The sequence below is a fragment of the Miscanthus floridulus genome, chromosome 12 (genome assembly GCF_019320115.1).
Source record: "Miscanthus floridulus cultivar M001 chromosome 12, ASM1932011v1, whole genome shotgun sequence".
Taxonomy (NCBI): Eukaryota; Viridiplantae; Streptophyta; class Magnoliopsida; order Poales; family Poaceae; genus Miscanthus; species Miscanthus floridulus.
The window spans coordinates 11,198,351-11,270,439 of NC_089591.1; the positions used below are offsets into that span (position 1 = coordinate 11,198,351).

Below are 72,089 nucleotides of genomic sequence, written 5' to 3' on the forward strand. Positions count from 1 at the left end.
AATGGCTAAATGGATAGACAAATTAGAAAGAGATGATAACAGTCTATGCTGCTCTCTGTTAAGAAGGAAATATCTTGGTGACAAGAGTATTTTCTAGATCAAGAATAGGAAAGGCTCACAGTTTTGGAGGACTCTACTAGATTTGAGGGAATGGTACCAAAGAAGGAGGATGATTGAAATCAAAAGTAGAAGATAGACAATTCTGGCATGATACCTGGCTGGGGGGATGTCCCCGGAAGATATGTTTTCAGAGACTTTTTCAAATTGCTTTGAATCCTGAATTAGATGTGGCTGATGCTTTTAGAGATGATCAGTGGGTGATTCAGTTCAGAAGACAACTAGTTGGGAATTTGGGGGAGGACTGGCAGCAACTGCATTCTGTATTAGAAGACATTACACTGACAGATGGAAGAGAGAGTTTATTGGGGATTGGAATAATCCAGAAAGTATACATCTAAATCCTTATACAAGCTGATGACATCTGGAGGGGTTAAAGATATGGAAATTATGACTATTTGGAAATATAACATCCCTTTGAAGGTTAAAATATTTATTTGGATGGTCATTCATGATAGAATTCAATCGAGAGTTCAGTTGAAGAGAAAGAAATGGTCTGGACCATCAGACTGCTTAGTCTGTGACAAAACAGAAACTGCTGATCATATTTTCCAATGCTCGGTTGCAGTTTACTTGTGGTCTTTCCTACGTGAAAATCTCAGATGGCCCAAGTCACCTACCAGCTGATCAGATTTGCTTGTTGAGATTGTTAATGACTGTCGAGGTATAAACAAGAATGCCAACCTTTTATATGCGCAGGTGCTATGTGGACTATTTGGAAGACAAGGAACGACGTGGTATATTGTAGGATCTCTGGTTGGCCTAGAGGGGGTGAATAGGCCTGTCAAAACAAACACTTTTATCAAATTCATCCTGCGGCACTGCCGCTCTGGAGGGCGGCACTGTCGGACTGCGGCACTACCGTACCAGAACAGCGGCACTGTTGCGCCTGCAGACAACTTTGAGTCACAGTTCAAAATCAGTGAACGGAAACTTAGATCGGAGAAATTTATCAGCTTACTACAGGTATTATAGTCACAAATCAAGAGCTAGAATGAGTAGGAACACCACACAAGTAGATCGACTAGAAACCCTAGAAATTACCTCAACCAACAATATAAAATGCAAGTAATGTAAATCAAACACAAGTGATACAATGATTTATCCTGTAGTTTGGCTCACCACCAAGGCATGCCTACCTCCACGTTGTTGAGGTTAACCACTAAGGCTTAGGGCTTTCTAACCCTTCCTCGTTCTCAAGTCAAGAGACTTAACTCTTGAGATGAGGGGTGAGTATACTAGCTTCAAGAGACGGTTACAAACCTTCCGGGGCTGCCACACAAGTTGGCAAGCTCCACGGACGATGCTCTAGCCGGCTAGGAGCCAAGCTCCAAGAGTAACAAACACAACCGTCGGCCAAAACATGAATCAAATGCTCTTTCGAGTTGGGAACTCAATGGAGCTACTCTCTAATCGAGTTTTGGACCCTTTTCCCTCAAGAATTGATGGGGAAATCAATCGATTTGCTTTGGGGCTTGAGGTCAACAATGGAGGGAGAGAGATAGCTCCTTTTCTATTTGGGCGTGCTGGAATCAGCAGGAGGAGGAAGAGATACGTTGGAGAGAAAGAGGATGGGTATAAATTCCCCCATCAGCCCCAACGGCCACTTAAGTCATGGCAGTGCTGCGGCTTAAGTGCGGTAGTGCCGCATCACACAAGACAGCAAGGATAAGAGTGAAGTGTAGATTGTCTTGGTTATGAATCTGAGGATGCATGTGTATGTTTGGGTACTTGGTAGCACATATTAGCTTAAGCATTGTGTCTCCCTTTACAGTACGGCTTTTTCTATACTCAAATTCAAAATATAAAAGAATTTAAATCTCCTTTGAGTTTGAAGCCATCTACATTTGTAATTAGGGGCTCCTCCATTTCGTGTAGCATCCTTGAACATGAATTCCCTGCTTGTCATCTCGATAAATCTCATTAGTTCTCTAATTGCGTGGCCATTATCACCAAACCCCACAATTAGGGCTTGATTGTACTTTCAATCTTTTCTTTTTTGGTGATTGATGATAACTCAATTAAAGCTTATAAAAGTTATAAAATAAATACTAAGATTTTCAAGCCATGGGTGTAGAGCCTCCACCTAAGTATGTGAATAGAGAATTGAATTCTCAAATTGGCATAAAAAGCTAAGATTCATATTTTAGTGAAAGTGATGAGGCTCCCCTACATCCATGCTCCTATGTGGTGCTGCATACTGTCTCAGGTATGTAAAATGTAATGCAAATGATAGTTTATGTATAACATGGTTTGCTGTTGCAGCTGGATGCGGCACTGCCGCACCAGAGTGCGCACTACTGCACTTGCTATAACAACACAGATCAGAATAGACACCACACAGCATGTGATATATATAAAGATATATATTCTAGCACAATTATATTACAAGCGATAGCATAGATTAACATATGTCCATATCCCACACATATAAAAAGTACTTAAGTAGAATTATTACATAAATAGAGTTTCTAAAGGACTCTCAAACTCTCACCTAATGAAGACTACTCTAAACGGATACGAACATGACTTCTAGCTACAGCAACCTCCATGGTGTCGAAAAAGTTGTTGACCTCTCCAATTTTCTCTCCTTTGGCATAAAGCACCAAAAAGAGAAGAAAAGAAAAATCAACACTCACTCTTTATCCTCTTGGATGGTCGACATCATCCCCACCAGTAGCTCCACTAGCACCTGCAACATCCTCCTCTCCACCATCATCGTCGTTGTTGGAGGAGGAAGAAGACACCATCGCCCTCCCTTGGCGATGAGTGGTCAAAGTATGACGCTCACGCCTGGTGCTACTGCTCATGGACTATAAGGTGGATCTCGAACTCATGTGAGGATCAAGCTCTAGCTGCTCCTGCTCCTCCTCCTTATCCTCTGAATCTGTCTTAGAAAGACTAGGGAGGTCATCAAACCTCGACGATGACTGAACTGGAGAAAGATGTGGCAGTCCTACATGCTCTCTAGCCTTCTGATTGGCTTCACGATTCTCCAACTGGTCCTGATATGCGGTCCTCGCTGCATAAGTGCAAGTTTTGAAAATGACTTTAATCCATCTCCCAAACTTCTCCATCTTCTTTTTCCTGCGAGGCCTAGATCGGGACAACTCAGGCACGTCCTCAACTGATGGAGAGCATCTCACTGCCCTGCTAGCACCTACTCCTCAGGTCTTCTCAATTTTGTAGATGGTGTGAGGACCATCTTTCTCAAATCTATAGCCAGTGACCCTCTCAATCATAAACATGAGATAGGGAGCATAGGGTATACCCTTTCTAACCATCCTCCATGGCGTTCCTCAGCTCATGCCACATGAAGCGAGGGACATTAAACCTGTCACCTCCAGGAGCAAATCTAGCAAGCACATTCCCCACATATCCATTAAGATCAAACGCTACTCCATCCTTCGGATTGATAGTGTGCCCAATCAAATTGTTCAGAATGTAATAATAGCTCTTCAAGCCACTGACCTACCCATCTACACTTCTCCTGTCAATCCACTTATATGCAATGTCGCAGATTTCAGCTCTAGTCTCATTATGAATGTAAGTGAAGCCCTGCTTTTCCTCTCCAAAACCAAGGATCCGGCTGAAAGTCACAATCAACCCTATAATGTCGTCCCTCTGTCATCTAGTGAATCTCATCAGTATAGGTACTATAGAAGAAAGTAGCATGGAACTGGGCTAGCACTTCCTCATTTCAATTATATCTAAAGCTCATAATATTAGAGAGGCCAAACAACTCACAAGCCTTGATCACCTTATTGAATTCTGGCTCATTCTTTGCTTTCATCTCCTCTAAATCAACATACTACATCTTCACAACCTTGGATTTCTTGGAGTTGAAGTTCATAGATGCATAGAAGTTGGAATGAAACTCATTCCAAAACCTATAGTCAATTTCCAAATCCTTTGGCTGCTCATAGGGATTATTCTCACGTGCTTCCTCCACCATCTTCAGCTTTCCCGCATAGTTGAGCACGGGATGAGCACGTGTGTCAATAGGACACCTCATGACTACATCCTCAGAATACTCTTTGATGTAGCTCCTGTCAAACTCCTCAAGATGAGGTGGAGTATCTAGTTAAGCACCTGGAGGAATGGTGCGGCCCCCTCTCTAGGTTCTTTTTCTCCTGGATCATCTGATCTATCCTACCCCTGTCTCTAGCAATATCTCTGCTTGCTGCACTGCTACTGCCCCCCTGTGGTCCTACCACGACCACGATGAGGCATCTGCTTATCCCGAGGCTCTGTCATCTTCCTCTTCCCTCTCCGGTCATCATCACCTCCAGAGGACATCTATGCAAACAAATATAGGTCCAAATAAGAAATTGTACATAAGGGATATAAAAGAACACTTGAAAAACACTCTAGATAGATGAGATGATTCAAATCTCGAGTTAAGAAAACACTTTGAACTAATTAGGTCAGAGGGTGAGCGGCACTGCCACACTTAGTGCTTCCCTCTCCCACGATTCAATTCTTCTTGACTATTTAGACTATTTCTCAAACATTCTCCTAAACCACTAGACAATCTCAAAATGAGTAGACCTAAACAAATACATGGAGTTGTCTACAATATAGGTAAAGTGGCTACATGTTTAAGATAGAAACAAATCTGGTGCACAAATCCAACCAAAATAGAGAGCCATTGATGGAACAACATCTGCATTTACAAGTTCAATCTGTTGAGTGCGGCACTACCACACCCAACTTGTGGCACTGCTGTGGGTACACATGAGGCTCAACCAACGAATCGTTTTTTTGATTCAATTCATCCATCAAACTAGTTTTTACCATAATCATGCAATCACTAGAAACTATCTTCCAACAAATATAGAACTCCCTGGCATAGATCAGGATTAGGTGGATTTCACCTTGGTTTTTGCGGATTGAGGAGGAAAGAGATGAAACGACTCCGTCCATGAGCTACAGCGGCTGCTGGCGATGATGAGAAAGACCAGCAGCACGGCGTGGCACTATCAAAAGTGGTTGCGCGGTAGCAGAGAGGCGACAATGGCGACTGTGTTGTGCGGCATGAGGGAGAGAGGCAGCGTCAGGGTGAGGTGAGGGAAGAGAGGGTTACCTGGGGGCCAGGTCAAATAGATAGAAGAGATGGGTCCCCACAGTAACTTGCCATTTTGGGCTGAATTCCAGTTGGAATTCAAAGTACGGCACTGCCATAGTGCGGCTCTGCCGCAGGACATTCATACTCCCTAGTATAGCAAATTTAGCTGCTAACTAAATACCTCTCTATATATATAGAATATGGATGCATATCTCAAGCATACTATGATCAGCAACAAATAGTCAATACAAACAATGATCATAATGCACTTGTTTCTTATGATAAAACATTTTAAGAATAATATTTATACTTTTGCAATTCATTTCTCCTATTTCAAAGCCTTTTTCACCCGTCATGGACATCTCAAATCTCTTGGTCATGATCCTACTAAATTCCTCACAAAAAGAATGATTAGTACTACCAAATATTATGTTATCGACATAAATTTGGCACATAAATATATCTTTCCCAACTTTATGAGTGAAAAAGGGTAGGATCGGCTTTGCCTATTTCAAAGTCTTGTTTAAGCAAGAATTCCTTAAGACATTCATACCATGCTCTTGGTGCTTGCTTAAGCCCATAGAGCGTCTTTTGGAGTTTGTAGACATGGTTGAAAAACTTGTGATCTTCAAAGTCTGGTGGTTGCTCAACATAGACAAGTTCTTTAATAGGGCCATTGAGAAATGCACTCTTTATATCCATTTGATATAGCTTGAAGTTGTGATGAGTGGATAGGCTAGAAGCACTCGAATTGCTTTAAGTCTTGCCACCGGTGCATATGTTTCTTCAAAGTCCAAGTCCTCTACTTGAGTGAAACCTTGAGCAACCAACCTTACCTTGTTTCTAGTCACAACTCCATTCTCATCTTTCTTGTTGCGGAAAACCCACTTGGTGCCAATGACATTGGTATTGGGTCGTTCCACCAAAATCCACACTTGGTTTCTTTTGAAGTTGTTTAGCTCTTCTTGCATGGCCATCACTCAATCCGAGTCTCCAAATGCTTGTTCTACCTTAAGAGGCTCCAAAGAGGAAACAAACGAGTAAAATTGGCAAAAGTTTGCTAAATGTGAACGAGTTGTAACCCCCTTTCAAAGACTCCTAAGGATGTTGTCAATGGGGTGATCCTGTTGAATTGTTTGCCTTAGCCTTGGATGCTCAATGGCCTCTTGTTTATCTTCTGGATCTTCATCATCATCTTGCTCAAATATGGGTTGTAGGTTTTGTCCTCGAGCTGGAGTCGAATCAGTTGCTGCTGACTGTGTGGGTGTGGCACTGCTGCACTCTAGAGTTACAGTAGATGCTTGCTGCAGTGTAGCATCAGGTACGTCAGCGAAAATAGGTGCAGCGGCAACTTGAGGAACCTCCACATTAGTGACTTCTTCTTATAGTCTAATATCACTAATAGCCAATTGCTTGATTGCTTCACATGGTGGATCCTCCTTTCCTACAACACTTGAATCAACTTGCTCTACTTAAGAGCCATTAGATTCATCAAATGTCACGTCTACCATAATCTCAACTCTCCCGGAGGTTTTGTTGAAGACATGGTAGGCATGCTCATTTGATCCATAACAAAGAAGAAAACATTCATCAACTTTAGGTACAAACTTAGAGATTTTAGGTTTCTTGTTAAGTATGAAATACTTACACCCAAATACTCTAAAGTAAGATACCTTAGACTTTTTACCGGTTAGAATCTCATATGATGTTTTCTTCAACTTCTTGTGTAGGTAGAGGCGGTTGATGGCATGGCAAGCGGTGTTGACGATGTCACACCAAAAGATGTCCGGCGTCTTGTATTCATCTAGCATTGTCCTTGCCATGTCAATGAGTGTATGGTTCTTTTTCTTTACTACATCATTTTGTTGAGGGGTGTATGGAGTTGAAAACTCATGCTTGATGCCCTATTCATCAAGAAACTCCTCAACTAGAGTATTCTTGAATTCGGTCCCATTGTCGCTTCTCACTTTCTTGATGGGAAGACCAAACTCCTTTTGAGCTCTTCTAACAAATATCTTTACCTTCTCTTGAACTTGGCACTTGTCATACAAGAAAAATACTCGAGTGAAACAGGAATAGTCATCAACAATAACAATACCATATTTGTTACCCCCGATACTTAGGTAGGCGACTGGTCCAAAGAGATCCATATGTATTAACTCCAATGGTTGCTTGGTGGTCATGATGCTCTTTGGTGGGTGAGGTGCTCCAACTTGCTTTTCGGCTTGACAAGCGCTACAAATCCTATCTTTCTCAAAGTGAACATTTGTTAGTCCAAGAATGTATTCATCTTTTAAAAGTTTGGCCAAGTTCCTCATCCCAACATGGGCTGGTCGGCGATGCCAAAGCCAACCCATGCTAGATTTTGCCACTAAACAAGTCTCAAGCTTAGCTTTACTTTTGTTGAAATCAACTAAGTAAAGCTTGTTCTTTAATTGACCCGTAAAGACAATAGAGGAATCCTTCCTTCTAAAGACTTCCACACCCTTATTCAAAAAGAGACAATTGTAGCCCATCTCACACAATTGAGAAACGGACAACAAATTGTAACTCAACGAATCAACATGTAATACATTTGTAATTGAATGCTCAAGGGTTATAGCAACATTATCGAGACCAATTACATCCCCTTTTGAATTGTCTCCAAAGACAATATTTTCATTTGAGTGCATCATCGGGGAATATGATGAGAACATACTTCTTTCTCCGGTCATATGATTTGTACATCCACTATCAAGCACCCAACTTGATCCACCAGAGGAGTATGCCTACAAAACAAGTTTAGTTGCTAGATTTAGGTCCCCAATTTAACTTGGGACCTTGCATATTAGTCACAAGAATCTTTGGAACCCAAATAGAAGTATTCCTATATATGTTTGTTTCCTTTCTAACATATTTTGCAACCACCTTCCCACTGCTGTTGTTCCTCAAAATAAAGCATGATGTCAAGCTTTGTCGAGGTGCATAAGTCTTCGGTTGATAGGCATACTTATTTTTGGTGGCCCACACTGATTCCTTAGGCTTCTGGAAAACCTATTTCTCTTGGTACACAATCTTCTTGGGCTTAGTTTGATCAGGAGCAGAATTGATAGCCTTCCCATTTTTGTGGAGCGCGGCACTATCACCCTTCACCGCGGCACTACCACTGCGCGGCACTGCTGCTCGGGGACGCTGCACTGCCGCGGTCTATGCAGGCTGATCTGTACCAATTTTGTCCTTCCTTTCAAACTCCACACACTCATAGCCATTCACTATCCTTCTTCCATTTGTTTTGGCTCCTTTTGTGTGTCCAAGTACATGCTTGATTGAAGGATGCCTTCCTTGCTTGAATTGTGGCCCTTTTGATTCATCATTCTTCTTGTCATTGGATTGAGTCTTACCTATTCACCCTTTTCTAAAGACTTCATTGAGCATAGAAATTTCATTTCTCATAGCCTCCATGTTTGCAAGGTTAGTGGAATGGGCATTCAAATCAAGATTAAAATATTTTCCGCAACCTTGACTAGTGGAGGGAGTAGAGGTTTCCTTTGCCTTAGGGAGATGTGAGTTACTATCCCAAAGAATGTCATATTGCATCTCAAGTTCTTTGTGCTTTTCATTCAAGTCACAATACTTTTTCTTGAGAGTTTTATTTGCTTTCTTTGTAATAGCATGGTTCTCTTGCTCTTTGGCCAAAGCCTTGCGCAAGGATTCTACCTCACTTCTCTCTAATGCAAGAGCTTCTTTGCTAGCAATGTAGAGATCCTCTTGTTGGATAAGAGTCTATTCTCTAGATTCTAGCTCGACTTGGACACTCTCTAAATCCTCCATTAGCTTAGCGATGAATAATTTGGTCTTTCCATTCAAATTTTTAGTTATCATATTTATTTCTTTATCACTAGATTCATCATCACTAGAGCTATCACTAATATCACTACTAGAGATATCACTAGGAGGTGGAGGAAATTTGGCCTTCAATTTGGAATTTACCTTCTCACCCTTTGCCATGAGACAAATGTGAGGGGAGTAGTAGTCATCATCGGACATGTCGTTGAAGAGCCTTGGTGTAGGGGATGACTTGTGAATAGCAATAGTTGCAACCTTCTCATCCTCTTCACTTGTGCTCTCTTTAGTTGAGTCCCACTCATGCCCAATGTGAGCCTCTTCCATGTACTTCTTGCTCTTTTTACGGTCGGACTTCTCCTCTTTCTTGTCCTTCTTGTATTTGTTGTCCTTGATCTCATATGGACACTTGGCAATGAAGTCATCAGTGCTTCCACAATTATAGCATGTCCTCTTTTTCTTGTTTGGAAAGCTTTTCTTCACTACCTTGTTGCCTTGCTTCTTTAGCCCTGTGTGATATCTCTTCATAAACAGAGCAACATCATCAACTTTCTCATATTGATCATCATCATTTTCACTTTCATTTGAAGATAATGTGGTCTCTACTCTTTCTTGAACTTGCTTGCTTGCTTTGGGCTTGCTAGTTGAAGCTTGTTGGTTGATCTTAGACTTGCTTGTAGAGCCTTACTTGCTTGATTTGTTGGCCTTGAGAGCTACATCTTTGATATTGATGCCCTCTAACTTTGCTTGCAATTCTCTAAGTTTCTTTCTCTCATTTGCTTCTTCTCTTTGCATGTCAAAGGTCAAGATCCTCCTAAGTACATCATTTGATGTGAAGTACTCAAACTTCTTCTTGTCTCTAATTAGAGTTACTACGGTCTCATTTCTACGTGAATAAGTTTCTAACATAATCTTGACAACTTTGTGATCATCTAGCTCATCACGACCATAGCCTCTAATCTTGCCCACCATCGTCATCAACCTATCAAACATCTCTTGTGGCCCCTCTCCATCCAAGATTATAAACCAGTTGAGCTTTGACATCAACAAGTCAATTCTTGCCTTTCTCACTTTGTCAACCCATTCATGTGCTAGGTAATGCTTGGCAACATCAACTCCAATCACTCTATTGTACTCATCACCATCCAAGGCACTAAGCAACACACTCGTGGTTTGACCATTGAGGTGAATGATTCTCATCTCTCCTAGTGTTGGGTTCTTGGTATCAATCGGTGGCTCAAACCCATTGCAAACAATCTCCCAAATACCGAGGTGAAGACCTATAAGATAAGCTCTCATCAAGTGCTTCCACTTGGCAAAGTTAGTCCCATTGAAATAAGGTAACTTGTCCACAGGCACATTGATGAAAGACATCCGATCATGGTTAGTCATAGGAATAGAAGAATAGTTAAAGGATACGGCGGTATATTTGTTATTGTCGGCCTTGCCCTTTCCTTTCTTCTCCTTCTTATTCCCCTTCGACACTTGGTATGACTCATCATCATCTCCATCTTCGGAACTACTTGATATGCTTGATAATGCACTTGTTGCCTTCTCTTCTTCTTCCTTCTTCTTACTAGCTTCTCTTCTTTTTCTTTTTGCTTCTCTCTTAAGCCTTCTTTCTTCATTCCTTTTCTTCTTCTCTAACCGTTGCTCCTCCTTCTTCTCTCTTGCTTCTCTTTTTAGCTTTCTTGCCTCCTTTCTTCTTCTTCTCTCATTATCATCGAGAGCTCTTTCGGCATTGGTGGTCTTAAGATGTGGTAGTGTGGTGTTGCTCGCTATCGATGCGCTCAGCTCGTTGTTGTCCGTGTCGACATCCAGCCGCTTCATGCTACTAGTTCCTCCTCTAGCCTCCATACCTCACGTGGTGAAGCGTATATGAGGTAACCTGCTCTAATACCACTTGTAGGATCTCTGGTTGGCCTAGAGGGGGTGACTAGGCCTATCAAAACAAACACTCAAACTTTTATCAAATTCACCCTACGACACTGCCGCTCTGGAGGGCAGCACTGCCGGACTACGGTACTACCGGACCAGAACAGCGGCACTGCCGCACCTGTAGACAACTTCGACTCATAGTTCAAAATCAGTAAACGGAAACTTAGATCGGAGAAATTTCTCAGCTTACTGTAGGTATTATAGTCACGAATCAAGAGCTAGAAAACCTAGAAATTACCTTAACCAACAATATGAAATGCACGTAATGTAAACCAAGCACAAGTGACACAATGATTTATCCCATGGTTCAGCTCGCCACCAAGGCTTGCCTACCTCCACATTGTTGAGGTTAGCCACTAAGGCTTAGGGCTTTCCAACCCTTCCTCATTCTCAAGTCAAGAGACTTAACACTTGAGATGAGGGGTGAGTATACTAGCTTCAAGAGATGGTTACAAACCTCCCGGGGCTGCCACACAAGTTGGCAAGCTCCACGGGCGATACTCTAGCCGGCTAGGAGCCATGCTTCAAGAATAACAAACACAACCACCGGTCAAAACATGAACCAAGTGCTCTTTTGAGTTGGGGAATCAATGGACCTGCTCTCTAATCAAGTTTTGGACCCTTTTTCATCAAGGATTGATGGGGAAATCAATGGATTTGTTTGGGGGATTGAGGTCAACAATGGAGGGAGGGAGAGCTCCTTTTTAGTTTGGGCGTGCTGGAATCAGGAGGAGAAGGAAGAGAGACGTTGGGGAGGAAGAGGATGGGTATAAATACCCCCTAAGCCCCAATGGTCACTTAAGTCGTGGTAGTGTCGTGGCAGTGCCTCTCTTTCACCACGCAAGACAACAAGGGTAAGAGTGAAGTGTAGACTGTCTTGGCTGTGAATCTGAGGATGCATGTGTATGTTTGAACACTTGGTAGCACATATTAGCTTAAGTATTGTGCCCTCCTTTATAGTACGGCTTTTCCTATACTCAAATTCAAAATATAAAAGAATTTAAACCTCCTTTGAGTTTAAAGCCATCAACATTTGTAATTGGGGGCTCCTCCATTTCGTGTAGCATCCTCGAACATAAATTTCCTGCTTGTCATCTCGATAAATCTCATTAGTTCTCTAATTGCGTAGCCATTATCACCAAAACCCACAATTAGAGCTTGATTGCATTTTCAGTGATGACCTCACCAACCACACTCATCTTCAAGACGCTAACGTTGGTCAAGTCCTGGCGCTCCTTGCTCAAGCCGAAGCTAAAGAACAAGGCGGATGAAGTCATCAGTCTACTAACGGTGTGCACAGTTTAGGAAGCACTGCCAGCAGAGTTTATTAGATTGTGGTCTTTGCTAAGTTGGATGTAATCATCGTTGATCAAGCCTTTGCTTTTCTGTACTAGGATAAAATCTCAATTGCTGCTACTTTAGCCAAGTTTGGTTTCGAGCATTGTGTTCGCTTCTTGCTTTGTAATCTTTTGGTAGAGTTCGTCTAGGAAGATGGTTAGAGTTCTAAAAGAAACTCATGTCCAGACCATTGAGCAGTAGGATCTAAACAGGATCAGTAAGGTTCCAGAGCGTGAAATCAGTTTCGGACTAGGTCCGGACCAAGGCTAGGTCCAGACAGAGCCCAACGGCTAGTCCTAACACAGTATGCACACTGTTCCCTTTGTGGGAGTCAGACTCATGAGGTGATGGTTCGGATCCCCCAGGGTCTGGTCCGGAGGTCATGTAGAAAAGTACCCTTGCCTCCAACAGCTATGTAAGTGAGTGTGTGTCGGGACCCAAATTTAAGGTTCCTTTATGCATCATGTATCAGTCCCTGGATCAGTAGCTGATACGCACAATTCGAACAAGATTTATATAAAAAAACCATAATTTTATTGCTAATGGGAAAACACATTACATAGTTCGGGTTACATAGCTTAGGCCATTGGCCTTATATCATATATCAGAGTTCTAAGACAGCAGTCCTATGTCATCGTGGCTCCATTCCTATAGGCAACTTGGAGTGTAGACATAACCCTAGACTTATTCCTTAAGCATACTCCTATATCCCAATTGGCGTAGTCCTAGCATAGCTCCTTCGTGCAGTCGTATGGCTCCATCTTTGAGTATACTCCGGGTGTCCTATCCTTATGTAGTCCTCGATAGCTCCATACTCGTATGTTCTCCTATTGTCCTATCCTCGCGTAGCTTCAATAGTTCCACCCGGGTATGTGCTCCTATAGCTTTACTCTAAAAACATAGAATGAAGGGGGTTGAGTACATAAAGTACTCAGCAAGCCCTAACTTTAGGTGGAGAGGTGGAAAGGGAAGGCTATATATGTAGGGGGTTATGGTGGTTAAGGTGAAAGTGATAGGGTGAAGTAATTATAATTATAGGTTGGGCCCTGGTAGAGTATTACCATTCTCACCAGTTCAATTTACCAGATTAGTAAAATATGTCTTACCAGATTATCACCATTTTAAGAGAAGTCTAATCATAGTATCTCATCCCAGCATCTCCCCATTCCAAGGACGTGGTTATTCGAATAGATTCAATAAACTTTGTAGAGGTGTACAAATTTCCTCACATGATAGGCGTAGTCAACACCAGGGCCAGTGGCGCGATAGGCCTAATGAAACCCCGTACCCGAATGTACGTGGCCTTAGATGTCCATATAACTCTATCATGGCTTCTCAGAGGTTGGAAAACGCACTAAACTCGGGAGGATACCTAATCGTCCCATCTCATAATCTTGGATGATACCACATCATCCCATCTTATAATCTCAGACGGTAACCAATCATCCCAACATAATAGTGCTGATGATACCTAATCATCATACTAAACAACAATATGGGCTTGAACGCGGCCAATATAAACAATAATCATGGGCTTGAACATGGAAGATCACCTAGCAACCACACCAACTAGACCACGGAAGATCACCTAGCATCCGTGTCTACTCCTGATATTCCGCTGTCAACACCATCCTCCTAGTAGAAATTATACTTCTATCTAACGGGGGATGTGGTTGTACGTAGTATCGCACTAGGCGAGAGGGACTACGAACCGGTCCTTATGTGACCGAGGTGAGTATCTCCCATGGGATCCCTCTCCAGGCGATCCTACCAAGGTAATTTACCTCCATAATCACCCACACTCACCCTCTGTCGAGGTTTAGTCTAGTTTTACCAGTTTATAGTTATTATCCTCAAGTTCATAGAGCTCATGCTTTGCTTCCGCATTATACTCTAATTCATGAGCTTTTATATGTTCTACTTGTACTTACTTTATATCTTATGAGTACTTCTTGTTGGCTTGGTTTGTATAAACATTCCTAACTCTTTTGATCTTATTGCCAAATGCTTATATGAACCAAGTATGTTGAAAACCTCATCCATCTCTTATACACATACTCGAGGTTGTTGTCATCAATCATCAAAAAGAGGAAGATTGAGAGCATCTAGGCCCCTAGTGGGTTTCGGTGATTAATGACAACATAAGATTATTGTTACTAACGTGTGTTTTGCAAAAAATAATTTGAGTTAGGTCACGATAATGGTGATTGTTTGGGCAATCAATGGTTTTCATGCCTCTATCGATGGAATTCATTTTGGTTTTCAAAGGATGGACAACAAGGTTAAGGACAGACTAGTTCTAAGTGTTGATTGGAGTCGAGAGACACTTACAGTAGTTTAGGAGTTTGTTTTTTTCATTTGGCCATACTATTAAGGGGGTATGAAATTGTAGCTTCACCTAGGTGAGTCTAATGTGTTAGGTGTGGTGCACACTTGTCAAACTTTGCACTAGATAGCTCAGGGATAGCTCAAAGATCAGATGGAACAAACCCCATTCACAAAGCTTTTTGAATTGGAAGTGAAATTGGGGTGAAAAGGGCTCCGGACTATGGTCCAGACTCTACTCCGGACCATGGCGCATGGGTCCGGAGGGTACATGGCAATCACAGGATGCCTCTCAGGCACTGGGATACTCCAGACCCGTGCTTCGCAGGCGTCCGGACCATCAAGGCAAAGTCTGGTTGGCCAGAGTCTGTTCAGGGGTGCTCCGAACCCATGAACAATCCAACGTTTGGACCATCGAGCAGTAGGGTCTGGATGGGAATAGTAAGGTTCCAAAGCATGAAATCAGCTCTGGACTAGGTCCGGTTGGGGAGTCCGGACCAAGGCTGCGTCCGGACGGAGCCCAACGGCTAGTCCTGACATAGTATGCGTACTGTTCCCTTTGTGAGAGTCAGACTTATGAGGTGATGGTCTAGATCCCCCTTGGTTCAGTCAGGAGGTCACGCAGAAAAGTACCCTTGCCTCCAACGGCTATGTGAGTGAGTGGGGGGTATTTATACTTCTTCTACTCATCCATAGACTCTCTCTTGCTCATTTGTTCAGCTGAGAAATACCTTTGGAGTGCAAGGGAGTGCAAGAGCCTAGTGGGTGATTGAGATTTGATAATCCAAGATGAAGGACCTTATTAGTGTATAGGAGTAGCAAGTGTGCATCTACCTTACTCATTAGGCTTGTCATGGTCAAGTGAGAGTTTGTGCTTGTTACTCTTGGTGATCGTCATCACCTAGATGGCTCGGTGGTGATTAGGAGCTTAGTGATCATCCAGTAGAGCTTGTGGATGACCCAACTCGTCTTGTGAGCGGTTGTGGGTGATTCACCGCGACCGAGTGTCAAAGAATCAGCCCGTAGAGAGCACTTGGTCCTTGCGCGGATCAAGGGGGCTATACTCTTGTGCGGGTGCTCCAACGAGGACTAGTGGGGAGTGGCGACTCTCTGATGCCTTAGCAAAACATCGCTGTGTCCCTTTCCCTCTCATTTACATTGAGCATTTACTTGTGCAACTACTTTCATGTCTTTACATACTTAGAATTGTCATGCTAGAGTAGGATTGAAACCTCGGGTGCTAAACTTTTATCCGATAGAACAATAGAGAACACTTTTAGGCATTAGGGGTGGAATGGGCTAAGTGTAGGATTTAATTTTTGCAAGAAATTTTAGAGAAGCCCAATTCAAAACCCCCCCACCTCTTGGGCATCTTGATTCTTTCAACGCCAACCCCGCCGACACGGAGCCCTGCGTCGTGGCACTCCGGGGATCCATGTTCGCTACCTATGCGTGCGGCCGCACGACGCCTGGGCCGCCCTCACCAAGCTCATCCTCGTCGTGCCGAACTCGAAGCGTGTAGCTGCCTTGTCCTGCTCCACCTCGTCGTCGGCGTGCTCTGCCATTGCCGCCCTCACCAAAGTTCAGATAGGAAAAATGCTATTTTCTTTTTTTTTACATTTTGAGTTCATCACAAATGACAATATCAATTGAAAATTTATGTCACTCAGCTAATGCGGACTAAATTTTGCACACAAAAATTACATAGAAACGCTATGACGTAGATGGACTAAGATATTAACCCTGTTCGTTGATGCTAAAATTTGGCTTATGCTGATGTTTATGTTGAAATGTTATGAGAGAAAAATACAGTTCTATGACTGAAAAGTAGTTTTGAATAAACTCAAGCGAACAGAGCCACTGTTCTTTAGTTCTTTATCCGCCCAGTACTGTAGGTGCCACACGGCTGACGGCTTGTTCCAAATCCTCAATTGAAGATACCAAAAGCTATTTAGTAATTACAAGAGAATTGCCACACAGCTTCGTCACCATTGCATCTAGCCTTAATCAAATGCTAGAGAATTAATATGTGCATTTAAAAGCTAATTAGTAATTACAAGATAAATGGCCCTTAAGATTTTATATACCTGGGCACGCAATTTCTACATGCACTGTTACACGTACGCCTTTCGTTAGCCTTTGGCTCTGTTTGGTTGATGTGGTGCCGTGATGTTGGTCGTTCTCGGTAAGCCAGATGCTGCACAAATACAGATAAGAAGCACAAATACAGAAAAGAAAACAAAAATCAGTACTCATTTGGAGCCCAGCCTATCGTTTTTTTTACAAACGTAGTACAGTATCATAACAGAGTTCCAACAGTAGTATTTAAGTACAGGTATCATAACACCATGCAAGCTACCTTGACTAAATTTCTCCGGTGACCGCTCGCGGCTACGTGCTTACAAAAGATCTCCCCTCGGACTCCTAACTCCACTCCAGCAGAGATCTCCGAGAGCGAGAAATAAGCGTGCATCAAGCTCCACATCAGCGAGAACGCCTGGGAGGAAAACGAGCAGAACATCATGATCCAAAAGAATCGGAGCCGCAACAGCACAAGCAAACAGAAGGCATCGTGAGCAGCAGCGGCCTGGGAGCGCCCAAGCGGAGGCGGAGCAGCGCCGCCGGCACCTTGCCCATGACTAGGGATGAAAACGGATCGGATACGGACGGATATCACCGATATTACAATTGTTTTCATATTTCTGTCCGGATTCGGATTCGAATACGGATAGTGTCAACTATGTCGGATAGGATATGATTGGATATTTACATCATAAATATGCGATTTGAGTATTCGGATACGGATACGGTATCGGATGTTGGATATCCGGACTCAGATACGGACAGATCTCAACCCCTCTAAACGGATTCGGTTTCGAATACGGTCGGAAAATATCCGTACCGTTTTCATCCCTACCCACGACGAAGAGGTCCTTCCCCAGCGCCTCCACCTCCCTGATCTGCGCCACCATCTCGCTAGCGCGCGCTCGCTGTACTCCACGCCCGCGTAGCCGCCGCCGCCGCCATCGCCACCAACGCCGCTGGCGGCGTGGACACCGTTGGCCTGGTCCAGGAACTCCCGCAGGGGTCTTGCGCTCCTTGATCGCATCGAACTTGGTGACCGTGAAGCTGCAGCCTTCTAGGAACCGAAAATTAGGAAAACGGGAGATTTTTTGGAAACCGGAAATCAGGAGATGGCGACGCGCGAGATCGGGAGGGGAAGTTTTGCGTGGGGCGCGGTGCGGGGATCGCACGAGTGAGGCGTTGAAGCCTGCGTTGAAGCCTGGAATAATTCTATGTGGCCACACGATCGTGGTGAAGCCTCCTCAGAGCAGATCTTCGTCGCTGGTTTGCGTGCGGAAGGTTTTCTAGGAGCACGATCTCATGTGGATGGAGGAAATATCATATCTGTGGGAACAATTTCCTAGGTGGACTGAATGTAATTTGTATTGGTCCATTAGGGCAGTCTCAGTGCATATTAATGATAGTTTTTATCTCTATTAATTGTAGAGCCAGCTAGAAAAAAAAAAGCTGACGTGGCAGTCTAATTAATAAAGAAAGAGAGAAAAATTATAGGAAACGGAGAAACCAGGTCTATGCGTGAACCAAAGCACGAACAAACCAAGATTTTGCCGTTGGGAGGAAACCGGTAGTTTCTATCCAGATAGAGCCGCGATGCGACTGCTCGTCGCCGATGCTCCTCCGCGCTCGCTGCCGCTCAGGCCGCGGTCTCCGTCCGCACAAGCCGCGGTTGTCGTCGCTCTCCGGCCGAGGCTCGTCATCCGCCCAGGCCGCGGTTGTCGCCGCTCTCCGGCCGAGGCTCCTCCGCGCAGCGGCGCAGGCCACACAGGTCCAGCGCACGACGACGCGCCGCCGCCTCCATTGATGCTGAGGCCGGTCGCGCTGCTGGTGCGGCTCCCACGACCCGTGCCTCCCCGGAGGCACCGTGCGTTGGGATTTCGACGGAGACAACACACCTGGGAGCGGAAGTTGGTGCTCCTGCGAACAACTAGCCTCCTTTGGGCTTTAATTGGGACCGCGTTTCTTGCGGCGGCGGTGAAAACAATCTGAGAATCGCGCCAAACGCTCCCACGGTGCGATGATTCTTTTCCCCGCACACGACATCAGAACTGCACAAATGAACTAGCGTCTGCGTTTTCAGCACCGCGTCGCGATACACGGACCGCACCGCGCGGTGGGTAACCGCGGTCCCAAACACGCCCACCGCGGTGGGCTCCCTCATGACCGCAGGTGGCTTCTGCTCTACGCACCTTCTCAAATGCCATGTGCGCGTGCAGCTAGTTCTAACTGGTGCCAAGGAGGAAGATGATGGAGTTAGGATATGAAACAAAAAAAAAAAGGCAACATTCATTAGGTGAAGACACCTGCACTGTGTAAGGTAGTTTTTATAAATGATTTCTTACTGACGTAGTCATCTTGAAAACCGTGCATAGTTTGTATGCATTGGGACTGCCCTGTAGTAGAGATGTTTGCTTGTTCCGACGAGTGCGTTGACGCTTGGGCACCGGTCGCAGCTAGGTACCACCGAGCTCACGCATTCGGCCCGGAGAGACGAGGGTCATAATCAGTCGTCGGTTTCTTAGCATGGGCCGGAGACCACACGAGAAGGCGTTGCAAAAAAAAAATATATTACTCACCTCTTGTTCGTGGCTATGTATTTGTTTATCAGCAATATACAGTACGTATGAACCATCAAACATGTTACAAAAAAAGTAAACTTGTCATTCTTTGTAGCGTGTGTCGATTAATCAAGCTTTAGCTTTTAAACTGTAGTGAAGTTTAAAAGCTATCGTCGTTTCCGTGGATATATAGAGAGGATTGCAGCAGATACTTGCTCCATTGCCCATACTAAATTAAGCATTCGCACAAAATTCAAATCTTATTTCTGTTTTGTAATTTATTCTGTGCTACTAGACTCAGTAAGTGGAAAATATATATATATATGTACTAAATTATATCTCACAAGACCATATCTGTTTTTTTTTAGCCTCTACTCTGGGTACAGCTGTAGAATCTGTTCATGTACGAACACACACACCCACACACACCACACACACCACGCGTACACAATCAGATCTACAACTACACGCAGATATGAAGATCGCGTCCTTCTTGAGATCACCGGAACCATCCACGGCTCCGTAGGCGACGGGCGCGTCACAATCCCTTTGTAGTTCCACGCGATAGAGGCTGTATAATTTTTTGGGAATGAATCCCGGTGAGAGACGTGAGTCGAATCCAGGATTCGAACCCACGCCGGCAGCGAGCGCACCTGGCTCAGCTAGCCAACCGAACTCAGTTCGGTTCTCAAGACCATATCTGTTGTATCTACTACTTTGTTTCTTTCTTTAGCATAAATAAACAACTATAATCACCATACGAGTACGGAATATATAATGGTACAATTTAAGATTGATTAATATTACAAATTGATTATAATTGTTTTTATGATTTTTTTAATGTCACAGGGGTCTTATTCGGATTGGATGGTAGGAAAAAATAAGGTAAGAAATTATGTCCAGAGAAATTACACATGCTAGTTTCTGAGATCCTCATTACTCTTTAAATCCTCACGCGATGGTGGTAGAAAGAAATCAAAAGGATCGCGGTGTCCAACCCTCTAATTTTCTTGTCATTCGTGCGACTTCCATCGCATGATTAGATGTAAATCTAATCTGACTATAGAGACGTGTGTACCGACGTGCTTGTCCACCGGTATAGTAAGAGGATGTAAATTTGGAACTAAAATAATAGGAAAACAAATTTTGCATTGAAAAATAGTTCTTACCAAGGACAACAAAATTAAATGATGCATGAAAAGTCAAAATAAAATAAAGTATTAGGAAATAGAAGTTTTGATTAAGAAGTATCTTTGCTAATTAAGTACAACTAAATCTTCTATTATATTTTGCATGCCTACCACTTCAAATCTTAACGTTTTTGTTGTCGCACTGAATCGAATCTATGGTCGATTCCCAGGACAGATGGCCGGGCTCGGACAGATAGGGGCTGAAGACGGCTCATCAAGTCCTTGGCCCACTACCGCTGCCTGAATCAAGTTTCCTGGAGTTCTCCAGCACAAGTGTACTCGGAAAAAAAAAACCGTGCACCGAGCCAGGACACCAAACAATGGTAGGGTTTAAGCGAAGGCCAGTATTCCAGACACGGAAGGCCAATCCTTGGAGGGAAGCGTTGTCAAGATGCCTGTTCATGAGACCGACCTATGTAAAAAATACAATGACAAAAAGGTCTATATCGTTGCCAATGCCAATGCCTCAGGTTACTCCTGCTGAAATCCTCGCTGCACTTGAACAAATACTAGATTTAGCAAGATGTGACCTTTTATGCTCTTATGGAAAGCTGATCCTTAATGAACGAGTATGCCAAGCGCTTATGGAACTGCCTATGAACTTGAGGAAAGAATGGCTCCTTACGTTAAATTAGAGGAATGGTGGCTGGTTGAGGGATGTAATGTACACTTGTTGTTATGTAATGTAGTACTTATGAACCTTTTAAATTAGGTGTTGTGAAATGTCGTGGTACTTGTAAGAGACTTGGAATATTGATCATCGACTCTGTAATAGATGCTTGTGATCAACATTTGTGGGTTGTTCTTATCAATTTTTTCCACGATTTTATGATATTATTGCAATTTCTATGATTTTTTCTGAATATCATCATGTTTTTATGTGTAAAGTGATATATAATCATCCAATAAGTGTGCAGGTTGTGAAATACATATTGCAATGCATTTACATCATTGTAGACAACCCAGACTACAATTCAACGATTGTACATCCAAACAGGAATTAGAATTGGTTGTTTTCCTTTGATTCCATCTGTCAATTACTTGCACATCCAAACAATGGCATTGGTATTTGAGGCCATTTCCAATGCCACTCAGCTTTGGTATTCTAGGTGAAAGGGTCGAGATGGCGACTAAAGGAGGGTGAATAGTCTTTTCTAAAATTAATCGTGTCGGCTAACCGAAACAAGTGCGGAATTAAGACGATCGGTCTAGCCAAGACTACACCCCTCTATCTATGCTCTTAGCACCTTCCAAAGATACTAATCAAGTAACAAAAGTGCCGGGCTAGCTAGAGCTCACCTAACCAATTCTACGAGCAAGGTCACACAAACCTATGCCACTAGTACTTTAACCAACAAGGGAGCTCCTACACATGCTAGTAAGTAAAAGCACAAAGCCAACTAAGCTCACTAGCAATGCTCAATAACAAGGCAACCAATGCCAAATTAGAGAGCGCAAATACTTAGCTACACAAACTAAGTAATGTGACTAACAAGGTTACACAAACCAAATTAGCCACGCAAGGGAGCTACTTCTATGCTACACAAGCAAGAAGGTAATTAGCAAGCTACACAAGCTATCTAATTACAAGAGCAACTACACAAGCTTAATATGTATAAAAGTAATTGCAAGCTTGTATAATAGGGATGCAAACCAACGGGAAGAACAAGGTTGACATGATGATTTTTCTCCCGAGGTTCACGTGTTTGCCAACACGCTAGTCCCCGTTGTGTCGACCGCTCACTTGGTGGTTCGGCGGCTAATTAGCATCACCCGCTAAGCCCGCGCGTCGGGCGCCACAAGAACCTACCCCTTGAGTGAGGGTAGCTCAATGACACGCTTTACTAAAGTTGCTCTTCGCGACTCCCGCGGGGCGAGCACAAGTACCCCTCATAAGCTCTTCTCCGGAGCGCCGCACAAGCTTCTTGCGGGCTTCGACGGAGACCACCACCAAGCCGTCTAGGAGGTGGCAACCTCCAAGAGTAACAAGCACCACCGTCTTGCAACTCGATCACCTAGTGCCACTTGATGCAACCTCACGATGCAATCGCACTAGAATCACTCACTCACACAATCTAATGATCACTATCAAGTATTTGTGAGATGGAGGGCTCCTAAGTACTCTCAAGCATGGACACAAAGTCCCCCGAGGTGCTCAGCTCCAGCTATGGCCGAAGGCCACTTCTATTTATAGCCCCAAAGGCTAAACTAGCCGTTACTCCTTCACTGGGCAACTGTCGGGTCGACCGGACGCTCCGGTCATGTTGACCGGACGCTGGACCTCAGCGTCCGGTCGCCCGATGACAGCCACGTGTCACCTGTGTTCAACGGCATTCTTCCGATCTCAACGGTCATCTTCTGACCGGACGCAGCAGCTTCAACTGATCGGACGCTGGACCCTCAGTGTCCGGTCGTTTATAGTAAGGTACCGACCTTGACCGGACGCGTCTGGTCGCACGTGATCGGACGCAGCCCAGCGTCCGGTCACACTCCAGCTCCTGCGTCACCATGCGTCAGCCTGACCGGACGCGCTCTGCCAGCGTCCGGTCACTTCCAGTGCCAGCGTCCGATGCACTCAGTGAGACTCTGTCTTTACTGTATAGGGCGCCGGTGGCACCGTCGGACTGTCCGCACTCTACGGGCGGACACTCTGCCAGTGGAGTTTCTTCACTAAGTTGATCCACATCAACTCCAACTCCATCTCCTTTGTAAATGTGCCAACACCACCAAGTGTATGTGTGTTAGCTTTTCATAAACATTTCCCAAAGGATGTTAGCCACTCAACTTGCCACGCCACTCGATCCTAGCGACGATGCAAAGTTAGATCACTCGAGTGACACTAGATGACCGATATGCAAACAAGTTTGCTCCTCTTGATAGTACGGCCATCTATCCTAAACCCGGTCATAAACTTCTCTACACACCTATGACCGGTGAAATAAAATGCCCTAGGTTATACCTTTGCCTTGCGCATTCCATTCCATCTCCTCCTATGTCGATGCAACACATGCACCAACACGATCAACAATAATATGATCCACTTCATATCATCACGTGATCATATTGGTTCATCGATCTTGACTTCACTTGCTCTTCACCGTTGCCATCGTCCATCGGCGCCAAGTCTTGCTCAAGCTTCACCGCCACGCGGTCCATCACTCCAAAGCCTTTGACTTGCCCTTCACGCTTGCAACCGATCCATCAAGCCAAGTCTTGTCTTGATCTTCTCCACCTTGATCACATGACTCAATGTCATGTCTCATATGCATTTAAGCTCCTTTATCATCACATGTGTGAGCTTTGCAACATCTCCAAGCCATTTTCACCTTCATAGCATATGTTGCTCACACACATGTACCTGTGGACTAATCATCTGTGTATCTCATATAAATACAATTAGTCCACCTAAGTTGTCACTCAATTACCAAAACCAAACAAGGACCTTTCACTAGGCCAATTCAATTCCTCAACATGAATATCTACATCCAAACAGAGCCTTAGTGACATGATAATAGGGAATAGCATATTTGTTAGCAAGGGTCATAATCGTGATTTAATCGGAGCACTATTACTATTACGTATTAACGACTTATTTTCGTGTGATCAAGCCAGGAAGTTCACATGCGTATGAAAATGACTTCTATACGTGCATCTTGTGTTGAAGGAAAATATGTTTTCATGGAAGCACAGAGTATCTTGGAGGTCCGGACTAGTTAGTTCTATCTGTTTTTAAAAAGACAAAATTTTAATGAATTGTTTTCTATGCCATTTCATATTGATAGGCCATTGTTTTATGGTACTTGATATTTTGTAATATTCTAATTTTCTTCTCTCACTGATAAAAATAGAAAAATCCATATTGAAAACTTATAATTTCTTCTGTGTAACTTGCTAATTTAAATGAGTTGCGGTTCTCAGAAGTTTTTGAAATTAAACTATAGAAGGTGAAAAATGCCAACCGTAACTTGGTTCCCACATAGTCAAAAGAATGTAATTTGTGAGACTACCTATGTTTATTGACTACAGGATGAAATCAGCATTCTAAAAGTATATGAACCTCTTTATACGTATAGGTAGATTCATGCCGTGTCAGCCGAAACCGGTTCAGGGTGATTCTGGGTCAGATTTCAACATTTCAAAAGGAATGTTTAATATTCTCTCCGTTTCAAATTATAACACGCTACGAGTCTTTTAGATACATAGTAAAATTATAATTCTAAAAAGACACAAATGTCTTATAATTTGGAACGAGAGAGTAACAGTTATGAGTGTAAATAGTACTATAACTCAGCGGCGGATCCAGGAAATATTTTAGAGGGGCTGAACAACACTGTTGCTCGATCTTAAGTCTCAGCCCCCCCTACGCTATAGAACTTTGCCTAAAAATTCATAGGGGCTCTACAGTAATTTGCACTGATTCAGTTTGGGTAGGGGGGGCTTGAGCCCCCCCCCCCCCCCCCCCCCCCCCCCCCCCGCCCCACCGCTGGATCCGCCCCTGCTATAACTCAATTCTTCAAGAATGCAAGTCGACAATCTATATCTATATCTCTTATAAAAACAAACCCCACTATCTTTCAATCTCCACATGCAAGTCATCCATATGACATACTCCACTAAGTGCCACATCATCCCTCTAATAATTGCTACAACATCTTCCATTAAATGCAAGTATTGTTTTCAATCTATCAACATACAAGGTATGCATATTATGCACATTGTACTATTTGTTTGCCTATCCCATTCTCCTATAATTTGATCTAATATTCTATAAACGTTTTATTTGAATGTTCTACGGCAACATGCAAGGTATTCTTAACTTTAAAACCCAATGGCACTACTCAGGCTCAAGTTGTATATAGGAGTGTTTACCTAAATATTAAACGGCAAAGAGTCAGTCACCTACTATTGAGTCATTATTCTAGCTAAGCAATCCATTAAATAGGAACAACTCACTAAATTGGCTAAACGGATAATTAAACAGAAACGTGATATTGTTGTATAGCATTTTGTGTTTAAACAGGCTAAACGACCGTTTAAACAAACAATACAGGCAGAGTAAATATTGCTCACGTACATTACAAGGTAAAATATTGCCTATAATACATTATCAAATAGGTGAAATTCTGCATCGGTGCTATACATCACCCACATCCACAAATTGGTTATACTAGATAAAGCCCTTTGTATTTTGAGCACCTCCAGGTAGAATCGTAAACCCACACCCGCAGATGAGGAAGGAGAATTTTATACCTACAAATAAAAATTTACACCCACACCTACATGGCTACATCAATCATGTCCAAAAGGTAGAATTGCCATCTCTACCCATCATAAACTAAAAATGTTTTCCTAGCTTCTCGATGGAAAAAGAAAAAAATTACTCTCCATTCAAATTATAAGATGCTTTGTCTTCTCCAGATACTTTACTTTGACAACAAACCAAAGTCAGAAATTCTCCTGTTAATATCAGATATATAGCTATAGCTTAAAGTTACTAGACTAGCATTTAACAATTGATTATTTTCACATAAGAAATAATCCCTGTTTTTCAACACTACTTCGGCAGTACTTTTCAGCGAAGAAAACGTTTTTCTTTCACAACAAATCAGCATCAGCAACCAAATTTCAGCGAGCCGAACAGGACCATAATAATGTGAAGTCATGACACGCACAGACTCAACGAAGAAAACGTTTTTCTTTCACAACAAATCAGCATCAGCAACCAAATTTCAGCGAGCCGAACAGGACCATAATAATGTGAAGTCATGACACGCACAGACGCCAACGAAGGTTTTGCTTCTCAAGAAAAGGAGTGGTGCAGATGGATGAAAGAAGAGAGATGAAAATGGAAGATAAACAGACATGATCCTTTTATTTAATACTCCCTCTGTTCTAAATTACAGGTCATTCTGTCTTACATTAGTAGTAGCTTTTAGTATACATCTAGGTAGATAGCTATGTATCGAGAAAAGCCAGATGAACTTACTTATTAGATATAGATATATACGTAGCTTGAAGTTCTGCCTATACTAGCATTTAACAACTGATTAATTTCACACCAGGAAGAATAATTACAAACATTACAGGGATAAAATACATGGGCTGCCATCTCAACGGCATATTCGATACAATGGACCAAACAGCATGATGCACCATGCAAAGAATAGGTCGTGCTGCCAAAACTCAGGTTTCCTCTATACCAGCATCTAACCGATATCAGCTTCCCAAACGGGAATCAAATTACTATGAAACAAAACAAAACAAAAAATATGGCCTGAAATGGCAAAAGCTGTGGAGCCAAAATTTCATCTTGGGAAGTGCGAGGATCAGCATGTTACTTTGTTGACATCAGAGGAGCTGATTTTTTTTTTCACTACCCCGCACAGCAATACCTGCATCGAAGATTTTGTCAAGTTCAGAATTTGTTTTGCTTGGAGCCAGTATTTTAAAAACCGCTAAGTGCTAGACTCCATAGGTAGCCACCTAGGCAGCAATATAGGAAAGTGGAATCAGTTTTTAGTTGAGCTGGATCATAATCACATTACCTACCACTCTACAAATGCTTCCTACTTAAGCTTCCTACTTGCTTTTCTCCTCTGTTTAGACTCCCTCTCCTAGTTTCTTTTGTTTCTTGTGGAGTGCAGTCTCTCCTGCTCTCTTGCTGGTCGTGTTGTTTTGTTCTTTTAGCCTCTCTTTGTACAGCTTTTTCCCCTTTTTCAATTTTTATAAAAAGCTCTTACAGTGGGGGTCTCCCTTGCTGTATTCTCAGGTAAAAAAAAAAGGAGTACTTGTGTTTTTGTATTGTTACTCAACCACTACTAGGTGAAGTGGGCATTCCTCTAGTCAGATCGACTTTGTTCTTACAAGAAGTGGGGATAAATGTGCTTGTGTGGATTGTAAGGTGCAATGTTTTGAGGCGCCGCGCTTACAAGTGGGGATAAATGTGCTTGTGTGGATTGTAAGGTGCAATGTTTTTGAGGCGCCGCGGCGAGGCGCCGCGCCCGACCCCCTTCACAACGCCTTAGGCGTTTGTGGCGGACGCCTAGGCGACGCCATACACACATTGTAAGGCGTTGTAAGCTAGAATTTTATATACTAGTGGAGCACATAGATACCTCGTTTGTTGCCAATTCTTGAGCCCACGTTCCTTTCTTTCCTTTCCAAAAGCTCTTCTCCCGCACTAGTGCAGAGCAGACAGCAGACAAGCAGAGCACATACATATACTAGTGCAGCAGTACAAGCAAAGCAAACAGCAGAGCACGAGATTTGGAAAAGGGGCCCGACGGAAGACAAGCAGATAAGCAGAGCAGAGTGGAGGCGCCCGACGGAGGCGCAGAGAGCAGAGAGCAGAGCAGACAAGCAGAGAGCAGAGAGCAGAGAGCAGACAAGCAGAGCATACCAGGCGGAAGGGCCCGACGGAGGCGCAGTCAAGCGGAGATGCAGGGGCGGAAGGGCCCGACAGGCTCCACGGCAGGGGCGGACGGCCAGATGCAGGGCCGGCTCCGCGGCAGGGGCGGCCGACCGGTGGACACGAGCAGAGTCCGTGCCCAGCGGAGGTCGAGGTACGTTCGCCGCCTTCTCTCTTCCCCTCTCCTCGCCCGCACTCGCGGTGAATGACTCACGCTCTAGATTTCCCACGCGAAGAAGCTACCTGGGCGCCCGCGCGGTCAATTTCCCGCGCCTCGGTCGATTTCCCGCGGGGCCGCGCTCCTTTTGGCCCCCTTCCCCTACGACCGGCATCCGTGGGGGGGTTGTAGGCGTCCGCCCGACGCCATTTGCGCCTAGGCGACGCCTAACCCTATGAGGCGGACGCCATACACGCTGAGGTCGTGGCGACCCCGACGCCCAGGCCCTCGACCAAGCCTTGTCGCCTAGGCGACGCCTAGGCGACGACTAGGCGACGCCTCAAAAACATTGGTAAGGTGATACCTGGTGAATGCGTGGTTTCCCAGCACAAGCTAGTGGTGGCTGACTTCCGCTTTCTAGTACGAGCTCGTAGGGTTAAACAAGCCAAGATTGCAAGAACAAAGTGGTGAAAATTAGAAGGGGAGGAATCAAAGGTCTTCAAGGAAAGAGTTATTGAAGAGAGCCCTTGGAAGGACGAAGGCGATGCAAACAACATGTGGGAGATGATGGCAACATGCATTCGGAAGGTTGCGGCAAAGGTACTTGGAGTGACCAAAGAAAGTGGATACGACTTGAAAGGCACTTGGTGGTGGAATGAAGATGTGCAAAAGGCTATCAAGGAAAAGAAGGAATGCTACAAGCGCTTGTACCAGGACCGGTGTGCAGACAGAGAAGTACAAGGTGGCAAAGAAGACCACAAAATGAGCGGGAGAGACGAAGGGGCGAGCTTACGAGGGTCTTTACCAACGTCTCAATACGAAGGAAGGAGAGAAGAACATCTATAGGATGGCTAGGGCTCGTGATAGAAAGACAAGGGACCTCAACCAAGTCAAGTGCATTAAGGATGAGGGAGCAGCTCTTGGTGAAGGAGGATGAGATCAGACATAGATGGCAAGAGTATTTTGATAAGCTGTTCAATGGGGAGAATGAGAACTCCACCGTTCGGTTGGACGACTCGTTTGATGATGACAATAGGCGCTTTGTGCGTAGGATCCAAGTGCAGGAGATTCGAGAAGCTCTGAAAAGGATGAAAGTGGGTAAAGCGATGGGTCCAGATGGTATTCCGATCAAGGTGTGAAGGTGTCTCGGGGATTTAGCTATAGTATGGCTAACGAAGATGTTCAACAATATCTATCGATCGAACAAGATGCCTGAGGAGTGGAGAAGAAGCATATTGGTACCAATCTACAAGAACAGGGAAGACATCCAAAGTTGCACTAATTATAGGGGAATTAAGTTGATGAGCCACACGATGAAGCTGTGGGAGAGAGTTATCGAGCATCAACTGCAAGGAACGACACGGGTATCTACAAACCAATTTGGTTTCATGCCCGGAAGGTCAACCATAGAAGTAATTTTCTTAATAAGACAAGTTATGAAGCGGTTCAGGGAGCAGAAGAAGGCCCTACACATGGTTTCCATTGACTTAGAGAAGGCTTATGACAAGATAACAAGAAATGTTATGTGGTGGGCGTTGGACAAACATAAAGTCCCAACAAAGTATGTTACCTTCATCAAAGACATGTACAACAATGCCATGACTAGTGTACGAACAAATGATGGTAACACAGATTACTTCCCAATTAAAATAGGACTTCATCAAGGGTCAGCCTTGAGCCCGTATCTCTTTGCCTTGGTAATGAATAAAGTGACTAGGGACATTCAAGGGGATATCCCTTGGTGTATGTTGTTTGCATACGATGTAGTGTTAGTTGATGAAAACCAGGCAGGAGTAAATAGGAAACTGGAGTTGTGGCGACAGATCCTTGAGTCCAAAAGTTTTAAAGTCGAACTAAAACAGAATACATGATATGCGACTTTGGCAACGCTACAAATGAGGGAGACGTGAGTTTGGAAGGTCAAGTGGTGCCTACGAAAGATACATCCCGTTATCTAGGATCGATGCTGCAGAAGGATGGAGATGTTGATGCAGACGTTTGCCATAGGATTAAAGCAGGGTGGATGAAGTGGCGCCAAACATCTGGCATTCTCTGTGACAAGAGGATACCACAAAAGCTGAAAGGCAAGTTTTATAGAATGGCGATTAGACCCACTATGTTGTATGGAGCAGAATGTTGGCCTATAAAAAGACGACATGTCCAACAGCTGAGTGTCGCGGAAATACGTATGTTGCATTGGATTTGTGGTCACACAAGGATGGATCGAGTTCGGAACGATGATATACGTGACCGTCTAGAGATACCACCAATTGAAGAAAAGCTTATCCAACATCGGTTGAGGTGGTTTTGCCATGTCTAAAGGAGATCTTCAGAAGCACCAGTGCGTTGTGGAGTTCTAAGTCGAGATATCAATGTGAAAAGAGGTAAGAGGAAGACCGAAGCTGACATGGGAGATGGCAATTAAAAGAGATTTAAAGGGTTGGGATATACCTAGAGATCTTTGTTTGGATAGAAGTGCTTGGAAAACAGCTATTGACGTGGCTGAACCGTGACTAGGGGCTCATGTTGGGTTTCAACTCTAGCCTACTCTAACTTGCTTGGGACTAAAAGGCTTTGTTGTTGTACTCAACCACTACTATAGTGTTCCATGTGCATCTGAAAATTCATCAGACCATTACTATCCAATTATCTATGTTAACTCAAAACAAGTACTGTACAAATTAACTACTAGTAGCTCATCTGATGGCCCATTTTTCGAAAACTTATCCATTTCAATGATAATTAATATATAAACCTGAATGCACAGTTGGACTGATTCAACAACCAACAACCCCATAGATATATGAAGCGGTGTGCGACAAATTGCTCTATTTGTTATAGCAATGAAATACACAATCAGAATGCATTGTAAATAAATGCAGGTATTAACATCAGTGACAAGCAAAACCCTAAAATTGCCTATGAAGAAAGAAGGCAACAATCAGAAGAAATAACCAAAGCAGTACCTGCACAGAATCACGCCGAAAACGGCAACATCTTGGAGCACTTCCCATTTAACATATTTTCCACCATTGAACATTTGTAGACATGAGTCAGTACCTAACGTACAGTCAATCATTCACCAACTTTTGTCCCAAAGTTCTCAGCCAAGAATTCATCAAGGAGACCATAATTTGGAATAGTTTCTGAACTGAAGTTCTCAGCTGGCAACTTCCGGATGCATGCAAGAATATGCTGAACATCTCGGCATAATCTGGGTCACAAAAAACAGCATATGGTTAAAAAAGATGCAAGGAAAAAAAAAGATGTTTAAAGAAAATAAGAATGCAACAGAGTCTTGATCCCTTTGTTTTTCCTTGGTAAAAGGAATGCACAGATTAAGCAGCATACCTATTCTTTGCCTGAGGAGTACTGACTTCCAATTTTGAAAATGCTTCTGTAATATGTGAATGGAATATTTGAACCACTTGCCTGTTGCACAAGAGTAAAAACAAATCAGCAGCCTGGAGACAACTTACAATAAACAATTTTACATAAATACATCGAAAAGTAAAGTCAAACATGGATTAACTTCCAGACAATCAATTACAATGCAGCATAAATACAACTGAATCTACAGACACTGATTTTTATAGTAACAAAATTAGGAAATATAGAGAGATGGAAGCAATACCTTATAAATTGGTTTGTCGTGTATTACGATTGCGATATTTGCTTTAAATAATTTTCTGAGACATGTTCTAGGTATCATGAGGAAGCTGATCGACTAAATGCAGGTCATGACATGCTTGAGATATTTCTACCTGAGAATCTTGCAATTCTCCAAACGGATGGAAAATATATAGCACAATTAATTAGGGGAGATGGTAAGACAAGTGGAAAAACGGTGATATCTTACAATTTCTGTTCTCGTGTATTAAGAATTTTGATATTTCAATCATAGTACGGTTAAGTGTTTTTCCAAGGCATATTTATTCTGCAGAAGTGGGTCACTCATAGCTGAAAGTCCCCAAATTCTCAAAGAGGGAAAAAAATATTACCTAATGATTCCAAAGATACAATAGGTTTGCAGATGTACATACAAAAGGAAAGAAGTGGTTAGAAGTGAAAATCTTTTACCTGAATATTATTTGTACGTCAACCTCAAGCAATGTTTGAGAAAGGATACGATGCAAATAGGTAACTTCCTGCAAATTATTTGCATACAAACCTCAGAACAATTAACTCAAGAAAGTAAACACCTAAACTTATGAAACATATCCCTTGCTTGAGTTGAGGGATAAATGATGATAACAATGATCTTGTTAAAGAGACCAAAGACTGCAACTTCGTAACCAAGTAACAACAAATACATGACATTTAAAACAACTATTTTTCATAACTTAAATAAGCACAGATAAAAATTTGTAACTAAACTAAAACAAGATAAACTCCCATTGATAATCAGGTAAACATCTCCTGCGTTTTCGAGAAAAGATAATCAGGTAAACATTAGTACCTTTGTAACAGCTTTAGAAAATTGACTTGGCTGCACATCATTATCCTCTGGGCCATTCCAGCCTTCCACAATTTGGGGTAATTTTCTAAGATTTGCAAGCAACCTCTCTCTCATTATCTGGACGAGTTTGCTGTGAATTTCATCTCGATGGATCTTGTAGTCCTGTTATTTCATTACAAAAAACTTCTATGAAATTGCATTCATGAAAGGACAAGGATAGTTGCACTCAGGACTAATGAGTCACCATAACTCATAAATGCCAATATAAAAATTAGAATTGCACCTGAGCTACTCTATCCAGCTCAGACATTAACAGCTGTTTGCGTGCTTCAGGTATTTTCAGGAAAAGTACCCGCCTTATATCTGCAGTTTCAAGGAAAACTTAGAAACACTGGAAGCAAATATACCATACACTGACTGCATTTTGCAATATATATCCCATCACTCGAGTTGGTGTGCCAACATTTTTGTACACAAGATTGTAGCTAGTACAGAGTACTAGTTATTACAGTGTTTCAACTCTTTAATATGGAAGAGACTAAGCAATTGTACCATGTGATTAATATGAAGCTATGAGCATGTGTGGTCATTTCACAGTTTTGTATGAGACTTAGTTCTCCTTCGGTCTGTGTGTATTGTAGCTATGGAGTATGGACATTGTGAAACAGAATTAGTATTTCAAAATTATATGGAAGGGGGATCCAAAAAGAGCAAACCAATATAGTGCATGTTTGGTTCCCAGCACCAGCAATTCAGTGCAGCGAAAGCAAAACCATGACAAGCTCATGGGGTAATTTACAGTTTGGACATAATATGCTAAAAGTTTAATTGGTCAGGCTGTAGACTTGTATGAAACATGGTCTTTAGAACTCCAGTAGCTAAGCATCCTGAAGCACTTCAAGAATGTAAGAAATGGTAATTTGCAGAAGATTAAAACAATTGTTTACCTGGAATTAAAGAATGTATAAAACTAATGATTTGACTCGCCAAAGCTAAATGCTTAGACGTAATTGATTTAAGTCCAGACACCTGAGAAGCAAAACAGAAAAAAAAAATGTCAATAAATTAGAACTATTGCAAGGAAGAAAACTGAGCTTCTAAATCAAATAAGCTTTTGAGGTTGATCAAAGCCTTAGGCACATGCACTGAAGTATTGACTGTTCTGACAAACAAATAAAAATTGATTAAAATAGTGTCCATATAGTAACAGCTTATTTTGCAAATAGTTCTTCCATGCAGCGATGCATGTGGTTCAGTGCATGCACCCTCAGGTTGTTTAAAAATGCAGACAAACATTACTCACATCAAGTGAAAATCACAGTAAACATTTGCATACAGTTGTCAATGAAATAAAGAGGCATTGTTAATAACTGAAACGGCATGCTGATGTACCTGCATGGCTCCTGCACCAAGAACAAGTTGGCAAGTCCTAGTGTTGAAAAGCTTTAATAGTTCCACAACACGTTGGACCACCTCCAAAGATAGTGATGGTAAACATTTACTGATGTCAACGTATTCGGATAACATCTTCAACAGTATCAAACCACTGCAAAACCAATAAAGCATTGTTAGAGAGAAGCATGGGTTCCAAAAAAGAGAAAATGTGCTTTATATTAATGCAATAACTTAGAACAGTGAACTCTAAATATAACAAGAACAAATCAATAAAAGACATATGGCTGTATCAAATACTACCATTTATTTAAACTAAATTTACAGATTGATGGCTACTGAACCATTTCATTTCAGCAGTGCAAAGTTCATAAGTAGAGACCGAATATCAAATTATTGAAAGGTAACTATAGACGACTAACCAGTTTACCATATGATAGCCAACACCTCCATGTACAATCATTTGCATGGTGGACTTCAGATTCCCAGCAACATTGTTTTCAGTCTGAGAAGTGGATTCAACCTTGCTTTCACTAGTCGATGTTACTTTGCCATTATCAGCATTATTTTCAGCAGCTGAATATTTCAGTTCTTGACTTGTAGGCCGATGATCACTGAACTTTGAGTTATCATCAGTGCTAGGCATCTCCATGCCATTAACAGAAGAATAAGTGGATGAAAGTGAAAGAACGATTGCTTGAAACTCTTCAGGAACATCCACAGCAACCCATGTCTCTTGGACAAGAACTGCTTTGATTTTTGTCATCTTCAAAAAAAAAAATGAAAGTTTGTAGTTTGAAAAAATAGGGGAAACACAATTTAGTTTAGCTAGTCTTAACTATCAAGCGTCTTGGATAATCCAAAACGCACATAATTTGATTAGCCAGAGAAGATGAACTTCATTAATTAAAATATATTATTCCACCACCATTTTGATCTGAAAAATACTCCCTTCGTTCCGAATTATAAGTCGTTCTGGCTTTTCTAGATACATAATAAAAGCTAGTATCTAGACATAGTGTATATCTAGATGCATAACAAAAACTATGTACCTATAAAAGTTAGAACGACTTATAATTTGGAATGGAGGATTTCACAGTAAAGATCAACTACTGCCAATGTAAAACAAAAGGTATAAAGTTATAATCAAATTGAGCATCTGTATTGTATTCAGCTTGATGGACAACCAAGTCATCCATAACTAAGAGGGCAAGTTGGGTGCTTTCAATAATGATGGTCAATAATTATTTTGGAGGTTTCTAATCAAATAGGTGAAATTTTGAATAATAGGGTTTAACTTCAATGATAGAACTGCACCATTGTTTTACTGACCCGAACATTATGCTGATAATCAACAAATTGCTTCGATTGTTGCTGTAGGATTCCACGAATGTTGTAACCCAACCTGCCTCCAATCTACAAGAATAAGAGGCTAAGATAACATTATAACTTGCTTATATGCAATTAATGCGGCTGATTGTGTATTTATTTCAAACAAGAAGAGACGTAACCTTTTCTGTAGCAGCTATAAATTCTTCTGTTATGTTGTAGATGATCAAGAATTCTTGAAGCCTTAACCTGGGATGTAAAGCAGCACGAACACCTAGTAGCTTAGCCCATCGTCCATGGGCAGCATCACAAGCCGCGAGAACTGCTTCAGTGTTTTCTCTCAAGACATCAGCCCTGCATCAAATGCAAACAGTCATGCAACTTCTTTTTGTATGGTACTTATATAGATAATTCAGATACAACAAACAAAAGCTTGGGTTATTCAATGTGCTAATCTGTTATGATGACTTATCACTGACATACTGTGACATCAGAAATGAAATTAATTTGCATCTTCACATGGAATAGACAATAGAGGGCAAGTTGCAGCTCAACTTACCGAACATTCTTTATTGAATTTATAATGGAAAAATCATTTGTTTTTCCTTGGATAAATGGGATCTTGGAAGTACTCCGTGTAAGACTATTAGAGCCCCATGAAGAGTCATTCTCTTGGGTATCAGAAATAACTGACCCACCATGTTGTAATGTAGGATTACTGGAATCAACACTTAACGTTCCATCTAGGTTTCCCATGATCCACTCAACTATTCTTTTCACTTCAGCTGCTTGCTGTAAATGTACCTGAAATCATAAAGATGTCAAAGCCATTATTTTTTGGGGGTTTTTTTTACTAACATATGGTACCTAGTAGGGAGTTTGTATTTGATGTGCACCCATTTAATACAAAGTCACATGTCATGAAAATAAATTACACAATCAGGACATAGGCTATAGAGGCCAACATAAAGATTGTTTAGCGGAACCAAGCGTCAAATTTTGCCCAGGAGCTTTGCCCCAAATAGGAAAATGGAATTCTTGTTAAGAGCTAATTTACCTGTACTATCCTAAAAATGGCAGATAAAAGTTGAACAAATCCTTCTGATGAAAGACTCCGCAACTTATTTGCTAAGGACTGGCCTCCAGCTGCAGTATATGTTAAAAGGTCAAAAGGCAAAGGAAGGTTAACATAAAAAATGGAAAAATCAGAAAAGAGAAAGTGACTGGGTGCAAATAATACCGTCAGCATCGGTAGCTCTGTCTCCAGTTATTGAATCAGAATCTATTGGTCTGGCGGTTAAAACTGGGAGTAATTCTGCTACTGTGGCTTTGATTGAAGCTTTCATAACAGTTATAAGTGTATCCCGGTAAATTCTAAGAACTGCAGGAAGTTTGTCCTGAAAATTTAAAAACAAATCACCATATCATTATTGCTTCCACATACATAAATATTAAGGTACTGTTTGGCTCTAGGGTGGGACAGGGATGAAGTGGGATACCACTTGGGACACTCGTCCCAGGAGAGGAATATTCCTCTAGATTCACAGGTACTCCCTTCGTTCAAAAGAGAGGTACGCGCTCTTCCCTCCAAGACCCCCCCCCCCCCCCCCCCCCCCCCCCCGCGGGCGGGCATTGGCAGGCAGAGGCATGGGCGCCTTGGTGAGGGCGACGATGTGCAAGCACACCGGGGAGGAGGCCGTTGGGCGAGGGCCAGCGCTGGTGATGGATGAGGCGGTGGCAGCCACGTTGTGTGGGTACAATAGCAATGGACACACCGGACGAGAATTGGGCAAGGCCCGGGGCTAGCAGACGCGCCGGTGGTAGTGGCGTCATGTTGGGGGTTGCCACATCGATGTACAGGCGCGCACGGGAGGAGTCAGTGGCGTCGTGTCAGAGGTGGCCAGCGCCAAAGCCATGGACAGCGAGCAGAAGTGGGCGCCGATCGGGAAGTCGGGATGACAACTCGGTTGGGGAACAAAGAAGGTCCTCGAGGATGACATCTGGGGCCCACCTAACGGATTGTCCAACGGATATCAAATGGTCCTACATCCTCTCCCTTCCCATCCCTCGTACCAAACGCAAAACACGGACATCCCCATCCCCTCAACCAAACGCAGAGATGGAACCATCCCATCCCAAAAAACTGGGATGGATCCATCCTGTCCCTCTTATCCCAAAACCAAACACACCCTAAGTATAGCGGTATTAGTGGCCTTGATACTAAACTTCTAGCAATATACAGTCTCATATAAAACAATTTATATGGTACAACCTGAACTCAAATGTTCAGTTGCATAGCCTTTAATAATTCAAACTGCACTTATATGTAGGTTTTATAACCGTTAAACAACGTTCGCTTATGTGTACCACACTAACCTCGCTAATGACATCAGTGATGTAAAGTAGGACGTAAATTTTAAAGAGGCAGCTTCACTTTCTGTCCAAATAACTTTTGAGATGACAGACTATTACATGAATGACTTAGTCTCTCATCTTATACAAAGTTACAAGTTACAAATAAAATCAGGCATGCTTCGTTCATCACCGTAGTTTGTTAAACTTTAGGCAAGAAAATCCAACCAAAAGGGCGTACCCAGTGCGCTCTGAGCGGGGTCTGGGGAAGGGTGTCAGTGGCAAGCCTTACCCTCGCCTGTGCAATGCGAGGAGACCGCGACTCGAACCCGGGACCTTCCGGTCACAGGCGGTAAGACTCTACCGCTTGCACCAGGCCCGCCCTTCAAGAAAATCCAACCAGCTGTGGTAATTGTTTGATTCGCGTCGATACTTCTGGCATGCTAGAGTTTTTCATCACTGGGTTCTATCTGTCACTGAATCGTTTCCATGCAAAAGTTTGCCTCAGCTGTGGCAGGCGTTTTGTCCACCACAAAAATGGAATTGCCACAATTGTCAGAAAGAGTTATGGCAAACTATGGGAATGATATAAACAGGTCCAAATGTTGATGTCAGATTGTGTTAAACCTAAATATTATGCTATGGCCCTAGAAACCACCAAAATGCATGTGTATGAACACTCACTTTGTTCAGATCAAGCCTCCATCTGAATCTCTAACCCAATAAAAAAATTATCAAAATCAACAGACTATCATTAATGAAAAGAGTGTCTCATCAATTATCATTCATTCAATTTCAATACTCTAGTTTCTATATATGTTTCTACAGATTCATTTTTTTTTCTAAAACAGCAGATTGGTTTTTGACTGGAATCAGCAGTTAAAACCTGATTGTGACTCCTTTTATGGTGTAACTTGTACAAAGCTCAAACAATTTCCTCGCCATAAACTGGATATTCTTCCAAAAAAATATTTTTATGTACCGCTTTCAAAGAGATGCTTCCAAAGAAAAATAAGTCCAGAAAATGCTCGGTCGTCCATATATCAAGGAACAGGAATTCTGGATGCCAGAGTAATTTAAAAAAAAAAGGTAGCAACGAGATGCCTCATATGAATAAACATGTTAGACAAGGACTCATCTGCAAGTGCACACAGGCTCAGCTGACAACAAAAAGGTAATTAGAATGTAAGACAATGATAGAACTAACCGTTCTCAGTAGGCAAATAATGAGGGGGAGGAGTCGATCCCTAAGAATAAAACTTTCCTCCTCGTCTACGTTACCCTGCAGTACAATGGTTGAGACATTGAATGAGCATAAGAACAAAAGGGGGCGAAAATCTATTAGTTCCATAGTGTGATAGATTAGAAATCAATAATAATCTAAGGCATTGTTAAGTGATAACAGATCGTTATTTTTAACAGAAGTGATTACTTGGAGTTCATTGCGAATTTGGAAAACATCAAAAATACCAGTTCATGTCCATGGTAGTTATAGTGTATGATATATGATGTAGTATGAAAATTTTCAAATCATCTAATACCACATGAATTTATTTGCTTCTACTTAACACATGTTGAAGACAAAACTTTTGCCTTTCATTTTAAGAAACTACAAGATAAGTAGGAAAGGAAAGAAAGAATAACTTTTGGTTAATCAGTTTCCCTTTTTAATGAACCTCTCAAGAAAATGGTAAAAAAACATGTTGTGTCATGAATCTGTTGTTCTCAAAAGTAATTTTAACAAAAATAAGTATGCTGACAGAATCATTAAATACAGCATCAGTATTCTCAACTTCAATTAGCAAATATATTAAAATACAATCATATATTAAAGTCATCAGTGCATCTGCAATCCAGTAAACCTGGCAGCCATAGACCAACTTAGAGTTATATACAACTGCAAAAGATTCGAAATGCACACACCTCATGGTCTGTCCCATTCAATGGGCTGGAAGCCTTTCTTTTCACAGTTGATAAAATCATAGCATCTACAGCTTTTGCATCAGGAACAGCAGCATGCACAAATTCTGCTGAAAGAATGCTACAAGGATGAATATTACCAAGTTAAACAGCGATTAACTAATGATAGAAGGTATAAGTGAAGGGTATCGCTTTTCTAATGGCCAAACAGAACGAAATTCAAGGTCCTATATTAATAATAAGGGCGTACCCAGTGCAGAGAGCTCCCGCTCTGTGCGGGGTCTGGGGAAGGGTGTCAGTGGCAAGCCTTACCCTCGCCTGTGCAATGCGAGGAGGCCGCGACTCGAACCCGGGACCTTCCGGTCACAGGCGGTAAGACTCTACCGCTTGCACCAGGCCCGCCCTTCTCCTATATTAATAATAAGAATACAGTTTATTTTTCTAGAATTACAAGGTCCAGTAGATAATTGATGTGCTGGTATCAAGCAATAAGGTCACCCAATTCACTTGATAGATCTGACCACAATAACCCATCCAAATTTGTGGTCTGGTCAATCTATTCTATTTAAAGGAAAGGTGTATGAATCAACATTGCAGAGCATAGATGTGATGCACATACTAAAATGCTAAACTAAATCTATTTAACAATCCAACATATAAAAGTTCAGCCAAATAAACCACAGTTCTAGGAAAGGAAAAGAATGGATTATGCATTCTTTTCACATTGGGACGAAATACAAAAAGGGTAGTGGCCCTTTCTAAAACAAGTCAGCTTATCTCTGTGGCTAGAGAAAATTCCCAACATTTCAGTCAGAAGTTCAGAACTTACACCTATGTTTCCACAACTAGAGTAGCCTGCAAATACTCATTCGATCTAAAAGTTCTACCTTCTATGTTAAAACTGTGCATCCTGCTGAGTATTCGAATTTATGTTATTTAATCAGAAAATACCTGTTCACTGAATCTAGTGATGTTCCCAGCTGATCTCGAATATGCCGAAAGCAATAAAGCCCAGCAAGTTCATCAGTATCCTGATTGACAGGAACAAATGTTTATGGATCGTCATAGTATAAGTTACATACGTTGCATGTTTCTAAGATAGTCGCCGCGGAAGATGCAGTATTTGTAGGCATATGGCAATTAAAACAATTAGATAGTTTGATTCATTGGAAAACCACAATTGTTGATGTGTCAACAGTACATTGTATCAGATTTAAACGAGTTGGGTAACTTACTAGCAAATTTTGCAAGTCATCAATGACATCGAGGGCACCAGCACAATCTGCTGCTGCAACAAGCTGCAAATGTAGAACAAGATTAACAAATGAAAGCAGAGGAAAGGAACTATTAAAACTAAAAGAAACAAAAAAAATAGGTTTGTCACATTACAAGTACAAGATTTAGTACGAAAACAACTTTCCTTGTTGCAGCCCAAGTCCAAACAGTTTTAGGCAGCGAACGCCAGGATTGCTAATCCAAAAATATCTCTATCAGATCTCAAATTCACATACTGGTCATTTTACTGGCATGGATGATAATGATGATGTTCAGTTTTGCTAGCAGGATATAATATCATTGTTTGCACTGGGGCCTAGAATGCATTTGTCCATCGCTATATTACAGTGTTCCAAGGTCGCAATGCAATTGCAAGCAGCATTGATGTTTACGCCCCTTTGTATTGAGAATTCGAGCAGTCATGGGCTTATGAGGCACATGCACAAGATCAACTCCCCGAACAGAGCCATTATAGGCATTCCATAAGCATTAACAGCTGATGCCCACAGATAAGCAAAGAGTGGAAATGTTCTTTCCATTTCAGTTGGGAGGTGTGGCAATGGTCCATCAACAAAAAAAATATTTCATCTCTAGGTTTTTCTCATATAACAAGTTCCAAAATATACCACAGTGTAGTTCCATGTCAGGCTACATTTGACATTTTCACATTTGTAATAGCCCATAGCCCATGAGAAAATATGGCGTAGTGATCAACAAGTATTCCAGACAACTACATTAGACTGATCAACAAGCAAGATGCAAGGAAAGACAAAGTTGTCTGGTAAATGCACTCACCAACTTGAGCGCAGTAAGCGCCTGGCTGACATAGAGGATGACAGTGAGCTTCTGCTGCAGCGCCACCAGGTTGCCTCGGGTAGCATTGAGCTCTTGCACCTGCCTTGCTGCCCCGACGAGGTACCCCGTGAGAACACGGACCACCTCCCTGAGCTCGCGGATCCTCCCTACCGCCGTGACGATCTCCCCATCAAGCCCGCGCAGCCGGCCCTGCGCCTCGTAGAAGGACTCAGACCGGAGTGCTATCTCCCGCACAAGGTGGGCCTCAACGACGTCGAGGTGCTGTCCGAGGCGCTCCTGCAGCGCGTCGTCGTCGAGCGGGCAGGCGGCCTGGAAGGTGGGCCCGTCTTCGAGCGCGAAGTCCTCCTTGAAGAAGAGCGCGGGCACCTCGCGGAGGCAGGCGGCGAGGCCAGAGGAGGCCGCGGGGGCGCCCTCGGCGTCAGAGGAGGCGGCAAGCTCCGCGCTGGCGTGGAGGCGGATGTCGGCAAAGCGCGCGAAGGGGTCGGAGACGGCGGCAAGGTAGGGCGCGAAGTCGGCGCGGGTGACCTCGCTGGGGTGCGACGGCGGTGGAGGAGCCGCATCGGGTAGCGTGATGGTGGCGGGCGGCCAGGGAAGCCAGGAGTAGGAGGAGGCGGCGGCGGAGGGGAGCGGGTTGTTGAGGAGCGCGGTGATGGACTGCGGGACGCCGCCGGGGGGGGCGGTGGAGGTGGGGGAGTCGGTGGAGGAGGAGACGGAGGCGACGGAGGTAGTGCGGAGCGGCGGGCGCGACGCCATCGCAGCGGTCGGCGGCCGCAGTGTGGTCAGCGGAGGTGAGGAGGCATGGGGGGATCGGGATCTGGGAGGCGCGGCGGCGAAGCCGGGTGGGAGGGGTGTCAGATCTGGCGCCTGGACGAAGGGGAGAAGAGAGGGAGTAGGGTTTGTTAGTTTAATGTTATTAGTTGTTCCATTGGGTATCATATTATTAGTTGCTTCATCGATATTGGGTATAAGTTGTTCCATTGATATTGGGTATTTATGTTATTGTATACTCTAGAGCAAAAATCAAACATCGATCGACTTTATTATTAGCAATGTCAACTTCGATCCAGTCATGATGCAAACTTCAAACTGAAGCTCATAAAATAAAATGAAACTATGGCACTATAATATGACCTACCTTTGCCGACACTTTTTAGAGTGGACAAAGGGTACCTTTACCAAGAGATAGCCTCCCACCAAAACCTTTGCCGACAATTTACAAACAGTCACGTTAGAAGCTAGATATCATATGTATGCATGTGTGAAATTAAGCTTGCAATGGATTGTGGTCGATGGTAATCATATTCAGAGAAGCTAGTTGACAGCCCCTTCACGGGCTAACGGGCCCTGACGCTGGCCATCTTCGCCATGGCTGCCTGATATTGACGTTTTCTGACACCCGCTTGTCGGGGATCGTGATGTATTGATTCCTAAAGCACCTTGGGTCATTGCTGGAGGTCCGTCTCGACAGGCACTAGCCCCTGAGTAAGGGGGTGTTTGATTCGAGCTACTAAATTTTAGTAACTACTAAATGGTTTAGTCATTTTTAGTAACTCCAGAGTTACTAGAGAGGACTAAAGCCTTTTTAGTAGCTTTTAGTCATAGCGTTTGGTTAAAAAGTTACTAAAGTGACTAAAAGCTACTAAATTTAGGCCCTGTTTGGTTTCCATAAGTCAGGTGACTTATTAAGTCAGGTGACTGAAAACAAGTGACTTATAAGTCATGCCTATTTGGTTGTAGATGACTTATAAGCTTATTAATGACTATGTATATATATATAAATAAAAGTAGTTGCTGCATTTTGCAAGCAGCTGTTTCTCTCAAGTCTCAGCTATCGTATAGACAAATGCATTCCCCTGCTATTGCTTCTGTAACTAAACTACACTTCTCCTGGTAGCATGGTATATACAAGCAGCATAGAAGTCAATCAGTAGCGTGCAGTGCAGCGCTCTCCATGACGCTAGCACTCCACCCTGCGCTCTGGTTTGGTGGTGATATTCTGAATCCATCTCATTTTATTGATTACAAATCCATTACAAATATGCATACAAATATCCATACAAGTATCAATACAAGTCGTCACACAGAAATACAAATTGCATGGTTCGGCATTGAAACAAATACAAATTACCTCCTTCTATGCAATCCTTCCGCTATCCAATCACGAAAAACGTTCATGTTATGATCATCACTCGTGTTTTGCCCCTATGCTTGAGTTGCATGTCTTCGACGTTGGTGTCGGCGTCGTAGCCGACTAGGCTCATCCACCATAGGAATGAACTCCTCATCATCATCACACTCTTGGAAATCTCTATCCTCCATTTTACTCTCTCTAATGTAATTATGTATAGCCATGCATGCTGAAATAATTTGACTTTGTTTTGGTGGTGGATAAGAGGACATGTGTAACAAAATCCTCCACTTGTTCTTCAGTACACCAAAGGAACGCTCTATTGCATTGCGAATTTGGGAATGTCTATGATTAAAGGTTTGTTTTTTACCTCTTGGTGGTGGACCTTGATTGTACTCCTGGAAATGATACTTTGTACCTTTGTACGGTGCAAGATAACTAGGCTGGTTAGAGAAACCCGAGTCCACCACATAAAACTTCCCTACAATGTTAATGTTAACTGTTAGAAAAGTGGCAATCATCGAATTGATCAAAGAAATGTTTATCAAAATCCAAATTTACCTTGGGGAGGATGTGGGAAGAGGCTTCCAAATTTGTCAAGTGCTGCCTTGAATACCCTCATGTCATGAACCGACCCAGGCCACCCAGCAACGATAAAGGTGAATCTCAAGTTAAAATCACAAATTGCTAGCACATTCTGACTGGTCTTTGATTTTTGGTTCATGTGTGTGATGAGCTCTGTCTTTGGCACGACCACCTCTATGTGTGTTTCATCAATGGCTCCAATGCAATTGTCAAAGAACGGAGCAAACATTGGATTTCGTACTCTTGGATGAGGTGTCCTAAACTCTGGATCTAGTGGCAAAATTATGTCTCCTGCCAACTTAACCAAACATTCCAACACTTTATCAAACTCCTATGAAGTGTCTCCATTGATCTAACAAAACGATTTTCAGCCTGCCGAATAGATTGAGGGGCACCAACCATCCATAAAAACATTGCTAAAGATTCCACTGATGACATCCTCCTAGTCGACCTCAATCCATATGATTGCACTAGTAAATTGTGCAGGCTATCAAACACTGCCCTTTCCATTCTAAACATGTTGTAACATTCAGTACTATGCCCTAGTGTCCGGATGACCCAATCATATCCACTCTCTTTAGCTTGTCGGTACTCTTTTCTATTTGCCATGTTCTCAAGGTGGTACGTACCAATGAGTTCTGCAGCGCTGAATATCAAGTTCTTCCTCCGCTTTGCTGCTGCGGCCTCCTCTTCCTCCTCTTCTTCATCCTCCTCTACCCACTGGTCCATGGTGGCAGTAATCCAGTGCTACAAACAAATATGCAGCATCAAATTAGTACCCATAAGTGACAGAATAGGGTGGCTCATATGCACAAGTTCACACCAATTCAAAACATGCTCACAAATATTACTCATGACATCCATACTTCACTGAACACAAATAGTTCAAATCACTTGACACAAATACTTCACATCACACAACAAAAAGTTCAAACGACATGACACGATTAAAGTTCAAACAATATAACAAGATTACAGTTCAAACGACATGACTCATAGCACATGACTTTAACAGCTACACAAATCCTCTTTGCTTGCAGTGCATCTGGATCCACACAAGTCGGGCTTCAGGAGTCTTGATAGCTCTAAAGAAGGCCCTCTTGTTACCATCCATGAACAACTCTGAAGCCACCCACATCTCAACGGAGGCTTCAGCTACCCTACACTCTTTAGCAAGAGCTACACATTCATCCATCTCAGCTTGAATTGCTTGGCGCTTCTGCTCCATGATCTGGGCTTGTGCAGTGACAATGGCCCTAGACTGAGCCTCCTCCCTCTTGGCATAATTGTCCTCTTTCTTCTTCCCTTCCTCCCTGTCAATCTTAATTTCAGCAACCAGTCCCCTAAGAGCTCTGATCATGGGACTCTTGGTTTTCTTGGTAGGGCTCTCTCCTGTTGTGGCAGTGCTGCTGGGCCTCTTGCTTCCACTACTGTTGGTAGGCCGATTTAGACCAGTGCTCATGGGACTGTATGGGTCATCTTCTCCAGTGAGATCATAAAGGTCTCCTGCAACACCTTTACCTTCGCTCGGCTGATTTTCTACCTCCTCAAATCCAGGACAAAATGCAGATGTTCCATCTACTGTCACATGATCGAAGATCAGCATCAAATCATCTAGGTAGGGGGGCACTCAGTCCTTGAACATTTTGTAACACTCAGTTCTCCCCTGAAATATGAGAAAAAAGGTCATGAGTACCTGTTCATAAGCAACAAACAAATTAATTTGGCTAAGAACAGGATCAGTTACCTTGGTATTAGCTTGCCACCATGTCTCGCTTGCCAGGATTTCACCATTTGGACCTCGGCCTAGTCCACTGGATTTCACCTGTACCTCTTTCCAAAAAGTTGCCAAAACCTTTGCTTGGGTGTACCTATTCTTCATAGCCTTCACATTATAGTTATGTGCACAAGCTCTACGAAAATCCTTGCATATGTTCTTCCACCCAACAGAGGACATTTGATTGTTCGGGCGATTCCCAGCACTAATCTCACGCACGACTAATTTAAAAAAAAAGTTCTAACCTTTGTTCATTCCATTTAGCAATATCAAATCCACGCTGTAATGCATTGCAACTCGATTACAAAACGATACTATGACCTACATTGCAATTGTGAAACACATCAACGCTGCAAATGTTACCTCATTGGGTCGTCTTCCTCCTCATCAGAGTTCAGAAGCATGTTGGAGCCATCGGGCGCCATGGACCTGCTCCCGTAGAAGCACTCCTCGTCATCGTCCACGTCGATGCGGCTTGCACTCTGTGCCCGCGCGGCATTGGTCAGGGACCTGGCGCGCGCAACACCTCCACCACCGCGCGCAGCCCCTGACCTCGCCGGACGACGAGGGATGCCGGCGCTGGACGTGGATCCACGACCACCTGCACCTCGGCCCGTAGATCTGCCGCGACCATGCGTCGCCACAACATGCTTGCCGCTGCATCGACGGGCAGGGGCCTCGTTCGACTGCAGCACACGCTGGTAGTCGCCCAGGCCGGGAAACACCGCCGCTTGGGAGTTGAGGTCCAGGCCCTCCGGCACGGGCGGATCCATGAAGGGAGGAGCGGGCGGTGCGCTGAATCCACCCGAGCGCCGAGGAAGGACTCCAGCCGTCGCTGGATTGAAGAATCCGGCCGCGCCCAGACGGGGCAGAGGGATGAATCCAATCGGCGGGGAGTAGTTCCCGACCTGTGATCCGTCACCGAAGAACTCATCTTCCTCGTCGCCAGCCTGGGAATCATTGAAAAGGTTGAGCAAGTTCCTCAAACTGCTGCCGGCCATGGTGGCGGGGGCGGCGGCGGCGCCGAGATCTAGAAGTAGCCAACGGTGGAGAAATGGGAACGGTGGCGGGCGGCTGCGGCGGCTCGTGCGAGATTGGGAGGGAGGAGGCGGCGGCGAGAACGGGAGGGAGGCAGGGGAGGGGTTGTCTGCGGGTGAGAGGGGCGCGTGTTGCGGCTGCTGCTGATAGGGTTGGGCGTGTGCCCCACGCGGAAAAGGTGTGGGCCCCACACGAAAAAGAGTGACTTATAAGTTTTAAGCAGGGGTGAAGCAACTTAAAACTTATAAGCAGGGGTGACTTATAAGTTGGTGGTGTTTGGCAAAATAAGTCACTTTTTTCACTTTTTAACTTATAAGTAGGTGACTTATTTGGAATCAAACAGAGCCTTAGTAGCTACTGGACGAACCAAACGGGCTGTAACTTCGTCAACCCCCATGCAGATGTTCGAGCAGCCTTGTCAGCGAAGCTTGTAGAGGTTCATGGTCGGTGCGAGGAAAACCGGTAATAGTTGAAAATGTAAAATAGACTCTATCTAGATGCGAGTGGTATTGGCAACGCGCCCATTCGAGGCAAAGTACCGGGATGTCAAAATGTACATCGACAGAAGCGTGGTAGAATAACATGAGGCCAGAGCCGATGCAGCTTAATGATGGCCTCGACAGCCAGCTGGACTGGGAGGGGCCTTCTAGCCCTACTATGTTCTTCCTATTCCTCCGATTAGCAACTGCTTGTTAGGCAGTGTTTCTATCCTCCTTAATATTTCAATCCCTAAATCTGTGTTTGACTTTCATCTCCTCATCTCCAAATAGCTTCTAAGTCTCCAATAATGGAGCTCATATGTTCCCTCTCTACATGACAGATGGGCTGCTTTGACATCTTTGTAACTTTCAGAAAGAAGAGTATTGAGCAGTTATCTAATTAATTTTGGTACATTTTCATTTTGTTCAATTAATTACGACTGTTTTAGTTCAACTTTGACAATTCAATTATTTTTTCCTGAGTTCTAGACAATAGGCCCAGGTTAGCAAGGATGCATTTAAGAAAATTCACAACCAGCAAAAAAAAAGAACAAATTAAACTAATAATGTTATAATAGATAATATAGTATTTTGGTGCTCATACAGCTCTTGTTGGTATTATCGTCTTCTGCCATCCCCAAAATTTAGATCCTACCTTGAATTGATGCCTTGTACATATTTTCTTTACTCTCCTTCTCCTTTTCCTTGCCTTGTATAATAACCGGCAAGTTTGAATATAGAGATGCACATGCGGCACGCATGTATTTATAAAAAAATATCTTTTATAGTGAAGGTGTATCAAAGAAGTTTTAAGAAATCAATTCTTATACTTGAGCTCATAGTTCTAGATTGAATTCTTTTGGGAAGTCTGTGTGAAAAAACAAAGTTTCATGTCTATAATGTAAATAAGGTCCAATTTAGTTGGAAAACCAGGGAATATATTATATTTTAAAAACGCATTTATATTATTAATTAATCATATCTTCTACAACTAAAAAGAACAAAAGTAAGATTATTTTTTGTGCGACTTTTTTTGGGTCGCTCCTCCCTTCCGGCCGTGCGATACAAAAAGAAACTGTCATCCCTGCGATCGCCGCCTGCTTTGAAGGAAACAAATCGATCACCTGAGTCCACATGTATAGAAGGAAAACAATAATCATGTATGCAGGTTATACATAGTGAGACTCGTGAACCTTCTGCAATTTTCTAAACGAATATTCCCGCCATTAGTATATAAGTCCGTTCCCCTGCGTTTTTTCATGCTCTCATTATCATATAATATGAAAGTATTGTTGTGTTCATCACGATTTTCAGTTGACTACTCCCATTAGCATATACTTCTTCTGCCCCAAAATATAAGTCATTATGGGATACGTGTAGGTCAAACTTTCTAAACTTTGACTAGGTTTATAAAAAATACGTGCAACATTTATATCTCCAAATAAGTTTATTATGAAAATATATTCAATGGTCTATGCAATGATACTAATTATGTATTCCCTAAAAAAACGATACTAATTATGTATTATAAATATTAATATTCTACAACTAAAAAGAACAAAAGTAAGACTATTTTTTTGTGCGACTTTTTTTTTGGGTCGCTCCTCCCTTCTAGTCGTGCGATACCCCGCGTGATAGAAAAAGAAACTGCCATCCCTACGATCGCCGCCTGCTTTGAAGGAAACAAATTGATCACCTAATGCCACATGTATGGAAGAAAAACGATAATCATGCATGCAGGTTATACATGGTTAGACTGGTGAACCTTCTGCAATTTCCTAAACGAATATTCCCACCATTAGTATATATGTCCATTCCCCTGCGTTTCTTCGTGCTCCCATTAGCATATAATATGAAAGTATTGTTGTGTTCATCACGACTTTCAATTGACTACTCCCATTAGCATATACTTCCTCTGCCCCAAAATATAAGTCGTTATGGATACATGCAGGTTAAACTTTCTCAACTTTGACTATATTTTGTAAAAAATACGTGCAACATTTATATCTCCAAATAAGTTTATTATGAAAATATATTCAATGGTCTATGTAACGATACTAATTATGTATTAAAATATTAATATTCTTTTATATATAATTGGTCGAAGTAAAAAAAGTTAACTTCTCGGAAAGCGAAAATAAATTCTATTTTAGAACAGAGGGAGTATATGAAAGCAGTGTTGAAAATTTTTTAACAATCAAGTTCGTCTCTGTCTGATTGATAAGCTTAGATATCATAATAGCATCAAAAATTTCGACTCTCATAGACACCCTCATGGATCAATGCAAAGTATTCCAATCCTACGGCATACACAAATTGTAACTTTAAAGTTATGATATTTTTAAAGGGTGGACAATAAAGACCATCTTAGACGTTCTGGCATTAGAGTATATACGTGCAGACACATAGGCATGGTGGTGCAAGTGAGTAGCCATCAGGAGTCGAGAGTTAGGGGTGTTTGGATCCCAGGACTAAACTTTAGTCTCTAACACATTGAATTTTTAGATATCAATTAGAAAGACTAAACATGAGCTAATTATAAAATTAATTACATAAATTATGGCTAATTCGCTTGCCAGCGCCGTGTACAGGATGGTATGGAGATATGGTGGAACTTATTCGTGGATTTGTTGGTGCACGAAAGAAATGGATATCGGAAATCTCTTCCTGCCGGTATAAAAAATGATTTTAGCCGCATCACGAAAAGATCTACACAGTAAAGTTTGTGAGACTGCGACGCCACGCTCTCTGTGACTATGTAAATTTCACGAACATAGCCTTTTGGATTAAATGTCACCTTAACGTCGGTCATATACTTTTACAGTATTGTTATCTTATCATACGATTCGTGTGTTTTTAGTATAAAAGTTTAGCTATCCCGTAGCAACACATGGCCACGAACCTATTTACATATACACTCGAACCTGTGTGTATATCATTATACGGAGATGCAACAGAACTTATTCATGAATTTATTGGCGCATGAAAGAAATAGATATCGTAGAATTCTTTCTGCTGATATAAAATATTATTTTAGCCGTATCACAAAAAGTCTATATAGTAGAGTTTGTGAGCCTGCGACATCGCGCTCTCCGTGACTGTGTTAATTTTATGAGCTTTGCCTTTTGAATTAAATGTCACTTTGACATCGGTATTTAATTTAACAGTATTGTTATCTTATCGTGCGATCCGTGTGTTTTTAGTACAAAAGATTTAGTTGTCCCGTAGCAACACACGGACACGCTACCTAGTCAATATTAATGTACAAACATCGAAGTGTAACCATATATTGCTTTTAATTTGAAAAACATGTTGTATGCGTATTAATCAAATTATTATTTAATGTAAAATTCAGAAATATGTGTGGCATGTTCAGCGAATCAGCGTAGCTGCTAATTTGTATCTCACGTTAACAAAGGTACACAACAGGAAGAACGGATCGAGTCAGAGCTAGATCAGAAAAACAACTTGGGATTAAAGATGCTAAGACTGGACTAGGAGAATCTGTATTTGTACGGAAAGACTTAATGAATGGATAGAAAGTTACGTAGTTTCTCCACATGATCTCTGCTCACGTACGTACCTCTGCTGACCAAAGATGAATTGGGCGCCCTACACGTACTGAGTCCTGACGATGTTCCGCTCGGGCGGCTTGCTGCACCCACAAGGATGGTCGGCATTGAGTGCTAGCAATTGTCGTGACGAAGCTCCTAGCTGTGACAGGGTAGGGCGTGCATGGATGGACAAGCAGACATGGTTGATCGGATCAACATGCATAGGGTAGTCGGACAACAATCTCGTGCAAAGATCACGGGAACACACGTAGGGGAACACACGTAGGAGAGCGAGTTGACATATGAGAGTTATTAGAGGAGACAGATCGATGGATACCATGGAGAAGATGACCACACGACATGGCCTTCCCACGATGTGGCGAGTTTCCGGCAAGGGTTAGGCAAGGGTTAGACAATGGCCATCAGCAGCGTGCGAAGTCTTGAGACGGTGGTGGTTTTCTCCATCGGCCTCTCCTCACTGGCGGCGACGGCAATGGCAGTACCTGGCCCGGGCGAACTTGTGGCATCGATGGTTCCTTCGTTTCGCAGCTAGGGCATGTACCTGACCGAGAGGGAGTCGAGCTGCCGTTGCGTAGGCGTACATGACCGAGAGGGACTCGAGCCATGGGATTGAGGGGCGCATGGGGTAATGTAAGATCTCGGACGACGGAAAGCTCATATGACACGGCATCTAGATTGAATGGTTATTAATGAAGGAGAGTAAGATCTCGAACGACGAAAAACTCATGTGAAACAGTGTCGGACGACGAAAGGCTCATATGAAACGGTGTCAAGATCAAACGGTTATGAGAGAGGGATAGCCCCCAACAAAAAAAACTTGCTCTTTTATAGTGTGATGAGTTTGCAATTTTTTATATATAATTGTGTAATTTCCCCTTTTTTTTTGGTAACTGAGTTGTTTTTCAGCACAATTCATCCTGGGAGTTCCTTTTGTCATTGTCTCCCATGAATGAACAATAAGCACATGATTGACAAAAGTCAACACTAGATCCTTAGCAAGTAACTTCTCATTAAACAAATCTAACTAAATTATTTGAATGGTAACATCTGTAAATTGTCCATATGATGCAGGTTTCCAGTCTGTCTGATACAATTTTTGGCACATCGAAATCATCTCATGGAACCCAAAAGATAACGTCTATCTACATACAACATGTGCAAAGCCTACTTGGGTTTGCCCCTCAACTTCAAAATCTAAGACCACACTCGAACTGCGAAGTCTTTCCCTAACCACAGATTCTTCAGATAGATTAGAATGCACCAAAAAGCGTCCCTGCAGCGAAGAGCAAAAATAGTACTCCTCCTAACAAGCCAACCTGAAAAATAATGTAATTCCATGAGTCCTAAATCAAAAGGGTATGCAGAGCAAGGTGACAACAATATGGTAAAGCATTCATGATTATACCAGAACGAACGATCAAAAGCAGCGGCGTGCCTTGCAACATTAGCGTGGAGACAGCCCTAGCTCCGAGAATTCTTGGAGCTGGATATCCCTAGCTCTAAAATTTCTTGAAGCTGATCTGAGGTAGACTCTAGACTAGAAGTGTTTGTGTGGCTATCTTTTTCGTACTCTAGGTTAAACGCATATGTTGAAACCACTTTAGTTATAAACTCTAGTGCAAAACTCCAAAGCTGGAAGTCCAATCTTCCAGAGGCGTTCACAGGAGGCAAGGATGTGCATGCAAGCGTCTGTACTGTGTTTTAGGTATTTGCAATTAAATGAAGCACTGGAATTTTATTTAGGATACAAAGCAGGTCCTGAGTAACTGCTTTAAAATCCAAACTCTTCTTTTCACTGCTTAAGTAAACAGTATGGAGATCTGGAGCATCACGGTCACACATACACACAAATTGTCTTTACGTGTTCTTTCATAGATAACCCATGTCCACACACAAAAACACATTACAAACTAAAAACTATTGTTTGTATTGAATTTGTGCAATGATTTTTTTCTCATAATCATTACAAGTTTTTTTAGGGCGGGCCTGGTGCAAGCGGTAGAGTCTTACCGCCTGTGACCGGAAGGTCCCGGGTTCGAGTCGCGGTCTCCTCGCATTGCACAGGCGAGGGTAAGGCTTGTCACTGACACATTTCCCCAGACCCCGCATAGAGTGGGAGCTCTCTGCACTAGATACGTCCTTTGCCTACCCCAACTTGTTTGGGACTTAAAGGCTTTGTTGTAATCATTACAAGTTTTTATTTTAAATTTGGTATTTTTGTAAGTCTACAACTTATAATGCATTAACCTACATTATTTGGGCCTAGAGGCTTTGTTATTGTTGTTGACTTGTTGCTTTGAGTTTATGAGCACCATAGATTTTACATAAATGTTGACAAGTTACCAACAGTTACACAGAAGATCATCCATGACCAAAGGACATTTTTTTCTTACCAGCTTCTCAGACAAGTAGTTGGCCAGGAATGCTCCTCCAAGAATAGCAAGGACTGTTGCAATCAAGTGTCCAGCTATGGCTCCACTAGCAACACCCAAAGGAGACTACAAAAATAAGACAGCTTAGTAAATGCTTACACCAGCTAAACCAAATAATTTAAAATTGAATATTTGTATAGACAACTCTCAAACAGACCTGAGCAGCACCCAAAGCAATTGTTGCAAGCATAGAGCGATCTCCCCACTCCTACAGGTGCAGAACATTTGGCAAGAAGTAATATGGTTGTTTGACAATATCTAAGGACCATGGTCCCAAATGTTCTTGGCAAATAATTTCAGTGCAGGAGATACAGCTTACAGCAAAGAAAACAAGACTGAAGGACTTCCAAAGGACTTCCAGAGGACTGGTGAGCTTTTCAGAAACCTGTAACATGGTAAATGACTTTCAGTAAAGACCAGAGAAAAGGCTGGGAACTTTTTCAAGTACTTCAATTTGTGAGGAACACGATTCAACAAAATCTCAAAATCGGAGTATGGGTATGGTGCAAACTTGCACCAGCTTTCAGGTACATAATGTAAAAGCAAACAATTATAGTTTTCGAAAAGAATTCTCAACATAATCACTTTCTGGACAAGGACAACCTTTTCCTTGACAAGCTCCTTGGCATCAGCCAGTTCCCCACTTTCCGAATTCCCCTGAAGGTTCCCGTTGGCATTATCAGGAAGTGCTAATGCATCTCTTATTGACTTGAAACCAAAGAATGCCAGCAGAGCAACTGCAGCATACTCTCCTATTGGTAGCGCTGAAGGAACACCATGGTATCACAACTATCTTGTTAGCACAATGAGATAAGCTTACCACAACTAAACACAATTTCAGAAACAATGAAAGATCGTACATTACAATTACAATACACATAGTTACCACAAAAGACATGAGCATTTCTTTCCAAACATAATTGATTATTTACTAAAGTAGTTAATACTAACTTGTTTGAAACTGTGCTGGCACAGACTGGAAAATCCGTCCAATTATAACACTCACGATAGTCATCAGGGAGAGAGCAGCCACTGACCCAAGTAAAACCTGCTCATAAAATTCACAAGAGATACAAAATGCTGAAAACATCTGCTGAAGAACTACATATTGTTCTACAGAAAAAGAAAATAAGCCAAATCATATAGTTAATACTCCCTCCGTCCACAAAAGGATGCAATTCTCACTTTTCAGGAACTCAAACGATTTGAAATTTGACCAAAGTTATATAAAAAGGTACTAATATCTATGATACAAAATAAGTATCATTAAATTAATTATGAAATATATTTTTGTAGTAAACCTAGTTGGTACATGAAGGGCGGGCCTGGTGCAAGCGGTAGAGTCTTACCCCCTGTGACCGGAAGGTCCCGGGTTCGAGTCGCGGTCTCCTCGCATTGCACAGGCGAGGGTAAGGCTTGCCACTGACACCCTTCCCCAGACCCCGCACAGAGCGGGAGCTCTCTGCACTGGGTACGCCCTTTTTTTTTAAAGCTAGTTGGTACATAAATGCTAATACTATTCACTATAAACAAGTTAAGGTAGTTTGACTTGAACAAGTCCCATAGTTGCATTCTTTTGTGGATGGAGGGAGTAGAAGAATATTTGAATATACTCCACACGCTAAACAAATTTCACTGGAAAACTGAAACCATGAAACCACCACTTCAAAACAATAATTCTCATATATACGGCAATGGGAAAATTTGTAGCACTAAGTTCTTGGAAAAAGATCCCTGTTTATCATAGTTCCAGTTAAGACTTCAACTCAAAAACAACATGCAATGCAAAATTTCAGATCACATATATTCAACTGTCCTGGAGTCCTGTTGCACATACAGTCCTCGCCAACTGGCTACCTCCACCTGATCTCAGGTTGCTGCCATGTTGTCACTGGCAACATTCAGGCATAAGCTATGCTATGAGGGGGTGCTAGACTCTGCACTCTAGCCAGTGACCAATGGAACACTCCATACATATGAGTGATGTCTGATAAAGCATGATTTGAAACGCCATTCATAGTTTCCTTCACGTGCAGGTGCAGTTAACAATGTCTGAATTTTGGTAAATATTTTATTTACAAGGAGATCTCTGCCCAGCAGTTTTTTTTTGGGTGCGTGCGTGCGTGTGTGTGTGTGTGTGTGGTGGTGGTGGTAGTGGGGGGGGGGGGGGGGGGGGCAGCATGGTGGCTGCTGGCGTCCCCCTCAAAGGCTCAAACCCTCTTCCCTCCACCATTTTTATAGTGGCATACTGCCATTTTTGTATTAACTAGCAAATATGCCCGTGCGTTGCAACGGGTTAAAAAAACTATCAAATATTAATAGGAAACAAAAATGGGAATGTTACATATCGAATTTTTCCTTTCTATCAAATTTAAAAGATATAATTTATTTTTATATTATCCAAGTGTTAATGCGAAACGAGAATGGGAATGCCCACGATACTCATAATAGAAGTTAATATTGGCCAAAACATGACATGTCCTATTAAGTTTGTATCAAATTAAAATGCAATTTTAATAGTTTCTTTTGTTTCATTTAAGCACAACAATGTTTACTCCTACATATATTGTAACTTTATTTTTTATATTATTCATGTCTTGGTAGGGTTAGATATTGAATTTTGTGACTTCTTTTAGTGACCTGTAAAAGTATGGAACTCTACTGATTAAAATAGGCAAGGAGATAGTCGCAGTCGTGTTAAGGATTGGTCTGTCCGTTGATGATTATGACAGAGACTTCGCTCGATTTTCGTGTGGCAGCTCACGTCGAGGATTGTATTGATACATGTGTAAAGATCGAGGATATGTTTTTTGTTATACTGGATTAATTATAATATTTGATTAATATTGGCAAGGGGTTAGTCGTCCTCGTCGTGTCAAGGATTGGTCTGTTGTTGATGATTATGACGGAGACTTCTCCCGTTTTTTCACATGGTAGCCCTTGTCGAGAATTGCATTGATATATGTATACATCTTGAAAGTATATTTCTTTTGATTATATTGTTTTTTAGCCTACCCCAACTTGTTTGGGACTTAAAGGCTTTGTTGTTGTTGTTGTTGTTGTTTTTTTAATACATTTATTTTAATTAGATTGGATGAAAAACTGCTCAACATTTCAGTCTAAAGTTTGATTAATTGGACCATGATCTAGATTTTAATAGTAATAAGTTTTATTTGTAATCAAAACTACATGAACAAGCTAATGGTGGAAAATTTTATTTAGGGTCTGATCGTTTTAATCTTAATTCAAGTGGGTTGGAGGGGATTTGATAAAAGCAAACATGCACTTAGTAGGGAAAGGTCAAGGGTTCAAATATCCAACACTATATTTATTATTTATTTTTTTATGTTTATATATAGGACAAATAGGAAACAAAAGGAGAAAGCCAGAGAACATGCAGCACGGCAAGCACGGTAAAGACGGAACCTACGCAAAGAACCGTCAAGCAGAAATACATCTAGTAGAAAAGGAAAAGAAAAAACAAAAACACGGAAAGGATAGGTAGAAAAGGAAAAAGAAAAAAAAACGCGAAAAGGATATGGAACAGGTTACTGGCAGTCTACTCCAACCCCGGATGATTATTAGGTTGGACGAAACAAAAATTATGCAAGAAATTTTGCTTCTTTAGTATTAGGTACAGATACAGATTACTAGTGAGAGATTTATAAGAGAAAAGGAGATATTCTAGAAAAGGAAAAAAGACCCATTCAAAAAGGAAGTGGATGTGCAAGTTGAAGAAAAAAGATGTGCGAGAGTTTTTTTTTGAGGGGAAAGACGTGCGGGAGTTGAAGAAAAAAGAAAACGGAAGGTCAGACTATATAAAAAAGAAAAATTGGAGTCTAGAAAAAAGAAGGTCCGATAGAGGACGGAAACAAAATTTACTCGGACATGGAAACTGAGCAGGGTGTCACTCGGCAATTGGATTGGACAAAGTTTTGATTTAGGTAGAAATTTTGCCTGTTTAGTATTAAGTATAGGTATAGAGGTATATAGACGGATTAGGATTACTATTCCAATTCAGTTTATTGAGGCTCAGAGAGATCTATTTGTCCTAACTATCTAGGGTCATATAAGTCTAGAGGGAAGAAACTCTCAACTACCGGTAGTTAAGAGGAGGTGGACGAAAAAAATGGATGGACGAAAAAAAATGGCCGGAAATTTTGCCTCTTTATTAGTAGGTATAAAATAGCAGGCACTTTGGAGTGACATATATACAAGTTTCTCTGTCAAGGATCAGATCATAGAGATGCAATATCTAGAGATGAGCAAAGAGGGAAAATCAATTAGCTAGGCAATAAAGTGGGGCATTTATTAAATTTCTATGCTCACAACATACCAGTGCTCTTTGATATTGCATCGCGAGTAGTGCAGCAATGAAAAACGTCTGTGATGGCAGAAGCGTCAAGGCAATCAGATTCCTTCATCTATTAGAAGTGCTTTAAACATAGAACATAATATGAAAAAGGAAGATATCTCTGCTGATAAAAAATTACAAATTGAACAGCATATAGCTACAATTGGTAGCAACCAAACGACAAAAAATTGAGAACTGCAATACATGTATAGTTGAAACTAAACAATAGCAATTCACTACAGAGGTAATGCAAAGTCCTCAACTCTTTAAATATAGTAAGTTATCATCACAACGATAGATGAAACTGCATGCTGCTAACAGCTAAGCTTCATGTACTTTACAAACCAAGGTTGTACCATTTATGAAGCAAAATCTCAAAGACGGAGATGAAGAATGAGGATGAAAATGAAACACCACAAAGAATGATGAGAACATTAACATATTGGTGAACTCTATAATATATACCGATGGCTGAACTCAAAAGAATGTGAAAACCTCAAAACTTCAGTCTGCTCAGTAAATTTACTGACTCCAAGTATGTTGTGAACGTTTCAATAACACTACAAAGTGCAGTATTTCTTATGTGACTGTAAAGAAGGTGAAGAGCCATCTTGCAGCGTATCTGGAAGTTCAAGATGAGAAGGGGAAAAGGCCAATTGAAATAAATTTTATACCTTATCTCCAATCTCAGATACAAAAATCAGTGTAAATGCTGCTGTGAAACCTGATTTTGCCAGCATAGCTACAACTGCAGATGGTTGTCCTTTAAAAAAAACGAAAAAACTAGTTGCCAGGGCACACAGAAGTAGCACGGCACCAATGGATTGCAGGTAATGAGATCCTGAAAGTTGTTTTGCTCTGCGATGCATTGTCAAGGATAGAAGTTCAGTGTACAGGAGGTTGCATGGAAATGGAGAGGAAACAAGGGGAGGGTGAACACTAACAATTTGTTGGGGTCTCCGGTAGAAGAGGTATCCAAACGTTCTCCATGGCTATTTGCTTCATCTTCTCCATAACTCCCAGCACCAACATTTACATTGGACATTTGGGCCCTGATGTCATGCCTTATTGGTTTCATCCATGATAACAACCTACATTTTAATGTCAAATAACAAGGTAAGTAGTTAATCAAATGGCAATGCTTGAGGCAAGACATAAATAGCATCTAAAAGATTATGGGAGCCCTTTGAGTCAGTAAAAGATGGTCTAGGTAGTGTTACAGATCTCAGGGCTAGTTTGTGGTTCATATATCGTTCTCCAGAACTTAGTGACTTATGTATAAACTCTTAGCAAATTTAATAGGGTCTTACTGTTATGGCTCCAAAAAGGATGTTTTCACCAAATGTATACATCAAGAAGTAGGAAAGAAACTGCAAAACTAGTGTTCAATATCCATAACTTGCTGCCATAGTGTTCCTAATTCTCGCGCTATCTGATCCTCGAATTGGTCTATCTAGATGCAATTCGAATTGGTTACGGTCGTGTCTGTCAGGCATAATGGAGGTCCAGCGACATGAAGGAAAGCCGGTGATCTAGTGCACAGGTGAAACGAAGCAAACGAAACATATAAGAAAGGTCGCAACAGCTACTGATTTTGCTTCCAATGGCGCGTACCAAACCTGACCGTGGCCGCCGCCTTCTGCTCGGGCTCGGCGGCGACGCGGCGGGGACCCCTCGCCCTCGCAGCCGGCGGGCGCGCGCGGGCGGCCGTGCCTCCCCCGGGCCACCGAGCGGCAGTAGCCACCAGCACCACCATCCCGTGGACGCCTGGCGCCGCTGGGGTGCGCGGTCCACCGGCGCGGCGGGAGCTGGAATGGGCGAGAAGAAGAGAGCACGGGAGAGGAGAGGGACGGGGGGAGAGAAAGAGAGAGCGCACCGAGGATAGCAGCGAATATAGATGGGCAACGGCCCTGCCCGGCCCTGCCCGGCACTGTAACAGGCCGACACAGCCCGATGGGGTTCAGGCCGAGTAGGCATGCCGTGCCCTGCGGGCTGTGTCTAACATGCACGTGGGCCTAATCTTTGGCCCAAGCACGACCCTATGGGGCTTTTTCGGGCTGGGCTAGCCCGTCAGGCACGCCAGAATTTGCGGGTCATGTCAGCCCACAGTCCGGTTGTCACACCCTAAAATTTTTTATTTTGGGTTGTGCTTAGAAAACACTAAATAAAAAGAATTATTTTAATATTTAGATAAAATTTATCAAGTTTAGTTTAAACTAGCGCAAATTTAGTTATAGGAAAAATATGAATTTTCAAAGTTTTCTAATTTTGACGGGCGTTTGGATGATGTGATGTTTGTTTGTTGCTTCTTTGTGTGTTGAGAGTGAGTAAAGTCTTTAAAATGCGTTAGTAGATCGATTTTCCTTCTTCGGCACGCTTTTATTTTTTTCTACAATCAAATTATTTGTTTCTCAGCTCAAGTTTTTGTTGGAAGCTTCCTAAAATCTTTTCTTTGTAACGCAAATAATTCCTTTTAGTTTTTCATCCGTCAATCAATCTCTACAAATTTTTCGGGAATCTTTCTAGCTTTTTCTGAAACTTGTTCCTATTTGTCTGTGAGCATAATTTAATTTTTAGATGCTCTAAATTATCTTATCATGGGCTCCAAATATTTTATTTGGGTTCCTCATGTTCCATAACGTCTCTAGAAATTTTCTCTGAATTTTTAGAGCTTTCGGAGCATTTTTCACGGCTTAAATAATAATTCTAGACTTTTCTGAAATTATTTTATCCACAAAATTAATTAATTCTAAAAATAACAAATCTCTCATTTTTCTGACGCTCAAAGCATATGTGCAATAATCCTAATAAATCCTAAAGGCCCATGCATTTATTTACTAATAGGCTTTAATGATTATTTAGACCCATTAGTAAATGTGGAGGGTGCAACATCAATTAGTACCATATTGCTAGTTGATGTAGATATGGGGAGTTTTTCTCCTTATAAATATGAACCAACTCCTTGGACAAAAACACACCAAAACTACCGAAAGGGAAACCCCTAGTTTAAGAAATCCCTCGTATAGTAAATTAGAAATTTTTCCTCCTCTCGTCGTCGCCGTCGCCGTCATGCTGCCTAGCCCGACCATCCTCTCCTTTGTGTAACAAATCGAGCCCACCCCTGCGTAGCTGCTGTTGCCATGGCCTTATGGTGGCTGTACGGGAGACCAAGAGATGAAGATGAGGTAATTATGAAATTACCACCAGTTCATAATATCGTCATTGTATATTCGTTTTAAGTCTGTTTCGAGTCATTTTAATTGCGTTAGATTTGTATCGATGTGATCTATATGCTAGTGTCGTTGTTTTTCATGTAAAGTGACTTTTATATGTATATTTAAATATTAATTTGATTAATATGCATACAACTAATTTTTATAAATAAAGCAACATAATTGTATACAATGCTCTTTTGCAAATAAGTTTTAACATGACTAGTTGCTAACATAAATATATTTCTAAATTATAATATGTTTAGTCTAAACACACATCAAAATTGATTAGATGTTCTCACATGTCAGTTTGTATTTGCAAGTTAAAGTTGAATTGGCATAAATGATATCAAAATATTTATAAATAAAATATGATTAACTTTAACTTAGTTTTTAACTATAAATATGATTTGTTTAATCTAAATTAATGCTACTCATATAGTTTTTCCTAATTAACATAAATCAAGCTTATAGTCTTCTCTTTTCTTTTATAATATAAAACTCTGCAGTCGTTTCTTTACTAATGTAGTTTTGATTAGTGTGCTTTTCGTGTCTGTGTGTTCGAAGCGACGTGTAGAACATCTTTAAAACATTTTTACTTGGTATTTATTATATTTGGTGTACTGTTCTAATTTAGATCTATTGTTTGCTTCGTGTATGATTGCATGGATGTTTATGTGGTGCTATATGATCATGTCCAGTCGGTGAGCTATACGTGGTAAATCAAGAAGCAGATCTTTGGAGATTTGGATTGGAAGAAGAATCTGAGTTTAAGGCAAGTATAGCATGGGATCATCATTGTTGTCCTATTCACCTCAATATCACTTTAATTATATGCATGTGTCTACCTTGATTACTACTAAGGATTTCCTAGTACTTTGTACCTTGTGCCTAGATATCTATGGAGTATTGCATTGGGTAGTATGATGATAGTGCTCAACTACAATCATGATCTTGTAAATTGACTAATGGAATATGCAATAAACATTAAAAGATACTTTTTAGCAACATGGAACAAGGTGGCTAGAGCATTGGGCTATTTTTATGGTGCTCTATATTCCTCTTCCTAAGGACTTATCTGTAAGTGATCATTCGGGACTTACAGTACAACTATGAGGGCTATATGGCTTTGGCTTTAGCTCAGTATGAGGACCTTTTCTAGTTTGTTAGTGGTTACCTTTATTGGCGTAAGAATGGCTTACCGAATTGGGTATAGGACAACCTCTACTCTTATGTATATAGCCGTGATGGAATTGTGCCATTCGATAGGGGGTTTCTATATCTGTTTACCGAATGAATCTAATGGCTCTAACTTGTTAGACAAACCTTTGAAAGGCTTCATAGTGAACCCTATCGACCTTTCTTGGTAGTGGGTCAAGAGGCTGATCACCTCAGATGAAATGGTAAATCATGACTCATAGTGAAAGTGTACAACCTCTACAGAGTGTAAAACTGATATATTAGCCATACTCACGATCACGAGTGTAACACCCTACATGCTAGGCTTGCATAATTTGACTTGCATTGCATGAGCATAATCATCAAGCATTCATATATGAGCTTTCACATATGAAACATGTGAAACATGCCTTGTTATTTCATGTTTCCTTGTGTGTATGCTTATGATCAAGTGTGAATAAGTGTAAGTGGTTGATGTTGGTCACTATATGAAAGGACATAGGATGCCGCCTAGAGGGGAGTGAATAGGTATTTCTAAAAATTAACACCTTTAAATGCGGAAATAATTAGAAAATGGAGTTTCTAAAATAGAAACTCTAAATTAAGAGTAATACCACCCCTCACAAGTTAGCCACAGAGTAAACAAGGTATAAAGAATATATCTAGAAGTTATAACCCTGCAACATAAAGTTAGAACAGAGATCAAATAATATTTAGCCCTGAGCTCTAATATCGAACGTGTCCAGCATGAATACCAGACGTGTCCGATATACACGATTTCTGCAGATCAGCCCCGAACTTGCTCCTTTCGATTTCTATCTTCAAACCAAACTGCAGGCACCTACTAGAGATGACAATATACACATAGAACCTGCACGAGAGCTGGAGCAACACAAATATCAAATGAAATGCGAATTGAGACACGATATTTGTTTTACCGAAGTTCGAACTCGTTCGAGTCCTACACTCTATTGAGGGGGCTGCGGGCGACCCAGCGAAGGTTAGCCCTAGAGGGTACCACGAACATCACTCTAGCCAGAGTCTTTTCCAACTCCTTTTCCTCTTTCTACTAGTTGATTCTGAGGCGGCAGAATCGACCGTTACAAACTTTTCGTGGCACACCACAATCTCTTGGGTGCTCTCCGGCGACGCCTAACTATCTAAGACCGAAGAGTCCAAGAGTAACAAATGCGAATCACGAGATTGACAATATGCACAAGTGCTCAAGTGGTTGGATTGCACTCCTTTTGAATTTCACTCAACCCACAATTTGATTTGGCAAATTTGATCAATCACTCACTAAGAGAGGGTTGGGAGAGTTGGCAAGGCTCAAAAAACGTGTATGTGTATCAGCAGAATCAGCAGCCTTTAAAGGTGGAGGCTTAGGGGTATTTATAGCCTCCTTGAAAAAACTAGTCGTTTTATAGCCGTTGTCATACCGGACACGTCCGGTATGACTTACACTGCCCCAACGGTAACTAAGTTATTGTGGTGTTGTGAGGCATCGGAACTCCCAATGAATGCCGGAACTCCCGACTCTCAGCATATTTGAACACTAAGTAACTGAGTTGAAGTTTGCGAGGTGTCAGAACTCCTGACGCATGCCAGAACTTTTGATCGTCGGAACTCCCGACTCTCAAGGCATTTGAAAACTAGCCGTTGGCCTCTGGTCGTCCATACCGGACACGTCTGGTATGACCAGGACAGTGAATCCTCCAAGTTAGTTAAGTATGAGACGTCAAAACTCCTGACCATTACCGAAACTCCTGATGAATCAACCCGAGAACTACACTTTTATCATTGCTGGGCAAATACCGGACACGTCCGGTATTGCTAGACCAACAAAAAATAGATTAGCTTTTTTTTGCCTCTCAAACACTCAAAACTCACATGGGTTGGCTCGAGCACTTATGAAACATTACCTATCAACATGATGCATCCCTCTTAATAGTACAACATTCCTATTAACTCAAATTTAAAAGTATAACGAATTTAAACCTTTTGAGTTGATCTCTTTTGAATTAATGCCGTCTCTTTCAATCTTCATCAAGTAAGGGTGCCAACATATTGATATTAATCTTTTTACTTGAGCATAGCCATCTTGAGCACGTGACTTGATTCCATTCATTAAATTTAAATAATCCCAAATATATCAAGTCACTTCCAAACACTCCAATAGTGATTTGATCCTTCACATTGACATGACTATCATAGCTTGATTAGTACCTCAACTAAATGCAAGTACTTCCTTCGTCATCCTAGCTAGGTTCTTTAGCCGCCAAGCCATCGCTTGTCCTTCACCCTTGCTTAGTACCTCGAAGACTTTCCTTGCTATCTTCACCATCTCAAGCCATCAAGTGACATCTTATGTTGAATCATCCATTCATTTGTATTGTTGTCTTTTTCATTTCAATTTAGCAAGCTTCAAATATGAGACCATTCCATATGCAATCCCTCATGTCTCATTAATTAATTCTTACAAGCTTGCTTTCACACAGTACATGGAAATCCCACAATAAATAAGCCTTTGTATGAATTCTATTTGCATTGTTGTCTTGTCCTTGAACTAGATTATTTATACAACAACACATTATTTTAGCTTTTATTAAGTACCTGTGAGATAACCAATTTCCTGTCCATACTTAGCAAACGGGTTAGACCTTTAATCATATTGTCATTCGATCATCCAAAACCCACTAAAGGGCTAGATGCACTTTCAATCTGCCCCTTATTAGCGATTGATGACAACTTAATTAAAGCTTACAAAAGAATATAAATATTTAAGCTTTTGGGTTCAATGATTTATGAGAGGCTCTCCCTTAATATGTGCTTATGATTAGAATTTACAAAATGACCTCAAATGTCAATTGCACACATTAAAACATATAGGAGACTCCCCCTAAATCATTGCATCCGTAGGGTGCATGTGTGTGTGACAAAGTAAAACTGTGGTGCATATAACAAGATATATCACACAAGAATAAATATAAAGGCATCACATCAAATATTTTCAATCTAGCATGCACAGTCCTTATGAAAATAAATACAACACATGTATGTCACACATAACACTCATTTCATATTTTCTCAAGTCCACAAGCCACAAATATATAAATAAAGATCATGTCTCAAGAGATACATAGATAAAGCATAAGTAAGTCTCATCTCTCACATGATACAATCTATCTCAAACTCCAGATACATCAATGAAGCTCAAAAACTAAAATGAAGCTAAAGAAACTACAACATGTGGTACATGCCTTTAGGTACAGAGATAAGCAAATGAAACAAGTGTCCCTGAAGCTTTAATCAGTCTCTCTCCCTCTTTGTCATCTATCACCACAAAGGTCCAACAATGACATACTAAGGACAAAGGGGCTACAAGCTATCGCTGAAGGCTGAGATCACTCATCATCATCTTCATCTCTACCAACATCCTCATCATCTAAGCGTGGAGCACTGGGAGGATGAGAACCACCCACACCATATGGGTCATAGAAACTACCCGTGAGGTTACTCCACTAGTCTGAAGCATACTCGTCTACTGTACTAGGACATGGCTGAGAGTGAGTAGGCACCCAAGCCTATAGTGGTAAAGTGTTAGGGTGCTCTAGAGCCTGCTGCTGCTGTCACTGAAGGAACTCAGCAAACTCTACGTCGTACCTGCCCTGCTGCTTCTCAGTCTTAGGCTCACTAGCTGCCTCATCTGATAGTGGAGACCTAGGAGGATCAAGCTCAAGTCTAGAAGCAATCTGCTTTAGAGTCCAAGTATCCTTCCTCCTAGCCTCCCTCTCCTTCTGCTGATAGGTCCGTATGTCCTTGCACATCCCAAAAATAGCACTAAATATCTTATGAATAGGAGAAGGAGGACTACGGCGATTGAAGAAGAATGTGAAGGAGCATGTGGTAGAGGGGAAGCTTGTCCTACTGCTGCACCACCTATCGGTGCATCTACCTCTGGTGCTGCTGCTGCTCCTCCTGGTCCTGCTGGAGGTACCCCAACCTTAGGTATGTCTGCAACAATCTTCAGGGACTTATGTACCTTGTCATACTCAAAGGTTCACTCATGTGCATGATGTAGTGAGCAAAACCATAGCCCTTGAGGGGCCTCTCACCTACACTCTGGATCTCACACCAGATAAAGTAAAAAACGCTGAAGGGCCGAGCATCAGGTGCCATCCTATGGAGCAGGTTCCTAGAGTAATCTGCGATGTTTCCCTTATCTCCACCCTTGCAATCAATGGTCTTTCTGAACAACCTGTCCAGGTATCTATAAGTAGGGTGAATACCTAGAACCTTGCCCACTACTCCTCTCTCACCTCTCAGTGGGTACATGTAGGCTAGCTGCTCTAGAGGAAGTACCTGTTCTGTATGGATCCTGTCCCTTTGAAGATGCTCCTCTGAAAAACCAAGCAGGGCGGCGAAAGCATCATAATCCACACTGTACCACTAGCCCTCTAGCATCTAGTGCATATGCCTCTCATCCTCCTCAACATATAGGGTGTCATAGAACTGAGCTACCACCTCTGTGTTCCAGTCATGCTGGAACTCCATAATCTCATAAATCCCTGTATGCTCACAAATGGCAATAGCATGATCAATGGAGACCTTCTGCAAATCTCTGATGTACTGCTAGTCAATCCACTAAGACCTGGCAATCACTGGGTTCCTGGTGAGGATCACACTGGTGTAGTAGTCCATATGAAAGGCTATCTAAAATCAATGATCAGACTGAATCCTAGACAAGCCCCTTGGATCAATTCTTCTTTCATCTCTGGCCCTTCTAGTCATGCCTTTCCCTCGATAGTCAACTCTGGCAACATAAGAGGGTACACTAGGTGGATGTGGCTCAAGTAAACCATAGTGCATACTCTAACCTGGCTGGTGCTGAGCTAGAGGTACTACCTGCTCCTCCTCAATCTCTTGCTCATCATCTGAGCTACCACCATCTGAACCTCTGTCAGTGCTCTTCCTCTTTTTTGTACTGGGCTCCACTCTATACTCCTCTGTATCTGTGTTAGAGGAAGAACTATTGTCTCCCTCTTTGTATTGTGGAGCACCTCTAGTAGCCCTAGAGAGTCCTCTACTACTCCCCTGCTCCTGCTGACTGTATCTAGGATGTATTTCCTGTCTTGCCTTCTTGTATTTCTCCAAAGCTAGATCATGCCTATGCTTGGACCTAGGCTCTTGTCTTCCACTCATAGCTGATGTCCTGTATTCAAAGATTTGCAAGGAATTCTAGATACATGCCCAAACTATAGCTTATTTTGGTTGAAATATAGAAATAAGAATAATTATCCTATACTTTGTAATCACCTCAACCAAACTAGGTTAAAAGGTTCACAAAACACAATAGACAATTAAACTTAGTCCTAAAAATCAACCACTGAGAAGATTGAAACAAGGGAGCAAAATTTGCTCTACTGTCCCATATTGGACACGTCCGGTATGCATACCGGACAGGTATGAGTGGACAGCAACCCTAACTGGGATCCTTGGCACAATCTACAACCAATTCAATCCAAACTCCGGGCATTGCTTCTAGACAGGTAATGTAGCATCTCTATCGAAGGAATTCCAAAATCATGCCCTAACTGCTTAGATTGGATGAGGTCTAGGATTAGGGTACCTTGTGAGAGTGATGAAGATGTGATTGGAAATCCAAGTCCCAAAGTCTTTGATCTTGATGAAAATCTCCTCCAATCCAATCTCACTTTCTTCCTTTTCACGGTGGAAACTCGAAATCACCAATGAAGGTTGAGGAGAGGCGGCTGGGTTGGCTGGAAGGAGGAAAAACTAACTTGACCGAAGGGGTATCGACCGTTTTATAACCCCGCTCATACCGGACTGCATACCGGACACGTCCGGTATTTGCGGGCTAGCTGTTCTTGTTCCAAATTTCATTCACTTAATTCCAATCCCCTTTTCTATCATTTCTTGATCCAAAAACATGTATGTCCTTGATCCAAATAAGGTGTAATTACTTTTTTTATCCAAATGCCATGAGTATCACTTCTCTTTTTCCAAATATTTGGCATATATAGATTTTGATTACTTAAGAGAGAGAGATTGTGAGACATAGTAGATTGTGGACTTAAGAAAGCCATGTCATGTGTAATTAGCCAATCAAACAATCAAGAGGAGCTATAATTATCACATGACAAGGCTAGGTCACAAAGACCAAGATTCAAATAGTTTTTCAAATTCACACCACCTACACATGCTAGTTATGGGTTTTGAAAAGCATCTCTCCTATATCACACAAATGCACATTCTAACATATAAAGGGCCTTAGATGCACTTACAATGCATGTATGTAAATACATACCTTTGCCTTGAGCCCACAAGAACACCACTAAGAAGATACATAGCATGATAATCTTTATGTTGACCTTAATTGCCAAATAATCATGCTAGATACATTTTCATCCAAAGGACTACAAAGAATGCTAGATAAATTTGTTAGCCCACAAAGGTGCAAAATAGAAACTGAGCTCCCCCTAAATAAGTGCTTTAAGTAATTTGAATGACTTTTATCTAGCACTTTATTCTATTAAGAATTTAGGAGTCAATTTTCTATTTTGAACCACAACCAAATAATTTGCCATATTTAAATTTGAGTTCAAGAGATGCTCACAATTCACTTAGATTTTGTAAACCATAAGCTTCTAAGTAAATTGAGGATATATGAAAATATATGGATCAAAGACTCAGTTACAATTCTATTAGTGTTCTGGTTCCTGCAATACCGGACACGTCCGGTAGGTATACCGGACACGTCCGGAATACGTAGAACAGAAACATTTTCTCTCTATCCCTGGCCATACCGGACACGTCCGATAGGTGCAGGACAGAAACAAATAATTCGATGCTTGTGATTCTTCGTTTAGCTTTATTATTTATTGCATACCTACATCTCAACAAATGAATTGCTCTACTAGAGAACTATTAAAATCACCATATGGCAAACATGATAATTATCAAGTAAAACTAATTAGCCACTTTTAATTTTTTTACAAATATGCCTATTTGTGAGTCATTGAGCACAAAACAAATAAAGTGGCTATCCTATAAGATTTAGGTACTTATTACCAATGGTGAAGATGAAGTAAATGATATATTCATTAAATTATCTTCGGGTCAACCATATAAGAGATTATGATAAGAATTGGTTGATAGATTGAGTGGATATTATCAATTTGCTTACTCAACCACCCCGAAACCTTTATCTCATCACCAAGTACCTACATCATTAACCTAAGAACACTTTGGTACCCAACTCTTGTTGGGTCCTTTTGAGTTAGTCAACAAGTGCTTAGGCACCCAAATGGCTTTAGCACTAGTTTATGGTGAACACATCACCTTGCTAATGCTAACTCCATTTGTGATCTTCCTAAGCATATCATTATAAACAAATGTGTTCGGCTTAGGTGTGTTACCATTTGGGCATTCATAGCTTAAATGCCCCTTTCTTCTACAAGCATAGCATATGCGGCCTTTGTTTGCTCTATGCTTGTTTTGCTTGTATGGACATGTATCAATCTTGTGGCCCATCTCATTGCATCCATAGCATCTTCTTGTTGCAACTTGGGCTTCCTTTCTTGCCTCTTTGTACATTGGGTATTTCTTGGTAGGATGCCCCAATTTCTTGCTTATGAGATAAGCGCTTTGTCCATCACTTTTCTTTTGGTTGGCCAACTTGTTTGAGGCCTTTTGTTCGGCCACTTCATACTTGTCGGCCCAACTCTTATGTGGACATATGGCCCACTCATGTCCATATAATCCACAACCATAGCATAACCTTTTTCCATGTTTCTTGCTCTTGGTTGTGTTGGCCTTGCATGAGATGTGATTCTTTTGTTGGGTTTTGGAGGAAGCAAGGTTTGAACCCTTCTCAAGTTTCTTCACCATGTTATCACTGTTATCTTGAGAAGGTTGTGCTTTCTCCTTACCCTTCAACCGAATCACATCTTTCTTTAATCTTTCCACCTCTTCTTTAAGCTCTATGTTTTCTATGAGATTTAGCTCAATCGAAGATTAGCTTGCTTGAGGAGCACATTCATTAGTACAAGAAATATTTAATTGAGATGGTGTACTAGTGAGTGAATGTGTGAGAAGTTGAGAAAATTTTACCGATGTGATCACAACCTCATGAGCCACCTCAAGCATGATGCTTGATTCTACTACTTCATCATGAGAGTACTTTAGATGAATATAGTTTGCTTGTAGCACATTATACTTGCTTGATAGTTCATCTAGCCTTGCCTTGAGCTCAAAGTTTTCTTTCTCTAGTTGTGAAACACTAGAAGAGGAGTTAGTGACTAAAGCATGCTCAATTGACAATTTTTTATACCTTTCACTTAGAGCCTTTAGTTCTTCCATCTTAGAGATGAGAAACAATTCTTGCTTTTGAAGCGATTGCTCTTGCTTCTCAATCTCTTCTTCAAGCTCATCATTCTTTTCAACTATCTTCATGATGATGAACTTGTCCTTGTGGTTGAGATGATCAAGGTTGTAGTTGTCTTCAACTTCAACATCACTCTTATCTTGATCATCCACTTGTGATTTCTCCTTCTCTTGATCTTTCTTGTTACTCTTCTTCTTGCTTTTCTTGTCCATGAGACACAAGTGATGAGTATCATAAGATACCGAGGTTGACTCATCACTTGGTCACCACCGGGCTTGAGCATTGTTGCAAATAGTTACTTGCTGCTCTGCTGCCTCAGCAATACTGGACACATCCGGTATGCATACCGAACACGTCTACTATGTGCAGGTAGATAGCAAGTCATGCACTGCTTGCACTTCTTGCTCTGGCTCAGTGCTCTTGAGGTCTTGTGAGGCTTCTTCGCTGCATGAAGACATAATGGACATACTTTCCATTGACTTGATCTTAAGTGCATCATCACATTTGGATTTTTCATATAAATCAAAAAGTCTAGTCCAAATGAGATGAGCACTCTTCAGAGGTGGTTGTCCATTGAAGATTGCCTCATCTTGAACCTCTGCACTCAATGTACTCAAAATAATATTAATAGCTTAAGCATTGAGTTGCACGCATATCTCTTCCTCTTTTGACAATTTTTTGTAGTTGCTCCAATCAACTATAGAAAGAGGTATGCTTGCATCCACAATATGCTCAACAAGAGGACTAATATCTCTAAAAGCATTGAGTACATGTATTGACCAAGGTAGAAAGTTTGAACCATCATTTTGGAGAAGCACTGGCTCCAACTCGATAGGCGTCGACACCCTTTTCTCATGGTGGTGAAGCTTTAGGTGAGAACCTCGCTCTGATACCAATTGAAAGGACCTAGGATGCCACCTAGAGGGGGGGGGGGTGAATAGGTGTTTCTAAAAATTAACACCTTTAAATGCGAAAACAATTAGAAAAGAGAGTTTCCAAAATGGAAACTCTAAATTAAGAGTAATATCACCCCTCACAATTTAGCCACAGAGTAAACACGATATAAAGAATATATCTAGAAGCTACAACCCTACAACACAAAGTTAAAATAGAGATAAAATAATATTTAGCCCTAAGCTCTAATACCGGACGTGTCCGGTATGAATACCGAACGTGTCCGATATACACGATTTCTATAGATCAGCCCTGAACTTGCTCCTTTCATTTTCTATCTTCAAACCAAACTGCAGGCACCTACTAGAGATGACAATATATATAGAGAACCTACACAAGAGCTGGAGCAAGACAAATATCAAATAAAATGCGAACTGAGACACGATATTTGTTTTACCAAAGTTTGGACTCGTTCGTGTCCTA

General features: G+C 41.8%; 2 protein-coding genes and 1 pseudogene across 2 annotated transcripts; all 3 read right to left on the reverse strand.

Moving 5' to 3' along the window:
• Positions 1–26,286: 26,286 nt before the first annotated feature.
• On the reverse strand, positions 26,287–42,435 carry LOC136498617 (vacuolar protein sorting-associated protein 54, chloroplastic-like). Its single transcript, XM_066494506.1, has 19 exons — positions 41,526–42,435; positions 40,691–40,753; positions 40,407–40,486; positions 39,459–39,576; positions 38,743–38,817; positions 36,424–36,580; positions 36,241–36,329; positions 35,743–35,987; positions 35,366–35,537; positions 35,187–35,270; positions 34,277–34,620; positions 33,855–34,008; positions 33,410–33,491; positions 32,746–32,825; positions 32,463–32,624; positions 32,084–32,151; positions 31,355–31,435; positions 30,970–31,217; positions 26,287–26,830 (listed from the first exon to the last, which is right to left on the reverse strand). The coding sequence occupies exons 1-18, from the start codon at positions 42,297–42,299 to the stop codon at positions 31,079–31,081; spliced, it is 2,967 nt and encodes a 988-aa protein (XP_066350603.1). The 5' UTR covers positions 42,300–42,435; the 3' UTR covers positions 26,287–26,830; positions 30,970–31,078.
• A 1,783-nt stretch (positions 42,436–44,218) lies between these two features.
• LOC136495546 (protein ALP1-like) lies at positions 44,219–44,817 on the reverse strand (annotated as a pseudogene).
• Positions 44,818–52,113: 7,296 nt separating this feature from the next.
• Positions 52,114–59,775, reverse strand: LOC136497258 (GDT1-like protein 2, chloroplastic). The gene is made up of 10 exons (XM_066493054.1): positions 59,534–59,775; positions 58,859–59,005; positions 58,589–58,772; positions 57,897–57,944; positions 54,512–54,608; positions 54,164–54,324; positions 53,880–53,945; positions 53,718–53,768; positions 53,522–53,626; positions 52,114–52,444 (listed from the first exon to the last, which is right to left on the reverse strand). Exons 1-10 carry the CDS (start codon positions 59,668–59,670, stop codon positions 52,379–52,381), a joined length of 1,062 nt encoding a protein of 353 aa, XP_066349151.1. The 5' UTR covers positions 59,671–59,775; the 3' UTR covers positions 52,114–52,378.
• Between the last annotated feature and the right edge of the window lie 12,314 nt (positions 59,776–72,089).

What these genes read in the sequence shown, in the direction of transcription:
- LOC136498617 (XM_066494506.1), bottom strand. Translation starts at nt 42,299, where the DNA reads ATGGCGTCGCGCCCGCCGCTCCGCACTACCTCCGTCGCCTCCGTCTCC. An exon ending in CGCTTACTGCGCTCAAGTTG is followed by an intron (nt 40,754 to 41,525) that starts GTGAGTGCATTT and finishes CTACATTTGCAG; the next exon opens with CTTGTTGCAGCAGCAGATTG. An exon ending in TGAATGGGACAGACCATGAG is followed by an intron (nt 38,818 to 39,458) that starts GTGTGTGCATTT and finishes ATTGTACTGCAG; the next exon opens with GGTAACGTAGACGAGGAGGA.
- LOC136497258 (XM_066493054.1), bottom strand. Translation starts at nt 59,670, where the DNA reads ATGGTGGTGCTGGTGGCTACTGCCGCTCGGTGGCCCGGGGGAGGCACG. An exon ending in TCAGTCTTGTTTTCTTTGCT is followed by an intron (nt 53,769 to 53,879) that starts GTAAGCTGTATC and finishes CTGCACCTGTAG; the next exon opens with GAGTGGGGAGATCGCTCTAT. An exon ending in TTGCTTTGGGTGCTGCTCAG is followed by an intron (nt 53,627 to 53,717) that starts GTCTGTTTGAGA and finishes TTATTTTTGTAG; the next exon opens with TCTCCTTTGGGTGTTGCTAG.